The following is a 68649-nucleotide window of genomic DNA, read 5'->3' as shown; positions in this document are numbered from 1 at the left end:
CTCCTCAACGGCTGTGCTAAATGATTTTCGTTTCTTTGACATGTCTTCAGATAATTTGCTTTTGTTCAATGATGAATCTATGGATGATTTACTTAATGATTTCCTTCTCTCCATGGCTTCAGATTCATCAGATTCTTCACTTTCACTATCTACCTCCTCAACGGGTGTACTAAATGATTTCCGTTTCTTCGACATGTCTTCAGATAATTTGCCTTGGTTCAATGATGAATCTACGGATGATTTATTTAACGATTTACTTCCCCTGACAGCTTCAGAGTTATTACATTCTTCAATTTCACTGTCTAGATTTTTAAAAGATTTATTAGATTTCCGTTTTTTTGATATGTATTTATATAATTCAGTTTCTTTAAGTGGTGAATCAATAGCTGATTTGTCCAAATTTTCTTGAGTCATTGCTGTCCAACTTTCGTTTCCTTTTAATTTGTTAAATGAAGTGTCTTCTGTTACAGATTTTTTCCTATATATACTTTCACCAGTTTCTGTTTCTTCTGTACATTTAATATGTTTTGGATCTTGAACCGCATCTATTGAATCATTCACTGCATTTGCTTTCTTCTGAATTTCTTCTTGCTGTTTAGATTTTCGGTTACTCTTTACTTTTGCAGGTGTATGTTTATTATCATCCTGTGGTATATCCAGTTTTTCTTCTTCTTTTCTCTTCAAAGAATCTCGTTGTGCTTTTGATAGAACGGTGTCATCAGAATCGTAATCGAATATTGCATTTTTTTTCTTTTTTTCCATATTTTCAGCAACTTGTCTCGCGTCTCCATCAATTAAAACAAGATCACACTCATTCTCACTTTCATTTTGAAGTTTCTCTGTCGACATTGAATAGACAGAATTCTTATCGAAATTCCTTTCCTTCCATTCGTCAGCTGAAATGTCGTGAAACAAATCTGTATCTACAATTGCATCAGAATCACCATCGTCGACTTTCATTTTTTCTTCATGCTCCTTAGATGTTTCATGATTCACATTTTGCTTTATTTGTTTATTAGATGATTCGGATTTGCTTATAGACTCCCTTTTTGAAGTTACAGAGTTATTCAACATAGAAGTGTGTGTCGCATCTTCTTTCTCAGAAATTTCGTCAGAAGGCTTAGCTGAAGACTCTGTAACAGTGTGAGATTGACTACTTTTAACCACATCAGTTATAATATCCTCAGTATTGTTAGTAGATAAATAATTCTCTGAGCTCATGTGAGCACCTAAAGGATCTTGTACTATATTCTCCTGAGTAGACACATTATTAGTTTGGTCTATATCTTGTGAATCATGTGTAGCAGTCTCATCCCTTGCTGTAATGGAAGACATAGTATTTTTTTCAAGAGACAGGGCTGCATTGTTTAAATCAGAACGTGAAAGTATTTCTACGGGGTTCATGTCATCAGTGTCTTTTGTATTTTTTGATATATTAGACTCCTGTACTTTCTCTGTCATTTCACTTTCATTATCTAGAATCACAATCTGATTCATAGAAACTTCTGCATATTCTACACTTGTATTCGTAGCTTCCTTTGCTTTAGAAATAGAAATCATCTGAACAGTTTTATCTTTATTGAACATTTCACTGTCCAAGACAGTTTGCTGTATAGGTTGTTTTAATTTGTTGTTCAAATCACAAGTCTTATTTGTATCTATATCATATTCAATTTCTGGACAGTTCAAAATTTCAATGCTATCGTCTAGGCTTGAATCTTCACATACTTCTACATGTGTCACATTCTGACCTATACTATCAGTAAGTGGTATCTCATTTAATGGCTCCGTGTCTGTTACTACTAACTTTTGCATATTATCAGAACTATCTGCATCATCGTCACTTTCTCTCCCTGATTTACCTGTATGTAAATTACTTGCAGTTGCTGATGTTGGACTTTGTAATAATACATTAGAGACTGTGTCTCTGTTACTTTGTGAATCACCAGTAATATTTTCTGTTTGGTTTTCTTTATTACCAAGGTCCCCATCTACTCCTGATATTGAATTATTTAATATATTTTGCATTTTTAATCCAAGTTCCTTGGGAGTGTTCTCATTTGCAGTTTGTGACATTTCTTTGGATGTATTCTGCATTGATCCTTCTGACCGAGTCATATCTGTAGAAACATATTCAGGTGTTTTATCATTATCTGGCGTTATTTGTTTATCAATAGGGATATCCTTTTCAATATTCTTAACTGTATTCAAAGGAGAATTTTCTAGAGAATTGATGAATGCTTCCTTAACTGTTATAAATGTAAATGTAAGCTAATTAGGATTCATTTTCCTTAAAGAGATAAAGATAAACTTTACATAGTACTACAATACAAACAACAGAAGTTGTTAATAGGAAGGTATTTAAAATAATCGAACTTACCATTCATATGAACATCTGTTCCTTGTTTGCATACATTCTCATGACTTATGTGAAGTACTTCCTTTGAAATACATCGTGACTCATCAGTCATTTCGGAAGTGGAATTCTCTGAGTCTACAATGAAGGATAATACATATATTATACATTAAAATTGCCTTAATCGAAATAAATTAGAACATAAAAATTAGATACAATATGTACATGTTTCATTAATTTCTTTGAGATTAGGTAGTACACAATCCAGTGTTACTACTGGAATTTTAGCCACTTCTGTTTCTTCTATAACAGTCGCTTCGGTGGGTAACATAGACGCTCGATTTCTTGATCTAACAGAACTACCTATTAATTCACTCTGACCCATCTTTGTAAGTTTATTTCCTCCAACAGCTTCAGGTTCCATAGAACTAGCTCTCGTTCTACGTGTACTTCTTGTAACTGTTGATGGCGACTCAATTTCTGAACCAGCTTTTGAAAGTCGCTTACTAAAAGGAAAAATATAAATAGTACTGGACCATAAGATTTCAAAAACATTGATTATGAACCTAAGGTATAGGTGATTTAAGTACAAAGAAAAATTACTTTGCAAAACTTAAAAATTTAAGATATATGTTCTTCGTGAATTATACTGTTTTCTCAATACACAGTACGATTACATTCCATTTATTGACTACAAACATACCTTGTTCCCTATGGGCCTACTGATGGCACTTATAAATACGATCAACTTATAACAAATGTTTTAGTCAAAATAGAAGTCAACGAAACACTAATGGGAATATTAATAAGCTCATATGTATAAAATACAATAAATTAACATTCTCTAATAATGTTACTCTATTTTTACACATACTGTCTTGTGAATGTCTTATGACTACTTTGGTTGTAACAGTATTTCTAATTCTTACAGAATTATGTCACCTTGAAAAAATAATTTATAATAACAAGTGACATGCCTAGTTTTGCCATTAGTCTCGTTCAATCCATCATTAACAGAAATATTGTTAGTCTTCTTTGTCGGTGTTGCAACGGTGGAATCTTTATCTGTAGTTTCAGTGATATCTGATGCAGCAGAATTTCTTCTGGAACGTAAAGTCCTACTTTTTTCAGTCATTATAAAACTGTCCAGGGTAGTTGTTCGACGTCTGGTATTTCTTGTCGACTGTGTATTATTAATGTTACCAGTGTCGCTTAAAGATGATTCAGGTGAGGATTCATTTTGTTTAACGACAGACTTAACTCGAGAACTACGACGTAGTGGAGAGTCAACTGTTCCTGAACCGGCGAGACCACGAGTCTTGCGACCTGCAAATACAAAGATAATATAAAAAAGATTAAATGAAACAAAATTCGTTCGTGTTGTTAGATACACGATTTTACTTTCAGAGCACTTAAGAAACAAGTTCATGCAATATCACACGCTCTGAAATTAATTAAAGTACGACATTCGATGTCGAATCGACCGTTAGTCGGCCAGTCGAATCGCGTGCGCACATATCAATCAAAAAATGAAAAAGTACAAACCAGCTTTTGCATCTACTTCCTCATCTGAATCTTTTACAGAGCGCGACATTTTACTTATCGCTTGAATAACTCATTAGACAACAATGGCTATGCACAAAAAAAATTGGAAATCGTCCTGAATACAAACACGTGTCAACATCCAAATTTAAACTATACACGAAACATTGACAACCCATTTTGCGCTTGTGGCGCCCCAGTTACACTGAGTTACACATCGGATGTAGAGATGGCGTGCTAAATCACTAACGGTGATTTATCACCATTCACATATCACAGCGATCGCCTAGTCACGATCACGGTCGTGATTTAACTTCATTCACGATCGTGATTGCGATTTTTTTATCTTGAGTGAATTGCTCACTGCGATCGTAAGTGCTTGATCTTTCAACAGAAAAGCGTATTCAATATGATTTGACGATGAATTACATTACTATTTGTGTTTCAAAAAATCAGTTGAAAAAACAAGAACTTCTAAAAGAATGACTTGTTAGATAATATGTAGATTATAATTTATAATCATTAATTTATTTATAATTCTTCATTGTTTCTAATTACTCCTTCACTTTATACGATATAACTCGAATTTTTGTTTCGATGTCGCTAATATAAAATCATAAAATATATGATATTATGTGTCGCGTCACAGCTGACTCTAGTAATAGCTGTGCTGAAGGTAAAAATGGCAACAACGCAATGTACCTTTTTTTCTTTTTTTAAGGGTAGAACTTTGAAAAGATAAAATATGCACCGCCTCCGCTGGTGGTGGAGACGGCTAATGCGGGATTTCACGCTAAAAACCCCCCGGTGACCCTCTCGGGCGTAAGGGCTGGTCGCGGGAACGTTCGACACACACCGCGAGCAAACCCGCCCTTGCCCTCACACTGGCCTTTTTGCGTGGGCTCTTTTCTGGCGGGTCGGGGTGGCGTGGTGCTCAGCCCCCGCCCCCGGATCGGCTGAATGCCGTCTCACCTTCTCCTACCTACAGCGTAGAGGGGTCACGTCTCGACGCTGTTTTCTTGTGGGTCGACCGCGAAAGGAGGTGGTACTGGAGGTACCACCAGTACCACCTCATAGGCCCTGGTTGCCCGCAGGCGGCACGAAGGGTCATCGCGGTTGCGACCCCTTGAAATCATGCCCCCCGCGGGCCAACGGTTTGAATATACCTTTTTTTTACGGGGGAAAACCTTGGAAAGGTGCACCGCCTCTGTTTGGGGCGGAAACGGCCAATGTGGGGTTTCATCCACTACAAACCCTCCGGTGACCCTCGGGCGTACGGCTGGCGACGGGAACGCTCGGCATGACCGCGGCCAGCCCCGCCCATTGCCCTCCCCTATAGGTGTTTAAGGGAAGGGCTCTTCTCTGGAGGGGGATGATTGCTCCTCCCGGGACGGCTGCGATGCCGTCCCTCCACCTAGGCTTCAATATACCTAACCCAATCTACCCATTTAAGTGTCCACCCCCTGTCCCAAATCCTCCTTGAGCGGTGTTGCCACTTTGTTCAACACGGCTAGTGCTAGAGTCGGCTGTGGTCGCGTGTAAAGAACTGTTGTTTCTCCACCAATCAGAAACGATAACGAAAAATCACCGTGATTGGAAACGAACGTGATCGAATTTGATTTTACTCGTGATTCACAAGTAGCAGTTCACGCCATCTCTAGTGTGACCTATATATAATGTATGTAATATATGATATACATAATAAATAAATATGTATGTAAGTGTTAATTATCAGATATTATGTGTACAAGCATACTTAGTTTCAGAGATATGCAACTAACCGAAATATATTTTTAGTTTATAATATAATGAAGAATGCTCATTGGAAATGTCGTCGAATTTCGTAGATATAATTTTTATACGCTATTAAAATGTATTAGTGGGTGTTTAATGCCAATTAATAATATGATGCTTTATTGATTAGAGACTCCGGTTTGAACCACCTTAAAATATTATATACTCCAAATAGTTCAGTGATGATCACATCGAAGTACATTGTTCTAAATTAAACTATCAGGAAAGCTGCATAACTCTGCAATTTTCGTGAGATAGTTGTCTAATTTGGCCATCACCTCTCATAACCAAAATTAATAAAGCCACTTGCATCAACTATAAAGTTATATTTGTAATTTTTGAATGATGTTGTTATGATATAACAAATTTTGAAAAATTATTCAGAACGACATTTCGAGAGAAAAATATTACATTCAATATTATGTCAATTGATAGTTTATGTTCGACTTTGTGTAATAACTTTCTATTATAGTACGCATCACTATGGTAACACGCAAGGCAGGGATTACGTTTGTTTCGATCTTTACAAATATTAAAATACTTTAACGGTTTCCGTTAAAAATAGGTCTGGTTTAAACGCTGGTTTAAATAACGTCTGACTTAAAAAAAGTGACTCTTTTAGAATTTTTGTAAAAGAAAACTTTAACGCGTAGAATAAACAATAAGTCTGGGGTTTATTAATATACACTTTAAAATAAGAAAATAATTCTTTACGTTACTTTATTTACTATACAATACTGAAACAACCAACTATGATTGTGATGTTAAAAAAAAACAAATGCCTAAACGGTGTAAGTTTATACATATAATAAAATCGTGAGATCCACTCATCTAAAATCAAAGTACCAAAGTTTTTCTTAAAACTTATGAAGATGACTATCGTATCAAGCAGATTCAAAAGTTTTGATTATCTAAAACATCTTTTATTTAACACTTTTTAATAAAAAGATTACTTATTTTGTGAACACTTTTACAAAAACAGGTATCAGTCAGCGCATTTTCATTAGTTTTCAATAAATGTGCTTGATACGATAACCATCCTGGTAGCCCAGGCTGCCTCGCTCGCGCGCGGAAAGTCGCACGCTATGGGAGAAAGGCTTCCCACTACACCGCCAGCGATAGCCTCTTGTTCTTGTCTGTTGCGAAGACCTTGCTCCGTAGCATGCAACTTCCGTACGCAGCAAGCGAGACAGTCTGAGACGCGTAGTGGGGGCAGAGTTGGGCAGAATTTTATTCGAATAATACACAGTGTCGTGACTGTGTGTAAATCACAGTCGTCCTGAGCTTTAAACAGTTAATGAGATTAAATAATTGTTCGACAAATGTCGATTCATTCATAAAGAAGTACTGTTTTATTATAAAAATTGAAATATCCACGTTTAAACAATTAAAACTGACGAAATACTTTTTTATCTTTTATTTGTTATTCGAAACTTTTTATGTAGATAAAGAATTTACCCATCTCTGAGTGGGGGTACCCCGGGAATGGCAGACCGACTCCGGGAGTAGAATTTATGCAGCTCTGATGTAGACTAATCACGTGTAATCTATTATTTAGAACGTAAAATACCTTTTCTAAAGTTTAAAATTATATTTTAGTTCATTTAAAACAGATAACTAAAATGAAATATTGCTTTAGAAAGATTTATTTGATTCTGATATAAAAAAGAGCCATTTTTTCTAAGATTGGTTGTTAAATGTTTACTTCGAACCCGATTGTATTATACTAGCGTGAATATTGAACACATCCTTCTATCACTAGCGTTCCATATTTCATTGACAAAGGTGCGTTGATTCTAATCGCAACTGCATTAAGGCAATGTTGAAGGCCATTACCTCACGAGTCGATTCAACGCAAATTCGTAGTCCGTTTTCGGCGAAACAATTAATCTCTATCGACAAGAGTCGATTTAATCGCCGACTCATCGTCAATGGAATTCGAGACACTTCCGTACGTGTCGAACTCTGCCTGCGCTGCCGTTTGAAAAATATTAGGCAGGTCAGTCAGAAGCCAACGCTTGGTATTCTATTTCTATGAACTCGGTCGTCTTTACGAGACGACTGACTGCCGCTTATTTGGGTCATTGGCACGTGGAAATAGACAGGGCGCATTTCCTTTATACTTGACTAGATAAATTAACAAGACGGTTCGCCAGAGTAATTAAATTAGTTTGATGGTTTTATAGGACTGAAGCCATCCATATTTAAATATTTTTAAACATACTCCAATTTTTTGATAATCAAGACAAAGTAAATTGATTTTATCTCGTGCCAAGAGGTTAATACTCAAAACGTACCGTCATTCATATAAATCTGCTAGATTACATTTGCGAAATACTTTGCACGTGTAGGTGCAAAGTAAGTAGTAGTATGTACATTGTTTGTTACCTTGATTTTTTTTCATGGAACACCATATATCTTTTTGCGAAAATTAAATCAAATTAAAAACTGCGTACATAAGTATTAAAACAATTTATTCAGATATTTACAATGATATTTGTATTATTAACCCTCATCTGTCCCTTATTTTCCCAACTTAGGATCCTCGGTGTCAAATTGATACGTTGGTAAAAAATTAATATAATGAAGAGATAAACTGTTAAATTTGAAAATATTTTAAAATAAAAGTCACGGACTTTCAGCTAAATTTACCTACACATGACCAAATGACATCATTTCTTAGGAGAAATTATCTATCAAATTGACACAAGGGACGAATGAGGATAAAAGGATGTTCGAACTATTGACTGCTACCTATTACTGATGCAGACATCTAACAGTTTGACAATTGAGACACACATTTTCTAGTGCATTTCTGGATATTTTTGCACGAACATTCATAGTTCTTGCATGCTTTCTGGAGTCGCCGATGGTTCCATTAAAATCAATAATGCACCTTTTACTTATCTTTTAATATCTCAAATAAATATACACTTTAGACCTATTACGTCTTAATACTTATTTACTCGGTTTTTAATACGTATTTAATTTCCGTAAAGAAATATAGGGTGCTCTGCTCAAAAAGAATCAAGACGCCCTTCAAAACTTGAGTAATTATTCTAACATACGTCGTCCTTGAAACCATGTAACTTTCGTATGAAACATTTTTTCGTACAGCAAGTAATTTAGGGGTAATTTGAAATCGTCAACTTAAGTGCCTCACCCTGTATAACTGCCAGGTAAAGTAGTAATTCTGAGTTCGTCTTTTTTTGAAAATTTCAGAAGACCATATGGTGCCTCGTAAGCTTTTCGTTCCAAGAGTCACGTAAAAGGGAGAGCTGGAATTATTTATCGAACTGTAGCAAAAGGGTAGAGATGTCCGGCGACTGCGCGTCGCGTCGCGGCGACTGCTATGTATAGCCAATGATACGGCTGGTGTTCAGGGCATCGGTTCCTCCGTGCGAATCATATGTTCATTGTAGGCCTGGTCATCGGCCAAGGCGCACGTTATTATGTTTCCACCTCGAAGGGTGAAGTTGCCTAATAAATTGACACCTTTTTTCAAGTCGAAATATCGTAAAATCTCTAAGTTTTCATTTAAACGTTCGTCGTAATGTATAATAATCGGCGGGGTGATCGACCTGTTCAATACACGCGTCGAAAGTGTTATAGTTGGATAAATTAATATTCTAGAGAATGTAAACGAATAGTAAATAAATCTAATTGACATAGATAATGTATTCGAATTCATCGTAGAAAATTAACGAAAAGCAGGAGATCGCTAAAGGAAACGCGAGAATGACGCGAAGTTCGAAGTTGTGAATCCTGAGGAACGATTGGATAGTGGGTGCTCTTCGCCTGTGCTTGCAAGAGGCATTCTTTCGGCTGAACCACTAACCGATAAGGGCGAGTGTGTATCGCTGTTGCTGTTTACAGAAGAAGGTAATTAGTGGTCGGTTGTGTGCAGTGTTATCCCTTTTGCATGTTAAAGCATTAACCGGTTATTCTCTGCTCCCGAGAAAACGTTTTGTTTACCGAAGATTATGGTGGTAGTCAAATCAATTTATCGTGGATATCAGGATTAAGTATTATTTTTACGGAGTGCACTACATCATCACAAGGATTTTTATTTTTTATAATTAAAACTGAAGATACAACAGTAGAAGAACAAATTTATAGCTGTTCGGAAACATTTATGACCTCGTATGGTTTTAAGTAGGAACCCGATGCGTTTTTAGCCTGTAATTGTGCTTCTTGTACACCATTAGACCCATACGTTCGTCTTAAATCTAAATTAATTACTTTTTCACTTCTTTCTGTGAGTATTAGGAAATACTTATAGGAGATTCGGTACTTTACGTGTTTAATATAGCATATTTTAGCATATACAATACCATGTTTACAAAAGAAATATTGTAACATTGTTCTGTAGTTAACATAACATTATTAAACTAGTATGAGAGTTACCAATAGGTAATTCACTACTTTTACTTAGTAAACTGGTGGCACGACGAAATTTCAAAATATTTTTGCAACATTATTTTAAAAGTGAAGTAAGGTAAAGTGAAGTGGCGTAAGGTGTTAAAGAACCTGAATGTCTGTATGTACGTATATTGCTGCGGTAGAATACATTTTAAAGGTTTGATTTTATAACAACAAAAATCATAATCAGTGAATCCCACTCGCTGCACTTTAATCATAATAATATGCTTTATTTTCATGTATGTATACATATATTGTGAATTCTCAGTTTCTATAGCTTTGTGTGTAATAGGTTTCTAGTTTTCTTAAAAAAACATTGTTACATTTAGAAAAAAAACCAGTTAATTACTCATGAGTACACCCAATATCTATTTACATTCGACAAAACGTTCTCAAATTTTCGAATGTTCAAATAATTAAAGAATTTTCTCATGAGAAATACGAAATATTCGAAATACATATTTATTTTCCAATGCGCAAGTTTGATTCTTTCTGTTTACAAATGCAGAAAACGTTATACTATTTATTTTAATACAAACGTGACAGCCACGTTCTCAACCATTTTCCCTTCAACGATTCATTTGAATTGCGTAACGCGACCTACGTACTTCAAGATAGAATGTACTACAACGTGTCCTTTCGTACGACACGTGATCAATAGATCAAAATTTCAATAATATCTTTGAACGGACTAAATAAAATCTTTTCAGGGGAGACTGCGTAAACTTCACGGAATCCCATTACAATACGCCCGCAGAAATTGCAATCTAAAAATCCCAGCTAAAGAACGCTCGTATAATAACGAATCCTTACCGCGAAATGCTGTAGAAATAAGTGCGATATGTTTTAAGCGGGAAAGCCGAATGCTCCAAAATTACATGAGGTGCTGTGATTTCTGATCTTGGTAGTTCTTTACATCCAGGGACATGCAAGTTACCGTTGTGAAGATAAAATTACACGTACTGACGTACTAAATTTGACTTGACCGAACCGTGTACTGTGAACGCTCTCATTGGATTACCTGCGAGCAATATTGACCGGTGCCTGACTTCACGCGATTTAATCATACCGTGACCGTTAGTATGATGTCATTTTATAAAACTAGGATGAACTTCACGTGATTGAGGGTGTAAATTAGTAGTGTCAGTATTTTCTTACTAAAAGGGTAATTCAATTGGAATTTAACCTTTGCAATACTATGTCAGGGGGGCGTACTTTATGCTCACCGTATTACTATTTTGAGTGTATACTACTTTCGATAACATAATTACCTCAAAATTCTGAAAAACTTAGTTTTTGTGTAAAAATATCTCTTCATACCAGGACAAATTTTTGTAAGAATCAGAGATTTGAGAATCATACAGTTCTCACTGTTGAGGCTTTTGGATGTAAGCCGTGTCCTTGTGGAATTGTTTTCCCAATGTTTCGCAAGCATTGCAGCTAGCTTCATCAGGGGGTCGAAGATACACTGATACTGGTGTGTGCCTTGTGGTGCTCTTCTAATATACTCTATGTTCCGGTTCATTGCGTACCAATCAAAAGAAAATTTTTGTAATTGGTCAGCTGAACAAGCTTTTTGTAAGAAATTATAAGTTTGTATTATGTATATAATTTTAGAGCAACGATATTTGTACGTATCTTCAGGTGTCGTAGGTGTCGTAGGTGGCTTGTTATTAACTTCGCTTTGTAGATATCCCTAAAGAAAGTAGTCAAGTGGTGTCAAGCCCGGAGCATGCTTGTAAGTGTTATATTTTACATCCAGAAAAGATTATTAGTATTCAACACCAGTTCCGATTACAAGGTGCAATTTTGTACGTTGCAATTAAAAAACTGAAGGTGCCCTTCATATCTCGATAAAAGTGCAACATGTCAAAAACCTGATAATTACATTATGTGCCTCCCTTGATACATGCGCACAGGTTGGATCATGCTGGTGGGAAACGGTGTAAGCAACGTGGTGGGATGCCTTTGTGGGCGTGAAAGTACCTGTGGAGGAGAAATGCCTCGCACTGCAATACATCAATAGTTCACTCTACCAAAAGTTATTTTACGATCGGTTTCTTCGATGTTATCAATATCAATACCATTTTTTAAAATAAAATGATATAATTTTTCCTTCAATGCAACGATAGTAAGAAACAAAACAAATACAGTTACCTTGTAACCATTAATTTTTCGATAATATACATTTTTATAACATTCCGTTTAACAAAAGGTATGAACGTCGTTTGTTTCTAGTGCACCACTGTGTATAGCTTACAATTACTTAAAGCAATGCCAAAATGTTGGAATTATCTCCAGAATGGAAACTGCGTAAATTTATTTTCTTATAAAAAAGATTTTGATTATTATTTACACATATAAAATGTTACCTGAATATTTTCTTAATTTGGCTCGATCATAAATTTTGGTCCATACAACATATCAACTGAACGAGACTAAAAGAAACCGGCTGCTAGGATAAACATTTGATTTCCGCAAGATTATCTTTGTCTTACGCTTGCCAACTACGGAAACACCGATTGTTTAATCATTGATAATTACATCCCCGATTATTTTAATCGCGTTTACGATGTTTTCTTTTCGGCTCCACGTCTCTCCGAAGATTACGATAGCAAATTGCTGCTTCCTTAGGTTTTTGACTGGCAATGGCGTATGAAAGTCCAATAAGACAATAAGAGATTGATCCTGATATGTGTACAATGTAGTACTCTTGTGTAAATTTTACACTGAATTTTTTAAAGAAAACATCTTTTCTACAACGTTTTACGATAAATCTGTAAAAACAATGAGGAAGTATCACTACCGTAATAATAAATGCTACTGTTAAATGTAAATTTTAGTACAACATTTGATGTAGTTCATCTCCCACTTTTCTTGCTTGTAAATAGAATTATACATGTAATAGTAAATAAAACAGACAAACTTATACATCTTGTAATGTAAGTGTAATGCCATGTATCTGTTGATGTAAGAAAAAGGCTTTTCTAAATTCTACGATACAAGAGAACACAAACGGTTGTAGAGTTACCATCTCTTATTTTGAGTTAAATTCTTATTTATTGGTACTGTAGTTATCGTTGTCGGATTTCACAAACGAAATCATCAATTCACAATATTTGTGATGCCAAAGAAATTCTCTGGAGGCCGAATGCGAGTTGCTGGAATCGCAAGAGTAATCGATACGTGTTTTCAAATACTGAGGAAATGTAGTAAGGTGCAGTGTCTTGTGACTAAAATTCCGTTCATGGAATTGTCATGTATGTATCCAGTACGAAGTCTGCTGGTATTGTAATCGTTCTAAAAATGTATATAATAATTATGTACAAGAAAATATAATTTCTTTTCCTTCAAACGAAATAGATTTTATCTTTTAAATATTATACTTTCTGTTGTACAAGACGACCTTAATAAAAATTGTTTTATTTGTATATTTGTAATTCAATAATTTGTAATGTGAAATTGATTAAATCGTTTATTTTTTATATCTCTCATTTTCATTGCTTTGTAAAGAAATCAATTTATCACTTGTAATGTTTAAATTTTACAAAAATGTGTATTCCGTTGCACAAGTAAACTTGTTATTTACCTCTAGGTGTTCCCTTAAGATGATAACGAAATTACCCCGCGTAATTTTTGTGGTTTCCCGTCTGATCATCTATAGGTGCCCACAGTACATAATAATCAATTGATATCCTTTCCATAGACATTTATAAAAAACTAATTGAATCGATGTATATTATAAATAAAGAAAACAATATTTGTTTTTTAAATTCTGGTAAGATTGAAATCTATTAAAGTAAATTTCTTTTATAAATAATAGTACATAGAAAACACATTCCTGACAAAAAATATTTATAACAACGTTATATATGTTTCTACATTATTTATTATATACTCTTACAATTAGTTAATATACTCTTCAATTTCAACACCCTGGTTTAATCTACTAAATATAATAAAATGAACATGTCTTACTACTGGAATAATAATATAGTTACAAGATAATATACAAATATCGACAGTTAAAATCATTAGTTTTATACATATAAGTATCTAAGATTTTCATTCAACTTAACAAGTTTTTAGACTTTCCTCAATATTATTTCTCAAGAACGATAAACTTCTATGTTCGTTTTAAAATTAAAAATTTCTTTGTTCATTATTAAAACAATAAGTTATAGGAACATTATTTAACATTGAAATTACATACTCATCTATGTACCAATTAAATAATATTTGTCGACATTAAGAGTGATTTCGGAAGTATCGATTATGTAGCTGTTTAAAAAAGTTATTAAAATTCTTAATTTCTCTAGAAATTGAGTCGTCTCAAATTATTCCAATAACCGAACGACTGCTATGAATTTCGACGATTCCATTTTATCAGTACCAAAGTAGTTTCTCTTTCGGATGAAACAAATGGAAAATACACGGAGTGTGATAAAATCGTTACCGTTCAATGGCTGTGATGGAACATGGATTTTGCGCACCGGAGGCGCCGCGCACCCTCTTTTCCTCCTCTGCGCGAGGGCGACGGACTAACAGAGAGTGTAGATCTTTCTGCGGTGGATTGTAGACCAGCCAGGGAGTATTGATCACAAGATGGCAGGAACGGTGAATTTTAAAGGGGGTGTTACAGTAATTCGAAATTTTAAAAGATGAATTTTGGATCAATTTCATTTGCCACCTTCCTCTTCAGTATCAATGTATTACTGTATTAGTTATCACATACAATATACAACATACAAGTCATATTATGTACGAGTCATTCCACGCCAAGCGGATCACTTTTGTGCACGATGTCTGGAATTTTGCTCAAATTAAAATATGTTATACTTGATGTGAAAATAGAGAGGGGTTAAGTCATCATTTTGCTGTTTTCGAAATTGTTTAAAAAATACAGACCCTCAAAGTTGATAATTTTCACCGATTGTTAAGAAAACTACTATCACAAAAGAATTGTTATCTTCGTAACTATTTATGATACGAACTTATGTAACGCCGCATGTTTTGCCAAACTATTTCGTTTCAGTATTGAAACGTGATTTACTAGTTTTGTTGATGTTTTTCGAAGGAAAAATGTCTGCTGTATCGCGTGGTATATTTAAATTTTCTCCTCGAATCCTTACTTTTTGAAATAAATTGAAAAATATTTGCAAAAATTGGAGCATTTCGAGTGTCCTTTTGCATTTGATCATGGTTTGAACATATTTAAATGTTCATAATGCAATAACAACATATACCATTTTATTCAGAAGAGATTATAGAATAATTTGACGCAACAATCAACCACATAATTATTACTGTTTGAACACAGAAAATGTTCAAAGTTGAAAATTTGCATTTTTTTTCAAAATCAAATTTCTCGAAAACTAAGAGCGCTGACGAAAAACCGTTTACAAATTCTTATTCAGGGCATCCAAATTTATAGAAAACGGCTATTGCATGTTAAAAGTCCGAAAAAAAGTTAATCCAGATAGAATCAAATTTTTGCAGTACAAATACCTAGGTATATAAAATCACTTGTAGACGCGACAAATAGAATGTATTATAATCAGTGACGGTATCGATACCAATACTATTGATGGTATTCAATCGATTGAATACCCAACGTGCTCAGTGGGAAGTATCGATACGTATCAAAACTTTGGGTATTTACTTGGTACCAAGTATCAGTAGTCACTCCTCTTGACTCGATACCAATCTAATACGGCACTGAATCGAAACCCGTTTCATACCTCACGAAAGTATTGATACCTATGTGATATCTACACGCAGGATCGATATTTTCGACAGCGTGTTTATTCGAGCCGTTGAGGGTGGTGCGCCAAGTGTTAAATGACATGAAGTCTAACTGAATCTGGGGTCGAAAAGAATGTATAATATATGCTATCACTGTGTTGGCGATACACATACACATACACCCATCCCCCATTTCCATTATGTTTTATTTCGATTATTTTACCACTACGTATACAAATATATGGTACATATATTTGTATGATTTTTATTTTTATTTTTATTCCTTTGATTTGTTATGGAACATTGCTAATTCATGTTTAAGGGTATTTTTATTGTAATAAATGAAGTGAAATAATAGCGTGAAAAATGTATGCCTTTGAATATGTATGAATACACTCGACGTTCGCCGGCTTGGAATAAACGCGATTATACATCTCTCGCCAATACTATCAAAATGTTCGATGATCAAAATTGAGTATTAAACCGCTCCATAGAAAAAGAGCAGGCTTGTGCAATATTTACAGACGGTAGTAAAAGTGTAAATTCACCTTCAGTAGGTACCTACAGCCTGTATATGCTCCATATTGTATACACCGCTCTAAACTAGCAAATATTTACCGTTTAGTTAAGATAAGTAGCCTCAAATTTCTTTCTATCTACCGTACATAATTACTCTTATGATCCTTGAATCCGTTACTCATCAACCCCAGTCATACGCTTGAACCTTGTACTCACCAATCCCGAAATCATATCCCTTAGCCTCTTACTCACCAATCCTTTTAGCTTCTTACTCATCAACGCCCAGTAATATCCACGAATTCCTATTGGGACTTCTCTTACCCACACGACCGTTTAAATCAGATCTCCGAATTCTACTTAACCCTTTGCGGTCCGCGAAGGTTTTGTACTTTCGTTTCAAATTCGATCGCTGCAACCTAACAGTTCTAAGTGCTTTAGAAATTTGTAGGATATAATAATATTATTAGTTTTAATACTAAACATCTGAATGCAATCCCCACACTACATCTTACTATCAAAAGGTCTTTGAATAAAAATGCTTCAGTCTTTAAATCTGAATGTATAGCAATCAATGATGTTCTAGATCTTTTAGTAATGTCAACTGCAGCTATCGTATTTTTTCCGATTGTCTTACAAATATGGACACTTTAAAATAGACTGTATGAAAATTAATTGAAGGTAATGCTATCAGTGCCACACGGCTCGGTCCATCGAATCGGTGTGCCTTGACAGATCGGTAACTTCAACTAATTTTCACGTTTTTTAATATTTGTCCATAAAGAGGGCAAATAGGACTATATCCTAATTATTCTGATCAGTTTATTAGATCAACAGTTACAACATATTGAAAAAAAGTTGATACTATATTTCAAACAGCTATAAAGTCAACAATTAAAAAAATTTTGAAAAATTCTTCGAGATACATTTAAATACCACTAAAGTCTATAACATATCCAAGTTATAACAACATACGAAATGATACTCCAAAAAGTGTCCGATTTCGCGTGGAATGACCCATCACTGATGTGAAAGAACAAAGAAACAGTTTTATTATATACGAATTCCATCGATGCGCGATGACAGCGTTTGTTCATGAGCTTTCCTAGAAGCAAAACAATTTACATCGGCGTTATACGCGATTCGACAGGTGTACTGCAATAATGAAACGATCATATTGCTTCCCACTTACACGGTTTTGAGGTAGCATCGTTAAAATTACACGAAGGCGGGAAATGTCGATGCGTTGAATGGCCATCTGGGAGAGGTTTGTGTAAGTCGACACGCGAGTTTACAAACGGCAAATCTTTTCCCATTACATCGCGCACGATCACATTTTGTGACTCGGATTGCGAAAATGATAGCCATCGGGTCGGTTAACTTTTTAATAAACTATGATGTATTGCTAGGAATAAGAAAAAAATATATGGATTAGAATAATTAGATAAAATACAGGATTAGGCATCTTTCGTATAATACAATAGTGAAACATCAGGGCAGTAAACAAGTATTCATATGAACATAACACACAGAGGGTATAGTATAAGAGGGGCAAAAGTACCCTTAGATTAATTTGAACAGGCGTTGAGTTATTCGATAGCTTGTCAAGAAAATACAGTGTCTACCAAGTTTCAACCCACTATCTCGACCAAGCGGTCTGCCGAGTGAACGTCGTTACACACGCTCAGTTTGGCGGCTTGGCTTGAACAATCCAATCCCATTCAATCTCATTGAATGATTTTTATAATAATGATGGAGCTAAGTATGCGATACAGTAAAGGCCTTCCAATTTAGAGACAAACATCCGTTGCAGAAGTTATCCTTTCGCCGTAAGATATTTTGCCTTGGTATTGGCGAAATAGGATATTTTAAACGAATTGCATATTACTATCAAGGTCGTTTTAAATGTCCCGCAGTCGTCGAAACAGTTGTGTAATCCAACTCTATGCCACCTTGTTCGAAACACGACTTTATTCAATATCACGCGAGGATAACTCGAATGAGAGCTGCCGTAGACCGTGCTCTGTGCGACGATTTTACACGTGAGTTCGTTGCCATCTATGTACTTAATTGTATTTTCAGCAATGTCGCGTAACTCATTCATTGTATACGTTTTTTCAGCCACTTGTAACAGTAGCATGTAACCGAGTGTTACTTAGTGACGCTATTTACAATTTTTATAAGAATTTGAGCCGAAGGTATCATGTTGACCGATATGAAAACAACAATGGCTATTCGTAACTGTATTAATTAAACAGATAACGTTACAAAATTTGCTTCCATCAAATGTATTTAACGTTGGAACGACGACGATCGTAGTGACAAAATTATCGGAACAGAGTCACATTATTTGGCAAGTATAGTAGATCGATGAGCAGAAACCGAGGATAATACCGCGACAGTGGATGTGTATGCAAATTCACATGATTTTCGGTGTAATTTATACAATGAAGATTTAAAAAGGAGTTAAATCTATGTTAAGTTTTATTGAAACTTTTATTTTATTATGTTATATTCAGCTACATCTGCCACGAGAATCAGACAACGAGGATTTTTATTCCGTATAAAATTATCTCCAAAAATTTAACTACAGGCAATTGTTCAACCACAGGATCTTTATAAACATTTAATGGGAGAAACGAAACACCAATAAACACTATACGTTGAAAGGATTGGAATTTTAGAAAGTGTGCAATTGAGATAGACATCGATGTAAACACACAAGATGGCCACTCAAACCACATTTTGTCAAATATCACACGATTTAAGGGTTTTCTCGTCAAAAGCAGACCAGACCACCCTGCATACCACTATCATACTATCTTGGAAATGAGATTTTTATCAATTTATCACTTTTGGAAGACACATTTTGGTTTCTACGATTTGATGTGTTCAGACTGAAGAATATGCAAGAGTATTCTTCGAGGATTCACCGCTAGGGGCGCTTATGGTATATGTCAACCACTTTGACCAAGTTACCATCAGCATTGATGAAACCACGGACGAGATATAAGAATAGATCTAACATGCAATGTAATTTTCAGTATTCCATTCCTTGCTAGCGAAACCGGGGCAATAATGTACGTATGTGTCGCTATATGCAGTCACAGGCGTATGTGTGCTGTGCACACTCGCGAGCTTCTCAGTGAGGCGCATGTGCTCCTGCATAGGCAAAAGATTTATCATGTGATTTCTGGTAAACTGGATGCTGCTGTTCACTTTTGTAACCGCAAAGTCGCATCGGCTTACTGCCGCACGATTCATTCGTCGAGTGTCTTTTGCGCGACACGTGTTTCGGCACTGACAGCTTTATGGAGTATCGGTTTCGCTGACGTGAAGACCATCTTCTTTTCATTAACGACGGTTCTGCCGATCGATATTTATTTGAAAGTGAACAACTCAGTGTACATACTCCGGTCTTCCTTTACTTATCACGATTTTCGATTTCATTCTTTGACTGCAAGATAAATTAGGAAAATTTACAAAGTAAAAACAGTTTCCTCTTATCAAATGTAAAAATTGTCCTTTTAATACAATAACAACAATGACGTACTCGATCGATGTTTCTGTCTGAATGGAAGTGATCGATGAATTTTTTTTTATTGTTCTCCTTGATTTTTAAACTGATTCTTCGGGTGCGAGGTGAAAGTGTCTTCTTTCGTTAAAAATAATAATTTTGTGAAAATCTGCTGTAATTATTGATATCTTTCCAAGTAAAGTGTTTCCAAATAAGGTGTAGGAATTAAGAAGTAATAGCGGTGCTTCATGGATTTACTCACTGGTAGAGATTGTACAGTTAGAAGTACGTGTATTTTTTTCAAACAAAGTTGTTTCGCCACTGAAAGAATAAAGAAAATGATGGAAAAAAAATCCTTTTGAGAATAATTGATATATTTACGTGATTCTTGGGTTCTTTTCGTACCTTGTGTACTGTTTCTTAGATCTTAAAGAAGTCTACCAATCACAGTAAAGTCAACAACGTTAAATTTTCAATGCAATAGTGGATAATTAAACTCAGAAATCTATGTTACCGAGAAACAATATGTAAAATGCTACGTTTGTGTCTTTAGTCTCTATCTTTGAGCTTTTAAGAATTAAAAAAAACATAATTAAATAATACCACGACTCGTTCTTCTAATTCATGAATAAGCAGAAAAATCCACAAATCATACTATAAGATATTTGTGTTGGGTTTCATTATTCTATTGAAGAACAATGCATCTCTATGGAATGTATGTACACGAAAATATGTATGTGCATATATCGTTTTAATAGCAAAACAGCATCATTTTCCATTTATTTTACAGTTGAAGGATTAATCGAAAATGCTTCAAGGAGCTTGAAATTTATCGATCTAAAAACTGTGTTTCTTGTTCGGGATGAACTATGAATCCGTGTCATAAAATAATGATACCTGAAATGTTTTTGTGTCTAGCCCTAATGACATCAGAAATTTTCAATTGTTTCGCGTGTAGCTTGTTACGGGTTGTAAGCGCATGGATTATTGCCATCGCGTTTAGGCTTCGTACGATTCGCATGATTAAAATCGACACCATCCTTGTTATTATGCGTTTTCTTCCGTTTGGAAATAAACCCTCGGAGGGAGAATCTGGAGCCATAGGTAAGATTAAAGATTTATTAAAAAAATACGAAGTTTACATTTTAATTTTAATACTTACATTTCTAATTCAAAGCTTGTGAAAACTTCTAGATGTAAGTACTCTTGGTACCGTTGTATGATCTAAGACGGTAATACGTCCTTAGTTAGTTTGATTGAACGAGCACTGGAGACCTTCAGAAATACTATGGCTGCATTTCAAGGTTTCACCGATACGTTGCAATTCAATTAACAACTAATTTTCGCACATTTTCCCATTGTAACACAGTAAGACAGCGGGTGCGCCACACGTGGCAATTAAATTCGCACATTCTTCTTCGTTCCTGAACGTTTATCGTTCGTCACTTATCGTTTTCTGAATATAATAGTCCATATTACTATCAAAATGTGGTACTTCGTTACTTAACAACCATTCGAATTTTGCAAGTTCTTACTAAATTCACAGACAAGAAATATCAGACACTACTTGGTGAGAATTTATTAATCGCTGTTATAGCATGCATAGATAAATTGCACTGTCCAACACGTAAAAAATTTTATAAACTTCAGTATGCGTTTCTGATAGATCTTTGTGAGCTGAATACGAAACTTCAAATCGTTGTTCCCAACATTAAAGTTTGGAGATATGTTGTGTTTTTACAGTAATAATTATTCAGTTGCTTTCGACACGAAATAATTCCCTGGACTCTCCTGACCAAATAGTGTAAATAGTTATTATATGATAGACATCTAAATATGTTTAAATAATGATCAAAGTGAAAAGGATACTGAAAACGCACCAATTTTGGTGATATTTTTCAATTTATTTCAACAACTAAGGGTCTAGACCAGACAAAAACCTAACCATAGCACGCAATAGAGCAGACGTTTCTGCTAAGGAAAGCGTCAAAGAAGCTAACAAAATCAATACAGAAGCGAATTAAGAGTTCAGCCAAACACACAGCGGCCTTGCCTGTGCGCGTTTGGGTTTAGTATCTACATATACAGGGTGTCTCAGCTAACATGATCATCAAGGCGCGGAATTCAAATAGCATCAGGGCCGCATCTTATAAGGTACATGCTTTTTCTATGGGTGGAGGCAATGCAGAGATTTCAAGGTCACCTTGATTTTTCTTAACGAAATGGCCTATTTTTTGTACTATATATCGATAGAACATCAAAGTCTGAGTAAAAATGTGTTGACCTTCATACGTCCTAAACCTAATAGTTAACAAGATATTAACGAAATAATTTTTAATGCGTAGGGGTAAGGTGTCTGAAATGAAACCCTTTAACACGTAATTTATATAAAAAATAAAAATGCTTAGTATTTAAATAAAAGTAAAGTAGGTTTTGTAAGTTAGTCTATCTATTTTATCATTGACTTAAATAAAATTTAGCTACCTGATCAATTACATTTTTTGTTCACAATTCTTTGAAGGCATACTTAAGGATCATTTTAAACCTACTGATAGTAAATACGACGAACATTAAAAAGCATTTCATTTATTACGTTTTATTTAAATAAAAACGGAGCATTGTTGTAACTAAAACAAAAAAACAATAATATAGCATATGGGTAAAATGATTCCTGAGATCATTTTATCCTACTAGAGAGGGATCATATGACCCTAAACACCTAACTCACATTCAGTGGTTGAATATAACCTCGACTTATTACATGCAGTAACGAAATGTTAATTAACTTATTATTGAATTGTGGTTAAACCGCGCAAGAAGCAGCTGTCATATTAAACCGTTTTGACAAAAGTTACACAACATTGAAAAAGACCTCATCTTAGATAAATTACAGTAATTTTAAATTTTTCTCGTGGACAACACACAGAGCACTGATATTCACATGGCACTTCGAGCAACGACTAGTGACGTGCGGGGAGAATTATTGTAGAATGACATTACGATATAGCACCACTAATAGCCACGGGGCAGCCAGGAATCATTTTACCCCGAGGGATTGTTTTAAACACCTTTCCCTTACTTACGTGTATACGTATGGACTACACATTTATAACTGGGGACATAATCATTTGCTTAAGAATGAGCAGCGACTAGGAATCCCACCCAATATGTAGTGTAATGTAAGAAAATGCGAGCCTTCGATCGTTTCGAATGGATGTTTGGTTTTCGTCACTGCTGGGCCCAGGAAGGGAAAGCGATAAACACTTGAGGGTGTCATAAATTAAACCTTCCCCGGTACTGCGTCTTGTGAGTTGTGAGCCAGAGGACTGTTTTGCCAATGCGACAAGGGGCTGTTCATTCTTTGCATGTATATTTATATACATAAAATCGTTAATGTGAACGAACGTCTAAAATAAAATACAATACAAATTTGCTTTCTGAAATTACGATTACCATTAAAGAATTACCATTATTGTTTATGCTGAATTTATATATGTATTAAAAAGCTTAATTTTATGTTACATTGTAAAACTATGGAACATTACTTGTATTGTGATACTTAATTAACTATTATGATATTGGGATTAATCGTGTTCTTTTTGCGTCCTTTTTATGAAATATATGTGCAAGCATATAACACCTGTAGGAATTATGTCAATAAATGATAAATAAATATAATTTCAAATAGCAGATTTGTATAGTATTCCATGTTTTTTGTATATGGAATACCTAGAATATGTCGTGTCATTTTTACAATTTGTTTCTCCGAAATACCATCTCAACTTACACCTTCCAGAAGTGATAAATTGACAAAAATCGCATTTCCACTATAGTGTGATAATGGTAAGCAGGGTAGTTGGGTCTGCTTTTGACAAGAAAATCATTAAATCGTGTGATACTTGACAAAATGTGACTTAAGCAGCCATCTTGTGTGTTACATCTATGTCTATCTCAATCAATTTTTAAAATTCCAATTCTTTCAACATATGGTGTTTATTGGTGTTTCTGGTCCTTGCCAGACCACCCTGTAGTGAAATTCACCCGTGAGTGCTATACCCGCGAAACCTTCAGTTGTACAATTATTACACGTTTTCGACTTGTGACACTTTTCTTGCAGGGGTGCGATATGTGCACGTTTTCACGATTCAGATTTTTTGCTTGCCTTGTTTCTTTCTAATTGTGATCTAAATGGCAATCTTTAGATTTCAACAGTTTTTACCTGCCAAACATGAAACACAAACAATTTCCATTTTACCTGAGACTAATGATACACAAAAATATCAATTACGTTTCAATTGAAAACGATTTGAATTTGGGTAGGCAACATGAGACGCTTTAATCTATGTATATGTATGTACAATAAATAGAATATATTACTGTATTTCCAGATGATTTCTGGCAAATGCTTTGTAGATACCAGACGTTCTTGATGTGATATTTCTTATGTGATATTTAACAATATGTCGAAGGATCATTAAGGAAATATAAATTTTTAATATGCTACCAATTAATGTCCGGACGTTCGAAGCTTTGGGGATACAAAAATCGAGATGGTATTCGAATTGTACAGTTGAATTCGTTTATATTATAATACGAAATTATATTGTTTTGCTTGTAACTTAAACCTAAACGTTAACTTTTATGGAGTCTTTGAGTTACAAATGGACGGCAAAGCATCCATTAAAAATTATGTAACGCATTTATAAATAAAATTTCATTAATCTAAAACGTTAAAACTTAAGAGTCCGTCATTATAAAAGTGAATACGGAAATTGAATAGTCTGTATCTAAATTAGAAAATAATAATGATTAATACGAGGAAAAGGATTGATGCTGTTTCTAATATCTATAAATTGACGATCATTGCACGAATGATAGACTTAACACACGAGAAAGGAATTGTATGCGGGCGAAGATAAATTAAATGGAAGTCTTTCAACTGCAATGAATTCGATTGATTTAATGGAGGGTGAGGAAATCGGGATGCTTTTGTTACGTTGACAAAATACGTATTAAACTTCTCGAGTGCAACTTTATTGTTACCGCCATTTTTATCTTTACCTTCCATTTTTACACAGGAAATTTAACTATTAATATACACATATTTAATTTAATGCTATTATTAGAAAGTGGAATGCTTAGCACACAGAAATACGTGTATTTCTACAGACTTTGTGAAGTATTGGTACACTACCATCTACTGTCATTACTTTCTGACGTCATTCTTAATACCATTTTCTTACAACGATAAGTTTAGCTTATTCGTAGGTAAATTTTACGATATTCTTTTCTTTGCACGTCCAATTATTCTATTAACTTTGTAGCACTTTTCTTCCGTTCTGTTCATTATGTATTGTGTCGCAACGTGTTTTTTTTTCATACAAATTCACGCACTACTTTTTGCCGTATAGATACTTACAGCAATCGCTCGTTTGAGGAGAACATAAGGCACGCAATAATAAGAGACAATATGTTGTCCATACTGCTGCAGACTTCGAGGTCACGTTCGTTGCATACGTACACCCACAAAAGAATGTCGAAATATACTCTAGCAAGAGACGAACGGTTTCGTTTAAAATACTATTTCCGTGTAATTAAAATTAAAAATAAAAGGATACCTGTTCGAGCCCCTCATGTCGTACCATGCGATATTGTTTTGCAGTGCCAATAATATTGGGAAAAATATTCGTTTTTGAAGGTAGAACAATTTATAAATGTTGTAAATCGTTTTATCAAAATCAGAACTAATATTATTCAGAATAATTACTAAAATTCACTAGAAGCGTTGTTATGTGCTGTGACTGATCTTGTATCAGTAATGGACGGATCTTCATTGAAATAAAGGTAAATGAATAATGAAATCAAATATTGTTGTTTACACGATTTCCTAATCATTTAAATAGGCCTCCAATCACTGAAAATCAAATGTATGTTATTCTATGATTTGTATAGACCTTTACTTTCACATGAAAGGAAAACACAGGTATTATTAATAAAGATTTTACATTTGGAAATTTTTTGTTAGATAAAAGCTTTGCCAGAGACGTGAAGGAAGTACGAAGCAGATAAGAGGCGAAATGTAGCAAAGTAGGACACTTTAAAACTCCTAAAGAATAGGATTGAGAGTGTCTAATTCACCAATTGTACGTCACTCTGTATTGACTTCGAATATTAATTACTTATTAGTCGATCAAAATACTTCGTGATTACATGAACAGAACGATATATTGTTATAAATTGTTTAAATCGTCTTTTCATGCTCTATGAAAGAAATAAAATAAATGAGTACAAAAACATACGACTTTGTTTAAAAGAGCATCAGTAATCTAAAAATTTTGAAAATAAACATTACGGGTATTATTCTTTCTATCGTTTAATTTGTAACGCCTCTTGTTATAAATTTCATTTGTAATAAATCTCCTTGAAGATGTTAAGTAACAGTGATATTTAAGTATTCCTGTTCAAATACTCCACCTTGAGACAGATTTCTCACCTATCAAAATAATATTAAAAATTCGAACAAAAACAGATATTACAAAATATTAAAATATTCCGAAAGCGTAAATATTATGTTTAAAACGAGGGCATATAGGTACTAAGGCATTAAACGTATTTTTAGAGCATCCGAATGGTTAGATGTGCCTAACTTTTACCAGGAGGGTGAACATTGTTAATTAAAATCACTGCCTGAAGAATTATACAGGATGAGCTATTTAAATCGATCTTGGAATATCTTCGAAACCGTTGATGATACTGAAAAATGTTGCAGATAAAAGTTGAATGATTTCGAGGGGGAAATAATGTGTTGTGAGTAGTTTTTTTTTGAAAGGTCACATTAAAGGTCAAGTTCGTTTGTTAAAATGAAATCATATATTTCTTAATGCATTCGTCGATTCTGCTCGCTATTCCCTATAAAAAAGTATTAGGCTATCTCCTAAACTAATGATTTGTCGATATAAATAGCTTAATACTCTTTTATAATGAATGACTCATGCAATGAAAAAATATTATTCCATTTAAAAAAGCAAATGTGACCTTCGTACGTCCTCTACGCGTCCACCAGAAAAAAAATATTTACATCGCTTATTTCACCCCCCCCCCATCCCCACTTCTTATGCCAGAAATCATTCAACTTTTGTTTGAAACATTTTTCAACATGTATCATCAACAGTTTCCAAGATATTCGAAAGAATTGATTCAAATGACTCATCCTGTATATTATCCTCTTTTTATATAATATTCACAGTTAATCCGCGGAAGATGCCTCACTCAGTCGTGTGCATAATACGGTGTGGCACTTCAGTAAAATCCAACCATGCAAACCAGATGACGATGACCTCCCACTGATTGGTCACAAAAAATACTGCCGAAAACCGAGTGACATAGAATTTAGAAGCATTCCTTCTTTATCTAACAAGAGACAGCCCCTTTAGAGAAAGTCAACTGCAGCCACTCTTTCAGAACCTAAAAAAAGTGAGCAGTTTCTTACAAACATCCACGCATTTCACATCGGCAAACCTTTTTCAACACTGTACGCGCACCTTACAAATATAGATGCTGGCGTTTTTTCATTTTTAATAAGACAAATATTTCTTTACGCGCCTGGTTTGTCTTTATGTATTTGTGCCATTGTGATTTTGAACATTATTCTTCACTTTTGTTTCTGTTTTTCTATGTTTTGTGTGTGCAAGTACTTGTGCTTTGATTGAAAACATATCTGTGCATACATATGTATGTGATCGGAAGCGGCGTGGAAATTTTGATTGCTCGTTACAGGGAAAAGGTAAGCTTTTAATATTGTTTTTATAGGTGCGAAAGATAATCAATGCTACGTACGAGAAAATGAATCTAACCATGCACGTAAAATATGGTAGGAATTTTTGTTAGTCGACAAAATGTTTTTGAGTGTTGTATGTTGTATGAGGTGCTCTAAACGATTAAATATTCGAAATTATCTTATCGAACGTCTAACAATGTTCAGATATTTTCAGAATAAATGGTGAATGATCTATATAACTGTGGTGATGTCAAATACTTCGATCTGAAATTTATTTCTTAATATTTAAATATTTTAATACATACAATTGTTTCCATTGAAGTTAACCGATCTAGAGTACCTCTTATATTTATTATTTTGTGTACGGCAATGAATTAGTTTGTCAGGTGTGGAGAATAAAATATTAGTTAAGATCATACACGATACATTTACAATTTTACCTGGCGACATTTAGTATACCGTTGACGGAAGCTTTCGACACTTCTCCAATATGTGCTAACGTATTTGGACATCCCACAACATTTTTCATTCAACGGTTACAGTAATAATCGTCTCGTACGGTATTTAAGGTTTTTAAAATAAATCTTTTATATACTACATAAGTAACACTTTTTAGAATTATAAAATAAGAATTCTCAGATAAGAAACTTTTCATCTCAATTAATTCTTAAATATCTATTTAGTAGACTGCGGAACTTCCACCGAGTTTAACAAATGTTTCATTTTATTTTCAGCCCGTTAAAATCGTTAAAAGAAAAACGAATTTTTCATTTTTACTTCTGCCTGTATAAATTACTTTACAAAATTCCATTTTACATACAAATCCACAGTCTAGCAATGAGTTCATTCTTGGTTCCAACAAACGTCTGTAGCACTCTTTCAATCATTCCACTATGAATATAAATGATAATAGTGATTTGTGAAAAATTTGTTTACTATTTCAATATTGTATAGGTGCATGCATTATACATATATGCATCGATGGAGATTAACTCTCTGTTTAATACGAACTCGTTGTCTCTGTTTAATTCGAATTAATACGAAATTTGTTGTGCATATTGGTCTGCTTCTAGTAAACGAAAATATGGTTTTTCTGACAAGGTTTTAAAGTGCTAATAATTTAAATTTGATAAAAATAAAAATTTTAATTAAATTTAAAGATATTAATTTTCATGTTACGAATTAAATCAGTGCGTGTTATAATAAATAAAATTTTCGGTTGCGGTTATATATGTCACCGTTACAGTCATTACAAGAGATCAATTTTTATATTATTGAAGTTAAAGTTATACTCGAAATCAAGTGGAACGATTGGAGCATAGTTACGTATATCACATACAGTCCATTCAGATAGTATTTATGATAATTATACTATCAGCATGTCAACATCGATAAACTGGGAGAATCGATAGTTACTGAAGGTGATACGAGTAGTGGAACAATGAATCATGCTCAAGTGACGTATATTCATACATACACTTTTAATTCGCAATATTCGCTGTTTGTTACATGGACTACACAGCTAGAACTATAGGAAGTTATTATAACGCTCGAAGAACTATTTGTATTTGTGAATAAATGAATAATTACATTTAAATTGGATCACGAAATTTTTTCATTTAACACAAGATTTGAAATTGTAAACAAATTTGATTTAAACAATGAGAAAAATAATTCGTTAATGATGTCGTCAATGAAAATTACATGAAATCACATTAAATCGAATTTACAAATACGTTTATAATTAAGGGTCTAACAAGAATTTAATAGCAGATTATTGTTTTTATACCGAAGTAAACATTTGTAATCAGAATTTGAGTTATGTGATTTCTATGTACAGGACTATTTAATTAATTTTTTTTCCATTTTATATGTCAAGACTATTAAACGTTATGAAAAGCTCTAAAATGTTCACTACATGTTTAAAGAACGGTGTATTCTGCAAATATGTTTTTGCAGCATCCAACATACCTCACAGAAATGCGGGCGCGCCTAATCAAATTCAATTAAATTACAAGCACGAGCGAGAGCTTATTTAATTTAATCATCCATGTACAGTCGGATCTTGTTACCGTTGATACTGTTATTGTATTAAACAAATTGACCTCGTGTACGTTTTGCTAGTTCGTGAATTTACGCATACAATTTTATTTGATACGTTTTTATTTCTTAAGAATTACGGTAAATAATCATTATTAATAATTTAAATGAACTATTATATTCTTTATTATGAATTTGTACTTATAAAAGTCAATCGAAAATAGTATTCTCTACGTTGAACAGATTTGATTACTTGTTGGATTGTTTTTGTTCTATTTTTGTTATGTTTTTGTTACACTTGTTTTACTATGTTTAATAGAATCTTGTTATGCTTTTGTTATGATTAATAGAAAAGATAAATCCTTACGTATGTCTTATTGAAATGTGTGAAGTGCATTTTTATCTGCATTCATAAGTTTTAAAATCAAGACTATACTTTTATAATTAAGCTGACGCACAGCATAAGAGGTATGTATACGGAGAAAATAAATGATAAATTAATGTTTCGTTAAATTAGTTTTATTCACAGGACACTGATATGTTAATCATATTTACTTTAACTTTTGTAGTATGTAGTATAAGTACTCTAGTTTATTATTTATTAAATCTAAAAAAATCTACCGACGGGGCACTCAGGAGCAGATAAAATTGATACTAAATCGCAGGACATAAAATAACTGGATTTAGCCAAAAAATTGAAGAACTGATGTTTTTCGTGTTTTCTAAATTCTCTTTGAAATATGAAAGATGCGGTAAAAGAGTAATATGTTTGAATCATTGGAACTTACCCATACCCTTAAATACAAGCTTTTTAAATTATTCATATTAAAATAGGACAATAAAATTAATAGGAAAATAAAACAGTATAACTCACAAACACAACAAGCATCCACGCAGTGAATATTTGTGATGTTACCTGCACGAGCTTGCGTGTTTTTATTCGGTTTTAAGTTTGATTATTAACTTCAATTCGTTGTGTATATCTTTACACTTTAGATTACAATATTCCTAAATTGAAGGATCGTTCACTTTCAATTCCATGTAATAGAAATACAAAAATTTCGAAATTCAATTTTTTGGTATTTGAACGCGGGTTGTGATACTGTCTGCCGTCTTGCATTCTCCGAAATTAAAAATAACGCAGACAATATAAAAGTTTGTTAATGACTAGATTTTTAAAGCTGGTGTGCTGTTCTGAGGAATGATATTTTCGGGACAAGAGAAATGTTTGCTAAAATTATTTAACCTCGGTGGTAGCCGAGCACTTTAGCTCCATGCTTTCGGTAGCTCTAATTTTAGCGAAAGTGCGATTCACAAGCATGCAGGGATTTCACGGCGCTTGAGTGAGATAAGAATTCGCTGTAAGCTTTCGTGTACCAAAATTCTTATATCGAGAAATCATTTACCATATCTTCCAGATGTTTGCAGACCCCATACTAATTAGTACAAAAATTATTCTTCTGTATGGTCCATTCCATGCCAAGCAAATGACTTTTGTACACGATATCTAGGATTTTGCTCAAATTGATATATGTTATATTTCATGTGAAAATAGGGAGGGGTTAAGTCATCATTTTGCTGGTGTCGTGTAAAAATTATTTAAAAAATACAAACCTTTACAGTTGGTATGTAAATCTCATTTATTTTTACAGGACAGACTTCCTATTACTACATTTATCCTAGTCTGCAATAAATAAATAATCGGTATATGAACGTAATATATAAACCTGTTTATCTCTGTACTAATTTAATTTGATTTCGTAGTATACGAGTACCATATTAAATGTTTCTTTGCTTCGAGATATTTAAGGTTTTTACTATTCTTCGTCTATGTAGTTTCGTTTAATAGCTGAAACTCTGTTAGCAATAACTGGAAGTGTTATTAACATCCCATTCAGCCAAACCTGCAATGTCAAATTTTGTCCAATGCCTGTTATAAAGTGATGGCTACAAGTTTGTAACAAATGCAGCAAATTGGCTCGCGCAGACGCTGTTGTCGCTGTTGTCCGTTTTTGCCCCCAATTTTACACGAGTTATGTTGCAAGAATTTGCTTTACTATTTTGTCAGCTGGCGTTGCCTGCAAAACCCAAGCCAAATGCGGAACCAGATGGGTATGGTTTTTTACACGACTTCAGTCACTATTGGCTGGCAATTTGCTCGTAACTCGTACACCATTGGTTGTCAGGGATGTGTGCATCTTAATGTTTAAGTAGCAAAACTAGTGTTAATTAATCTTTTCTTTACTCGAAATTTTAGCATTTCAAAAATACTTATTACTTTACTATTTTAAAACTACTGTCCATGGTTCGTAGTAACGTATTCTGCGTCTCATAATACTAGCATTTTATTTTTTTCATGATACTATTCTCATGTTAATCGCTTTTTGTGTCCCATAACTTCTTTCTCTTCTTCTGTTTCCTGCGACCGTTCAAGGACGAAGCAATTCATTGTTTCTACAAAGTAGGTATATAAACAAAATTCTGTCTTTACATGAAAGGGTTTTATCTTTTCCAGAACCTAATAATATTTAACAGTTATTTATATAAAATATTTGTTTGATTTCAGTTTCTGTAAATTGGTCTAAAATTTATTACGATGAAATTATTATGATGAATTTATTTTTTCTTTGATTTTATTATATGGTGAAAAACTAGGAAAGGTTATGCGAAAAACATTTATTATTAGATTTCGGATATTATGCGGCAATAGTTAAATAATAATCTTAACGAAGATTTAATAAAATAAATATTCCCCTTTAACTTTTTAATATCCTTAATAGCAGAAGTAAATTTCTATTTAATGCATAAAGATAATTTAATCTATTTTCCAATTTTAGTGACGAATTTAGAAAAATCGAAGTTGGTATAAAAATCTAGTCTCCTTGTTATAAATTTCAGTTCCAACTAAGATCCGAATTCCCAGTAATACAGGGTTTGACTGCATTCCAGATAGAATGTTCTTTCTTTTTGCCCATGGACACGAAACAAAACAAACAGTATCCTACTCCGATCCTGTCATATTGAAGTGCGTCGAGGACGGTTCGAGGTATCGATAAGGTCTTCCCTCATGGTCCTCAGACATTCCACGATGTCTTGTCCCGGGACCTTTGTCTATTGTTTATAAATAATTCTTGTCGCAGTTGATAAAACCGCGGGCGCATACATTTACATTAAAACGAATCCCACGAGGCCTGACTCATTCATCGCACTCGCCACGAGCTCCGAGTACGATCGATCTGTCAGTCGAGCGAGGCTGCTCGTTGTGAAAGGGTTGTTGCGTTTCTCGACATCTCAACTGCGTTGGTATACATATACCTACACTGAACTCGATCAAAAAGTCGCGTACGTTTTGTCGTTCCGCCATTAAAAATCATGAATTAAATAGCGTAATGTTTTTCCTTTGAACACGAAAAGTGGAAATAATTGGTCGTTCACAATTTAACGTTAATTCACCGGTGAAATGTGACAATAAAATAATAACAATCTGTTTTGGGTTCTTTTAAGTGACAAAAGTGAAAATAATAGTTCCCTTCCGTCGAGAATCTTTGTTACGTGATAATTGTGAAGTTTATGTGAAATATGATGTGACAAATAAACATACAATAATAATTTTTTTTACTGCATTGTACATTATGTTTAAATTGGAATAGAGGAGTATTTATGAGATTATCAATGTTAATTGTTTATATTCTCTTTAATGAACTGGAACAAGTGCTTCGAGTAAAAGAATATACATATGTAATGTATAAGTATATCTGGTGCAAGTGCAGCCGAAGTTGTTTATTACGTGTGCCATAGGTTGTACGGAAGTGGACAGGCTTGCGACACGTATTGCCAAAATGACAGTTACTTACAATGACGGTAAGATAATATGAAATGAATGTTTAAGTACCTCGTCCAAGCACATCGGCTCAATTTTAAAGTTTCCATATTTTTGAAAAGTTTTCCATAAAGAGGACAAATAGGGCTATATATCATTTTTTTTTCAAATTTTTAAACCGTGCCGCGCTTTATAACATTGCATTTCTTTAAAAGAATTTCAAAATAAATAGTTAAAAAATATTTTTGTTAACTAAAATAATATTTATTTGGTACTCTTATGACTCCACTGTAAGTACCCACAAAGCTCATTTTCATCAGTTTGTTAGTTCAATAGTTATGATTTATTGAAAAAAAGGTTGACCGTAAATTTCAAACACTTGTAAAATCAACAATTATTTAAATTTTCAAAAATCCTTCGAGATACGCTTATATATCACTAAAGACTACAACATATCCAAATTTGAACAAAATACGAAATGGTGCTCCAAAAAGTGTTCGATTTCGCGTTGAATGACCCTATTACATACTTCAAACTCTTTAAAAGTTTACATGTCTTGTATATTTAGAAAAAATGTTATTACTTTTGAATAGCAAGTATTTACTTGATTCCTTTCTAATCCGTGCCTTATATATTTTAATAGTTTATAAATATTCTATAAATATTTCTAGGTGTTCATTTACACATAAAAGTTTACTCGGAAAAAACATTAACTCTCTGTATACACATAATTATTTTCAGCAGTGATTATTATCATCATCGCTTCAAAAATATACATAATGAAATATTTTCTACAAAACACTAATTTTTTTTACTCCGTTTCTTTCGATGTATGAATATAATAGTTACTCATATTTAATCTGCTGCAAGTATGTAGTATACAAAAATATCACTGCTTTTTTGTACTTACACATTTATTACTGCATTACTATTATGAGGTCAAGGACGATTTCTGGTTCCAAAATAACATATTCCACGACAAAAATAATCTCACGTAATTCTGTGAAGACATGTTGACCTTCACTGTGACATGCTACTCATAATCTATCTGTATACATACGAAAAATTTTCTACTTTGTAGACCTCTGTAAATTTTAATGTTCACGTAAACTGAGGTTCTTGAAAACTGCATTCCATAAAGGGGTTGGTTATACATGCTTTAATAAAAAACTAAATTTAAACTAAAGTGTTATTAAAGCATGTAAACCAGAAAATTCACGATTTTTATTGATCTTTTTTGCAATTGAGTCGCATATTTCTCATACTCTTGAGGGACTAGACAAATTCTGGCTAGATTTGAATTTAGAATGTCAAAATCTATACGAAATGATGTATAACGAGCTAAGCAAAAAAACGGAAAGACTGCAATTATTTTCGAAAACCTCAAATTTGACATTAATCTCGAAGTTCAAAACTTATTTACGATACTTATTCTACAGTTTCCTAATTCTGTAACATCTTAGCTTTAACCTCAAAAAAGATTCACTTCGTTAACTTATTTCCATCAGAAGCTCTACGACTACAATTTTTACATTAAAATGAGCAGTTTCTTCAGCTGCGCGCTTACCTGAATCGCCGTACGCCGCAAGATTTGTCAACCTGCTTAGCAGGCCCTGCTACGACCACAATTTTTGAACTTCCGCGAACCAGATCAATAAATTTTAAAAAAGAAAGGTCGCAAAATAGACACATTTGTTTCAAATTTTTTCAGACTTGAATCAGGAGCCAAATTCGCAAAATAAAAATATTTTTAAAAATCCTGCGTTGAAAGAATAACTTTACGTTTAAAACAAAACATCACATAAAAAGGATGATCCTGTACGATTAAAAGGAAAGAAAAATCTAGTTCGTATCTTTAATATAATAGTTGTGGAAATAAAAATTCCTTCATGATGATAGTTTTCGTAAAAATCCGTGAAAATTGCCAAATTCAAGGGTCTGTATCATTTAGACAATTTCGAAATCAGTGAAATGGTGACTTAAACACCCCCTCCCTCCCTCGCTAACTCCCCTCCAATTTTCACACGGACTATAACATACATACGTCAATTTGAGTAAAATGATTTTTCATCTCATTTGATCATTACAATCGAGTACAAAAGTGATCCGCTTGGCGTGGACTGACCTGCAAGAAAAATGACGAAAAGAGACAAACACGAATAGGATTAGAAATTACAAATAAAAATGTATTGCGAACAGGGTTCTGCAAATATTGATAAAGTTATTCTGAAATGTATACGTAGTCGTATCAAGCAATATGTCTTCTATTTTACTGAGTTTGTATATTCGGAACTGCAGTGAATGTATAGGCATCCGATGTTTCGCGATTAATGATTCTAAATAATTGATTGATCGAAAATATTCATAGAAATAGCAATAGACTTCTCTTAACTGTCAGCGTTATCGAAAAACAGACCGATATCTGTTGAAAGATATTATCCGTAGCAAACATTGCCAAACCTTTGTATGATGTAGATATTGCAGTTCTTTTGGTGTTTGCACGACGGAATGTAATCACACACCTCGATAAAAATGTGTAAAAATAAAAATCGAACTCATTGATCCCCGTCCTTTATTGCGAGACTATCGTTTGGAGAAGTGATTCATCAAAGATACATTAAAAACGCACAAAGTGTTACCGTTTCTCCTGTAAATATGGCTACGACACAAATCAGTCTTTCGACATCTTCATTCGACTCACAAAGGTTCCAAACCAAATCACATTTTCCCGAATGTTTTGAAGCTCTCAAAATCCATACGGGTTAAATCCCTATAATATGGTAGACAATCATGATAGAAACGATGTTGTTAATATTATTTTATTGTATAATAGGAGTATTATTATTAATATTATATTTTTACGTATAGAAAAATATAATCTTTCCAAATCTATTTGAAGTATCTATATGAAGGAAGAAATAGGGTAGTGCATAAGGTATATTATAAGTAAGGTTGCCAACCGTCCTGGATGAGCTGGGACACCCGGTTTCTAAGTGTCTTTTACAGCGTTGTGGATCAATCATTGAAAACTTTTAATTTGATTGATTGATTAATGCTTACGATTAAAAAATTAATCGTCAAATAATTTGCAATTAATTCAGACAATTGAAGAAGTTAATCGTCAATCGCTGATTGAAAAATATTAATCGTCGATTAATATTTGTTTTATTTTTTAATGAAAATTAACTAAGAATTTCGATATAATTAAAAATCCAATTGAATTTATTTCATAGTGGAATAATATGTTCGTCTCCCATTCGTTTTTGTATCAGCTATTCTTCACAGGTGATAGCACTTTGCTCTCCGTGTTTCTTGTTGATCTTGTAAGAGAGGACCATCCTACTGGAGGTCTGAACTTATTTGAACAAGCTGTGTTATTAATTCGCGGCAGCATTAACTCTCCGATTATATTGTAATTTTACAATTACATTATAATTTTTATTATAAATGTCTTATAATTAATTATGATGTAATTGTAATTGTAATTGTCTTGCAACTACTGGATGAGTAAGTAGAAGTTCGGACTTCGGGCAAAATAAGGGTGACTAAGTTGTTTAGAACAGAGCAGCGCGGTCGTTGTTATTCATAGAGTGAATCAAAGTCAATAGGTATCTCTAGACGTCGTAATTCTGAACGTGTATTAAAAGCACACGTGTATTTTACGTACCATACGTCAGTATGTCATTTTATGTACACGGGTACACGTGTACTATCTCAGGTGTATTTAAGTACACCTGTACCATTTCACATATATTTGAATATACGTGTATTAATGAATCTGCATTTCGATTCGTAATTAAGTTTTACCAAAACTATCATCATGAAGGAATTTTTATTTCCACAACTATCATATTAAAGATACAAACTACATTTTTCTTTCCCTTTAATCGTACAGAACCATCCTTTTTATGCAATGTTTTGTTTTAATCATAAAGTTATTTTTTCAATGCAATATTTTTAAAAATATTTTTATTGTACGAATTTGGCTCTTGATTCAAGTCAGGTAATTTGAAACAAGTTTTTCCGTAGCAAAAATGTTATCCGGAGCTTTGTTAACGAGATATTAACGAAAAACCCCGACCAATCAGAGGCCGAGTCTGCCGGCCGTGTTCTCGCGGTAACGTTGGCTACGTGCTGCGATTGGATACATAGATGAAAGTTTCCTGATTATATTAGTGTAAAAATTGATTATATTAGTATACAAACCCCCTGCCCGCCAAAGGTACCTTTTTTTTATACCGGTGACCCTCGGGCGTAGGGCTGGCAACGGGAACGCTCGGTATGACCGCGGCCAGCTTCGCCCATTGCCCTCCCCTATAAGTGTTTAAGGGAAGGGCTCTTCTCTGGAGGGGGGGCGATAGTTCCCCCCCCCCCCGGGATCACAGCCGTCCTTCCACCTCCTACCTACAGCGCCGAGGAGTCACCTCTCGACGCTGTCTTCTCGTGGGCCGCCCGCGAAAGGAGGTGGTGCCCCCAGTACCACCCCCTCGGCCCCGTTGCCCCGCGGGCAACGCGAGGGTCATCGCGGCTGTGACCCTACCGCCAAAGGTAACTGCCCCAACCGACCCCAAATACTCTTCTTCCTTGACAATCTAATTCATGAAAATCGAATATTTTAAATTCATGAAGTATACTTGTAACCTCAGTTGCACAAAAATTTTTTGCGACTAAACAACTAAACTCGAGCGACGGGTACCTGTATATGGAAAAGTTGTTCAGAATGTTGACCTTGACAACATATGTCAAGGTCAAGGTCATCGAAGTTGGGTCCCTTTTTGTAAATATTTACCCATACCTAGTTGTTAGAAAAGTTGTTATTCGTAGCAGATACGAGTGAAGGAAGCCAGGGAAATTGTAATATCTGGATATGGAGAAACGATCGCGAAAATATCGAAATCATTTTATGTTCTGTTACAGACGACAGCTTGCGATGCGTTCGCGCTGATTCTGACCAGTTGCGGCGGAAGATTCAGGAGGGTGTACGAAATTGCATTTACTCTAGAACGATAATCGTTCCCGTAATCACGCAACACTCTTCAAAGATAATTACGATATTTCGGAGTGCACAGGAGGACATGTCTCAAGTACCATTCATAACCACTGATGAAACACGACTGCACGCCACGGAACCTACTACCTGCAATATGGTGATGCTCGAGGTACGAAAAACAAAAGAAACGACCAACGTGCTCGATATATACTATTTTATTGTCTCTAATTTAACTACGGTCTTTATACACCTGCCCTTAATATAATTATCTTAAAGAATTCATAATGTACATATTGTAATTATTGCATCTTATTTTATGTCTTCTTCCGAATCATCCGAAGATTCTGTCGTTGTTTTCATGCATGTTCGTACAAGGCATGTGCACCTATAAAGCCTAAAATGTAACGTATTTTATGGGTGTCAATTGAAAAATTAATAAATACATCTGTATCCGTTATTCTTTTTTCTGTTTTCTTACAGACTGTTCGCCATAACACCTTAATTAATTTGAGCAAAATCCCAATCGTCGTGTACAGAACTGATCCACTTGGCGTGGATTGGTCCGTACATGAAAATGTACGGGTCAATCCACAGAGCTAAAAATTACCTACTATGTGCAGTTTGAAGCATTCAAATATCTTAACTAGCTGTTGAGAAAAAAAATGGTAAAGTTTAGGGTTGTTATCCCCATATCACCCTTACAAGAGGGAATAGAGATTTGAAATAACTCACAGTTGTTTTTTAGACAAAGAGCATTATTTGGTAAAGATAGATACTAAAATTGGTGCTGGGGCCGTTTTCCAATGCTTACCCTGGCTAGACCCAATCGTAGATGTAGACGGGCTTTAACGGAAGCGCTAAACGTGCACAGTAGGGTGGCTCTTAATTTCAACTTTTGACATTTTTTCGCGGCACCCCGCAGAATAGTTCCAATTCCAATAAAAGTATTAAAAAAAAAATCATTTAGAACAAAATCGCGGATGTTGAAAGTTAAGCGACCGATTTTCGTTTCAATAAATCCTTATTTTTCGACCATAAAATAAAAACTAAGCATTAAAAACTGAAATCCTTTGATTAGAGACTAGATTTTTGCACCTAAATAAGCTCCCAAAATTTAGAACGGATCTGTTCAGCAGTTTTCAATTAATCGTGTTCGCCGACTTTGAAAATGTTGTTCTTAAAAAAGCGCACTTAAAGATTTAAAATTCAATTTACATGTAAAACAACACGTTTTAAAACTTAGACGAGGTCATCTATTCCATGTCAATAGAGTAGACCTTCTGCTGCATTGGTCACCTCCAAAAAGTTAATTTGAAGCTCACTAATTTTTTTTAATTTCTAACCACAGAAGACCCCTTAAGAATACACTGCACCGAAGAGAGAGAGAGAGGGTTCTGTCACCGTTTGAGCAATTTTTCTAAGCGATTAACCTTCTTCTTCCAGTTTTAGAATTAGTATTTTCATTTTTGAAAAATAATTTCGTGTAATGACTTTTCTACCCTTTTACAAGCTAGAGACCCCCTTAAACCTTCTTTATAATCATTCTACGAGATTCTTAAATAGTGTATGGAGACTTATTCGATCATAATTTCGCTGTGTTTAATATTGAAATAAATTTATCAACAAACTACATGTCAGATTAAAACCAAATATAGTGTAACCTTATCTTGTAGTATACATAGCACACCTACATATTATATGTTTGAACGCTTTATTAATATTCATTCCAATCGTATTGTAAAGGATTAAAATATTGAAAGTATAGTATACAGAAACTTTTTTTTACCTACTGTTGTTCCGTGTACTTATGAAATCTATATGAAACTGTAAAGATTCTGAAACATAAATGTGAAAAGGTATATATCTGTAACTTGTGGATAAATATAGGCCGGTCTACCTGGTGACACATGGAGGTACTGCGTAGAAAGGGAACAACTTGCCGAAAGGTCGGAGTGGTTTCGTGCGATGCTCGTCGGTCCTCTCGCACCTGCACCGAGCGATCCTCCACCTCTGCTTCAACTCCAACACGTAGAAAAGCGTGCCTTCGATTATCTGTTCAGGTAAATCGTGAACTACCACGTTTGATCTTGTTATCACATCGATGCCACGCAACCACGTGTTTATAAAAACGCAGAATCGAATTGCTTTTAAATGTGTCCTCGAATAATGTTTCGTACGCTACAGTAAAACTGATACGTATATTCTAAATTTGACTATACACAGGCCCGGTTCCTTAATTCATATTGGTGGCACCTATAGCACGAATGTTTATGGAAATTCGCATTTTCATGCAAAATTTTGTTAACATTTTCATCTTTTAGTTTGTGTCCTACATGTGCACACGCGCGCTATAAATGTAGAGAATTTACAGATCAATGATAATCCTAATTTTATTTGAATTCAAAAAGGAATCGTAGCAAAGGTAATTTAACCATAAACAAGTTTTTTCTCTAATAAAACTGTATATTTTGTCATATGGGTTGAATAAATACTTCGTACAACAAAATGCTAATATTTCATTTGTAACAGGATAAAACCTTTCATGGTGTAATCCATTTAATACCATATTCAGTAAATTAACTCACAAACATCTATATTTACATAAACATTCGCAGTCTAATAATACTAAGCATGATCCGTGTTATTCTTTTCAATGTCTTTCATGTACGTTTATCATGTCTTAACACTAGAACCATCAAATCCGTCAAAATGACGGATTACAGATTTACTATTTTACCATTATTGGCATTATAATAATGCTTTTGGTGAAATTTATGTTGACTTTCAATTTACTGCAGATTGGATTTTATGGTATATTATGCTAGATTGTCTTATACGTATATTCTGTATATTATTCTATTATACAATTTAATTTAGTATGCATTCAATGCTGGTAGGTTTAGTATTAATTCATTAATTTTTCAAGAAACTTTCTCTAGTATATTTGTATAGGGTGTGTCTGAAAATCTATGTAGCAAGCCAGAAGTTATGTAAAAAATACATAAGATTTTGTTAAATGTGTTGAATTGTATTGGTGGTACTTGCATTTCTAAAAATAGCAAGTTCCTAGAAAAATAAAATATATTCTGTTGTACAATTATTTTCTATAATAAAAAATAATTCTATTTAAAGGCAGGTCCAGATACGTGTAACAAGGAGCACGAACACGCACAGCCAAAATCCCGTATAACTCCTTGTGCGGTGCGTAGATCCGTTAAAATCGATCCTCTGAACTCTGAAGAGACATCTGCCACGTGCGTTATGGTCAAGCAGGGCATACGTGATCAACGCGCATTGCAGAACACTCTTGAAAGAGTCGATTTTAATAGGTTGAAGCGCAAGGAAGGTCCGATTTATAAGATATTTTGGCTGCTTTCAGATAGAATTATTTTCTATTACAGGAAATAGACTGTATTCTACGTATGATCATATAACAAGTATAAATAGACTTTTGTTGATAAATAATAATTCATAGCATTATTACCGAATTATAGGTTGAAATTTTCATTTTGATTGTTGTACACTGCAATCGTGGGAATACTAAAGGAATTATTGCTTAATTCTTCATTACGTATAAGTAATTGTTATTTGTCTGTATGTAGAATAATTAATAAAGATTAATTCATTCCAACTAATAATATTCTTATATTGCATATTCATGATTATGTCTGTAATTTAATTTTATTTGTTAATTATTAATACATACAATAGTAGCTTTAATTAATAACAGATAAAAAAAAGTCCTACTGCACGTTCAATCCTTTCGAGGCAGCTGTCGAAACGAGAAAAGTGGAGATGAAGGTCGTCCCAAACAATCAAAATTAACGTCGCAGATTAGTACCCCATTGTACAAAAACGGTCCCTAAAATGGCGAGAAATGAATGAAGTAATGCGTGTATGGTGGATGGTAAGATTATAATATATTTTTCAAAATGATACAAAATCTCTGAGAATTAAATCATATAAATACTACTCTGATTAAATAATTTTTATATTCAAAAGAAAAGAAGAACCTTCTGACTTCGTTAAAATTTTGCGTTTCTATTTTTCTCTGTTTCATCTTTTTATCTAAAAATACGCATAATATAAAAAAAAAAGCTTCTACATGTTTCCCTGAACAAAAACTGGTACATTAACATAAAAAATGGAAACAGATTAAATTTCTTATTATTTATATTTATCTAATTCACATTTGTTCAGTTCTCTTCCGTGTAATTAACACCAAGTTCATTTAGTATAGGATCATTATAATGTTAAAAATACACAATACATTACTTGAACATTTTCATAGTCATTGTCAAAGCTGCATTGGAAATAATACCACATACAGATACAGTTTGTTGAAAATTACTTATAATTTAAATCTTACATTTTCAACGCGTTCATATGTATTAAAAATCTGTCAGTTTTTAAGGAAGAAAATATTTTTTTTTACCATTTAACAAAGTTACCAATTATTCAAATTGTTTCTATGTAAATTGTATGCTCTACAGCGCATTAAAAATCAGGAAGAATATCGACACCATGACGGGCATGTGTTTGTGCACGCTTGTAGTAGCTGGTACAATCGCATATTTCTGGATTATTTTTCTGATCACATTCCCGTTCATTATCTCTTGTAAACGAAAATTGACGGGATCTCAATCTGCCAGGAAGAAATGCCGCAGATGCGAATTAGAGAGGATTGTTTCTTAAATAATACAGAATCGTAACGAGACGATATAAATTTCACCTACGAAGTTTCGTAAAAATACGCAAATATCAATTCAATTCGGATACACGCAAAGAAGAATATACAAATTTTGTTGTTATTTAATGACGTAAGAAATTTAATTACAATTTTTAATGCATGAATGGGTGGAGTTTGTGACATTTTTTAGGGGGATGAAATGATTGTACGAGAAAAAGTGTGGTTAAAAATTGAAGTCGTCAGGCAGCTGTCATCTCTTGCGTAAAATCGAAGACTGTCGGTTTTCTGCGCAGATATCTTCTCGACGAGCCAATAAACTTCCAATCCGTGTCATCAGCTCGAGCCACCCTTGACGCAGCACATCAATACCTGTGTCCAGAATTAGCTCGTCTTGCCGTTGACTACCTCGAAAGGAATCTGAACTCGAACACCGTCCTCGAGATCTATCAAGGTCTTAGCCTTTACGCGAGTCACATAACTTCTGGCCTCTCTAGATCAACCAATTCGCCCACAGCACCCCCAGCACCTGGCGACGATGCTGGCGAAATAGGTATTGTAACACTTAATCCATTTTTTTTTAATCTGTTCATTTTGAACCAATAAAGTGGCGTTTACATTAGGCAACTGTTGGTTGGCTGACCGCAACAATAGTTGTTTTTCACTCGCGTGTATAATTAATGTCGGCTAATAATGTAATATTAGCGAGCGTGCGCACGGCATACAAATAATAAAAATCTACGAAACTGTAAGAGGTAGTTTTATAAATGCATATAATAATGAATTTGGAATTAAACGCTCATCACTTTTTGTCATTATGTTTATTTTTAATAAGTTGTAAAATGAAGTTATGAAAATTGTTTTTGTTATAAACAAATTGTATTTTAGAAAATTTGTTAGCGCCATATTATTGTACATAAGAGTCCATGAAACTCGCCCATTAGAAGTTTTCATATATCTCTTCTGGTTTTCGAGATAATACTTCCAGAACGAAACTTTAAGGGATGGTTTCACTCCTTACAGTTGCATCTCAGCAAATACAAAAATACGTGTCCCTTATTTTACCCATCCCCCCAAATTCAGAAACTAAAATCCTTAATTTTCCTGCACATGGTTTTTACCTGTCCAAAAACTCCAGGGTTTGGTCGTCATCAATTGCTAAAGACGAATTCGGAATACATAAACTAAATAGCACAAAAACGTCATATGTACGTCCGGTGAAAGTATGTTCCAAACGTTCGGTACATTTGAAGGATGTTCCGAAAAGGTCCACATGTTCCCGCCGCGTTCTCGTTAAGATCTTTAAATTTTCTAGGAAGGTCCTATTTACAAGTTGGAACATCCTGAGGACGTACTGTGTGAACATTCTCAGAACGTTCTCCGAATGTGTAAAGGTAACATTCTCTGTACATTTTGGGAACGTTAAAGAGTCTTTAAAAACCCTATGATTCTGTTTTAAAAGGCGTATAAGAAACGTTTCCCAAATGTTTAAAATGACGGTTAGATTTCATTCTGTGCAAGGTGATAAGTTAGGTTAGGTTAGTTTGTGTTTAATAAATAAAATATATAAATTTCCTGCGATTTCTACACTTACATCAATAGAAATTAGATCAAGTTAGTTCCTATTAATAAATGAAAGATTAAATATGCTATAAGTAATTATAATGGAAATATAGGGTTATGTTCTGTGTGTAAATTGTGTTTAGTTTTACTTTCAAAGCAAAATGCTGATTGTGTGTTGGTTAGAGATAGTAAAAGAAAACCACTTACTCAAATCAAAGTAATGATTGTATGTTGGTTAAACAGAGTTAAAAAAAAACACTTATTCAAAGCAAAATACAAATACAGTGGACTCTAACTATATTGCCATGGTCAGGGCTGTAGGGGAGCAAAATGGTAATGAGTCAGAGTCCCCTCCATGCTAAGTTCTGTCGCCATGGCTTCGGCCTTAGCGCCTGCGTGCTGGTACACGTTAATTAATTAATGAATTAATTAAAATCCCTTAATTTCAGCCGCGGTCTGTACACGACTCCTCCTATGCTGTCTGCATGTGATCGATTCAAATCCGGAGGCCGTCTTTAATCAGGAACAGTTCGAAGAACTGCATGCCGCTGAGGTGGAAGAATTAGCGTGCCGAGACACATTGACGTTAACCAACGAGTCCATTTTGTTCTACGCGTTAGACAGGTGGGCTGCGTCTGAATGTAGAAGACATGGAGTCGAACCATCGGCCAGCAACAGAAGGAACGCGCTGTCCGAAGAAGTTTGGTACAGCGTTCGGTATTCTCTTATGACAGATAAAGAGTTCATCGAGGGTCCTATGGCAAGCGGTATCCTCTCTAGCGAGGAATCCGCCATTATTGTCGCTAGAATCCTTGGACATACACAAAATTCTGAGGGTGATGAGGTATGTATACAATACACTTGTGTGTACAGTTAACAATTGTACTGCTATAAGATTGCAAATACTCACACGATTTTTTTTCTTTATTTATGTTTATTATTTTGTTAAATACTTAAATATCTGCCATCTACAGTACTTGTATATTAATGTATATACAGGATAATTCATCTAACACTGTCATTTAAATTGTTTGTAAACTGTTTATTGTATGAAAAAATGTTTGAAATAAAAGTTGCGTGGTATCAAACGGGCATGGGGGCATATAATACCATATAAAGAAGAACAGCGAATGAAAAAGAAAGAGAGGTCTGCGTGTCGGTGAGACCAATGCTCGGCTACCTCGACTCTAACCTCTCTTTTTTTTGCATTCGCTGTCCGTATTCCGTATTCTGGCTCACCGCGATCGACTGTTGCAAGTCGATGTGACACGGGGGATGCGAGTGATGCGACAAGGGTACGAGGCTAGGATTAGGACCCAGAGAGATGTCGACAAATCACATTAAAAGAATCACCTCGATTGGCCGAAACGGTACGACAAAGAGCATACAAGACATACCGAACCGAGCAAAATAACGCGAGACGCAAGCGGCCACAATGTAGTCATTGGCCGGTGAGAGCATCACAAGCGGTCCACGCAGTCGAGTCGAGTGGAACCAGAAGCTTTCTCTCTGTTTTTCAATCGCTTGTCCTTTTCTACGTTCGGAAGTCTACAAAGGCAAGCTATCGAGGCTCGAGTTTCGAGCTAAAAATTACATTGTAAGGTGCTGAAAACGTTTCCACGTCGTCGTGAATACAGCAAAGCGGACCCGAGTTTGTTGCGTTCAACGCGGGATTACTATATAGTGGACTCTAAGTATATTGCCATGATCGGGCCTGTAGGGGAATAAAATGGCGATGAGTTCAGAGCCCCCTTCATGCTAAGTTCTATCGTTATAGCCTCAGTCTCAGCGCCTGCGCAAAAGCTGGATCGTGCTGATGCGCCGGCGTACACAACGTGGTGGGAGAGCGAATTTGTGTGCTCGAAAGTACGTGTGAAGGAGAAGTGCCTTACGTGGCAATATGTCCAGTGGCAATATAGTTAAAGTCCACTGTATTTGCAAGTTTGGTTGTCCTGGATCAATTATTTAAACAATCGCTTATCAGAACGAATTTGTCTCCCTATTAGTTTAGATACATATAGTGAATATATAGAATCCCTATAGATATAGTGAAGGGATGAAAATCTTTTAACTAACGCTTGTGTTCACAGCTTCGAAGTTCCGTTGCTGGTCCATTATCCAGGTTGTCCAGTACACCTAGAATCGGTATCAGTACTTACGAGAATCAAAGCTGCATGATGTCGCAGCCTGGAAAAAAGGAACGGCAGGATAATCGGAAGAACAGGAGGAAGGAGTGCGTGACCCAAGGACAAAGAACGTGTGCGAGAATTGGCAATTGTCTCGTGCGAGTTCTTGCCTGTGTCTTTGACTGAATAATCTTAAGAAGAAGCCAAAACGAAAAAAAATAGGAGAAATAGACGAAGTCTCCCACCGAAGAGTCATACAGGGCAGTAGGAAAAAGAATTGAAACATTTTGAAAAATTTATTTACAAACAACCATCAGCAAACACATCCAAACGTTCTCATAGGAAACATCGATATTGACTAATAAATTTTTGAAAGTGTTCAGTTCTTTTTATATGTTACCGATGAAATGTCTCATACTTGCTGGTCCTCGTCTTTTATGTTCCACAAAGAATTGACATTTTACGGTAACAAAAGCTGCAGGAGGCTAAAATATTTAATTATACACTGTATGCCATTTCTCGAAACATTAGGAGATTGCAGATACGATGTTCTTCTTTTGAAAAAGATGTTTATTTGGGAGGAAGAATCTTTTAATTATTATTAACGATTTTGCGTGGAATTTTAAATCATTGTTTTTATATTAGTTTTACCTTCAAAGCGTATTTTAACTTTTACAAATTTTATCGAGATATTTATTTATTGTAAGATGCATGCGTGTTAGCCTTAGAAAAACGTTGTAACCAGTTTTATATTGTGTAGAAGTAATAATTTTAGCAACAGCGTTATATGAATTCATTCTATCGTTACGATTTTGTTAACGCAATTTCAATATTTTATAATGAAACCAAAGAAGAATATTCGCTTAGATTTCCAGTACGTAACACAAAGCAGTATTTTTGCATGACTCATTTTAAAGTGAATCAGTTTTACAAAGAACCAAAAGTAGTGTATGAAATTTTATAGAATTAGAAAAATTATAATCTGAAACATGTTTCATTTGAAATACTAAATGACACAATGATTTTGAAAACTTAATTAATTTCATATGTTTCTGGCCTTCATGTTGTGTGAATTCTGAGCTTGGGGACACCCTAGAATGAAGTCGGTGGGAAACGTTTAAAGTATTTGTAATGCTGTGTAATGATTAAGATTCAAAAATTCCAATCGTGCCGTGACGCCATTTTGAGTTTCCGTCACTAGCGGAAATGGCGTGTAACCGATCTGGAATTTTTAATTTTTCGTTGTCACTATTTAGTATGTAGCCTGTTATACGTTATTGCGGTATATTCGCTATGTTCGTTGTGTTCACGATTGCTGTTCAGAGTATATAGCATTTAAATTATCAGTTATTAGCGTGAAACCATGGCTGGTCCGTGTAAATGCACGACGTTCAACAACGAAGATTTTTATTTTGCAGAACTGCTGTATTTTAAGACGTTATGACAAACGTTACAGGATTTTCCTATTTCATTTCTTCAGAATTCCCCTTACCCGATGAGCTACAGTTCAGAGTGTCCTGAAAAATTGTATTTTATAGTCAGGTAATTGGTATAGGTACATACACTGCGTGTTATTACTATATACAGTAATGTCTCGATGAGTGCGACGAACTCGGGTCCGCATCGAATCATTCATGGTAAGGCGAAAAGGTTTTCAGCCTCACATAAATTTTTTTTGCACGAAGCCGAGCCACTGCCTTGTTTTTGTTTACTCTGTTTTCATTGGTTCCAGAAGGGGAGCCCCCCAATGGTAGGTATAACGCTGTTGTTTGTGTTGCATTCATCGAGGTATCACTGTACCACTCTAAAATTTTCAATTCTTATTTACTGTGGTTAAAATAAAGACGTACCAAGTACGCCATGTCTGAAATCATGCTGAGAAATAATGTTTGTCCAGTAAATAATAGATTATGTATATTCTCTAGAAAAAAGTGGTTCATTTTTATTTTAACCACAATACATAAGGATTGAAAATTTTTTAGTGGTCCTATAGTTATGCCACGTAGTGTATATATAATAGCGTTTGTATACTTTCATATGTATCATGTTGAAAAAATCAGAAGGTTTTATTCGAACGCATCGCTACACGGCTGTTGTGAATTATATTTCTTACTGGTCTCATTTAGTTAAATAAAAACGAATGACTTGATCAATTTTTAATTTCTTAGATCCGAACGTAAAAGGTCTGGAAAATAGTAAAATGGAAAGCAATACGAAACTTACTCATTATTCCTGGAATGAATACATAATTGTTCATGTATGTACGGACTGTCAAGCAATTACATGTTGCAACTACTATAGCCGGTTTCTACACCTTCGGTTTGGTGGAGATTGACAACGTATTTCAAGATCATTTCAATCGGAGGTGGCTCCCTTATTCTGTATAATTACCAAAATTTTTTCACTGCATTATATTCTACTCATCATGAGGATAAAAAGTCTGAACCGAACCATAGATCGGAATTCAACCGATCTCTTAAAAAATGATATTAAAGTTTAATTAATTTTTAAACTGATTTTATTTATAATATATTTACATCTTGCAATCAGATAGAACACAGATACTGCATTATAAGTGAAGCAACAGGGATTCTTCATTTTTAACTTCATCTTTTATTCCAAGGCTTCGAATAAAACTTCAACATCGCCAATCTTAAAAATCTTCTAATACGGTTTTATAGACGTATTAACTGTACGTTCTATATATTCCTTAGACATAATAAATGATCTGTGAATTAAGCACGCTTTTTATGCATATCTATTAGGAGGCGTATGTTTTTGCAAGTTCACATTTTTATAGAAATAGTTTATCAAAGAAAATTAATATATTTTATATTGATTTATTAATTATTAACTAAAAATTAAGTAACCTCGTTAATTTTAATAAAATTTTTATTTCATCAACATCTGCACATTTTAGACAGAGAATTGGCTACATAGATGTCAACGTGACTCAATGCAGTCACAATACTTACCCGAAAAGGTTGGATTAATATTGCCGAACACGAAATCGCAGGTCTGCCGCGTCGATCCAAGGAACTAATGGCGGGCTGCCAAACAGATAAAATTTTTAGCGCAAATACGCCATTTCAGCAATCCAGAAAATACTGGTATTAGATATATATTTAGTATACGATGGTACAAAGAGCGTGTATATAACCATTGGCAGACAACTAGATGGGGGATAAAGTGCTGGCAGATCGGGGCAAAGCTGCGGAAAATTCGGAAAAATGCGCTAAAAATTTTACCTAGATTTATATTCCTTAAACAAATTTCAAAACTAGCATAATACAAAATATCTTGACCCCCCTCCCCCTAATTTCAGAAGGACTACGCAACATTTCGGTTTCATAAAAAATCCCTATCACCGCGTCCAAAAGGTAATCAATTTGGTGTAAATTGATTTGTAATCGATATATGTATAACAGCTAATGTACTGCGTGTCGGCACAATAAGCGCGAGATTGGAGAATCTCACTGTTGTTAATTATTCGTGGATGAGTTTTCATAGTGTTTACTTGCAGCTTACGCGACCTAATGTCGTATATGACGACGTAAGCGTATTCTATTGTTACCATTATTGCTTAGTTATTACTCTCGTGTTGGTATTTGATCAGTTAGATTTTATTCGTCATGACGTAGCTCTCAAATTACATTTTAAGATTATGTGTGAAGTATCGCTGAGTCTATTGTGTGTTAACGATTGTTTATAACTTGTTCGAGCGTTGTAATGTGATTAACTATTGAAATTAAAAGTCATTTTAAACAGAATAAAACATTTATTTCGAACAACATCTTTAGATTAAACACAGATTAAGTGAAATTGTGTGTTGAGGGAAATGCAAATTGCTAAAAATGAGGATGACTCTTACAAATGTAACAGTGTATCATTAGATAAATAAATTATGCACAACTCACAATTGATACCATAATTGATTAATATTAATATTAATTTTCTACAATTAAAAGGTGGATGACTATTGTCGAACGTCCTCGGATGTTTCAAACCGTTGTATATTACAATATTAATGAAATAAATAGATTCTTCATTACTACAGGGAGTAATAACCAAGATAGCACCGTACATCCAAAAGACGTCCGTTTCATATCCAGTTTATATCCTAATGTCCTGCGTCCATTTTGGACATCTTTAGGATGTTCGTAAGATGTAAATTTCGGATGTTTTAGAAACGTCCGTCCCGAAAGACCTACAGATGTTCTCAAAATTTAAATTTCACATGTTATAGGAATGTTCGTTTCTTAAGTCTTACGAATATTCTTAAGACTTAAATTTCGGATGGTTTCGTTTAGTAAGTGTAGCTCAACGGCCGGGATTTATAGTCACTATGTACTTATTCGTAAGCATTTGCTTAAGAATAAGTAGTGACCATGAATCCCGGCCAATGTCATTCTGTGCAAGGTGATAGAACCCCATGAGCAAAATGTCGTTCTTTAGAGAATCAGTAAAAAAGTGTAACGACACTAGTGGTTTTGTGTGAAAAACTCAAGAAATTTGAAAAACATTTTTTTTCTTAAACTGCCTCTAACCAACACAGAATCAGTATTTTGCTTTGAAAATAGAAATAAACACAATCTACACATAGATCATAACCCCCAGACCTATATTTTCATTATAATTCCTTATAGGTAATTTAACCTTTTATTTATTAACAGGAATTAACTTGTTCTAATTTTGGCTAAACTTTACTTTACCGGACCGAAAGTTATTGACTTTTTTTTATATCTTCTGGTAGTATTCAATGATTGGAATCTAAAAATGCAAGTTTTAAGTTTAGGAATCCACCGAGTCAAAAGTTATGCGTATGTAAAACCAAGCATTTTTAGCGTACTTTACAGGTTAATTTAACGCCATATTAACTTCTATACAGAATTCGTCCAATCAATGGTATCACTAAGCAAGCGTAAAGGGATGCACGCGGTGGCGACCATTCTAGCGGGATAATTCAAATGTGCTTGCAAAAAAGAATCACTTATTCAAAGCGAAATACTGCGTCCGAGTTGGTTAGAGCCTGTTTACGGGGAAAAACCACTTTGAACAAATGGTTTCTTTTTTCGTACACAGGCTCTAACTAACAAAGAATCAGAATTTCGCTTTGAATAAACACATTTGAATTATCCCGCCAAAATGGCCGCCATTACGTGCATCTCCTTACAAGCAGTGACACCACTGATTGGACGAATTTTGTATAGAAATCAATATGGTGTTAAAATAACCTGTAAAGTACGCTAAAAATGCTTGGTTTTACACTAAACGCCAAATAAGATCATAACTACGAAATGACGAATTTCAGTCTTGTTTGCGCATATTCCTCTCGGTTACCTTAGTTACCAACGTCTTAAACAGTTGAGCATCATTATGCCTCGTGTAGCATCATACATCGAGTGACTGGGAAGTATAAACGTGCCCATTCATAAGTATTCATGTCTTGAGAAATACTTCATTATGTCACCCGGTGTATGACAAATTCTATCGCCCGTGAGAGAACCTCTGGTATTCATTCCAGCTGTGCGAAACAGTATGGACTTATTTGCCATTTAGTGTACATATGCATAACTCTTGAACAAGTGGATTCCTAAACTTAAAACTAGCATTTTCAGATTCTACTCCTTGAATACTACCAGGAGATTTAAAAAAATTTCAATAATTTTTATCATATGACGTGAATGGTACCGTCAATTTATTTGGGATCAAAAATAGGATCAGAATTACGTCCGTTTATTATTAATAATAAATACCAATCATGGTTCTTCTTGTTTTAATTTTCTTCATTTCCTACCCTACATTAATTTGAAATCTGTCTTATATAGCAAAGAATAGCTCTAAACATACTTGTGAGAAAGTAGCTAATGATTGTAGCCATCTATCGTCCAATTTCAGAATTAGTATTATCATTGACAGTAATGTATGTTGACAATATATAAACATCATAAACACATATAATAGACTGCGCGGGCTTATAGTAGGGATGAAGTCCGCACTAGAAAGAGACGACAATAACTAAAATAACTTTCCTCTCTTTCTAATGGGGCTGTTGGGGAAACATTCTCCTACGACTAGGGATAAATTGATACAAGTAAATACGAGTACATTACTCGATACTTTTGTTTCGATACCGAGTACTTTTGGTATCGATACCTGCGGTTGCAATACCAAGTAGGTATCGAACAAAGGTACTCGTATCGAATGGAGTGAGTATTGACCACGGTCGTACATGCAGGTCTGGAAACTCCCGTGATGTGGGTGACCCATTATTAATGATCCCGATGAACTGTGTAGTACAGTACCTACGCATTCGTTTCCCGCACTAGTCGGGGGTGTAGAGGACCAGAATTCCAGGAATATTGCAATATCTCATTGAATATGATCGTAGCGATGGGAGCATGATATCATTTTAGATGCCGAGGGCGCAAATTGCGAGCAATTTTGTAAGATATAAATGGTTAAGAAACACTAATAATCGGCGCCAACTATTTTCCGGTATATTTCATCCAATGTATTGGTATTGCAGCCCACTGTATACCTAGTCGGTGGTGTCACTACCCACCGCAGATTCACCGTTCTCAAAATGTAGGGGTCTCTAAAATCATTATTTAGTGTCACTACTCACCGTAGATTCACCGTTCTCAAAACGTAGAGGTCGCTAAAATCATAGGCTTCTTAAAGTGTCGGTACTACAGTTTAGGTGGGTCACCAACTCCCATAAGATGGAAGGTCTATTCTTATACATATGTCTGTATTTCCACGATTACGACTGTGTCGGTAACATAGAGAGTGCACTAAAATGATAAAAAAAAATTTTTCGCATCGCCAAAAATCCTTCCCGCAATCATCATTTTTATCAAAAGATAACCCATTTTAAAAATTTTATCCAATTCGGAGCATGGGGGTTTTCGGAAGTACAGCCCAATTTTTTAAGATAAAAACTGTTACGAATACTATGTAGGCATGTATGTATGACGTCATATCTAACCTATATGCAACAACAGTATTTCAATTGCTCCTTGTTAATGAGTTGTTATTAAGATATCTAACCATTGAATATTATATAACAGATCAGGAGCAATTTTTTGGTACCATTATATTTTTGTATAAAGGCCATTTACTATCTATTTTGCAGACAACAAATTTGTGCTTTTTTATTTGCGAATATCTCATTAAATATAATAGTTGCGATGGGAGCAATGTTAAATTCCGAGAGAATAAATCAGGAGCAATTTTTTAAGATAAAAATGGTTAAGAAACATCAATATTCCACGTTAACTATTCTTCGGTGGTTTGAGACGAAACGCTTACGAAATTTGTATCCATAATTTACATATTTACATAATAGCAGAAATTCAAGACGGACGTTGTATCGCGAATTAGACAGAACTAACGAGTCCACGAGCAAATCCAAGACGAAATACTATAATGACATTTGCATTTCTATTCTGGATTTTGTTTGTATAAACTTTCATGAAAAAATGATAATAGCAATGCACATCTTCTGAACGCTTTATGTGTCACATCAAGGCGTCTTAAGAACGTCTTATGCAGGTCTTGGTTAAGACTGAAGCAAGCCTTTAAAACACGTAATTAAGACGTATTTATTGAGACTCAATTAGGTCAAAAACGCTATTTGGGCAAATTTAAGATGTTTATCGATGCCGATCAATTATAACATAAAAATCAAAGAAAGCGTTATCGAAATGAAAACAAACTTAATAAAAATCCATTTCTATTTACTATATTTATTTATTTTAAATTTTATTACAGTTGTTTCTATTTTTATTATTATTACATACCATGCATGGTAAAATACATCATCCTAACGTGTATACAGGGTGTCTCAGCTAATTTGATCACTTCGAATAATGACATAACGGTACACTTTATAAACATTTTGAGGCGCGGAACTTAAGTGGCGTCAAGGGGAACATCTTATAAGGTATGTACTTTTTTCGTGGGTGGTGACATTTCTGAGATTTCAAGGTCACCTTGATTTTTTTTAACGGAATGACCTATTTTTATACCATATATCGATAGAGTATCAAATTCTGAGTAAAAATGGGTTAACATTTGTACGTCCTAAACCTAATAGTTAACGAGATACGTACAAAGTAATTTTTAATACGTAGTTACTATCTGAAAGCTATAGGTCATAGGTACTCGAACTGATGCCCCTCAACTTTAATACAGCGATTTCAATACAGTGACTATTTTGTAAATATCCCGTTAACTATTAGATTAGGACGTATGAAGGTCAACACATTTTTATTCAGTATTTGATACTCTATCGATCTATGATGCAAAAAAAATAGGTGATTCCGTTAAATAAAATCAAAGTGACCTTGAAATCTCTGAAATGCTTCCACTCATAAAAAAGCACGTACCTTATAAAACGTGCCCTTTGATGTCATTTAAGTTTGACGCCACAAAATCTTTATAAAGTGCACCGTTAAGTCATTATTCGATGTGATCAAGTTAGCTGAGACACCCTGTATTTTACTGAGGTAATCATGGACAAACACCAACGATAAGTTTAATACTGAAACATACACAGAATAGGCGATGGCGATCATGCAACATCTGTAGTGTTAATAAACATTGTCACGTAAACACTGCGGTCTCACGGAAGTCTTTGCTAATATTGAATCTCCAACTTGATTTTACGCACAGTACAGTTTCAAGAAAGGAAATGAAATTATTCGTGAATTATTAGGTTTAGAGCTAATAAATGTTTCGCTTAAATTATTAAACGAAAATAATTAAAATCGATATTTTGGCATAAAAAATATAAGATTCCATTTAAAATAGCGAAGTTGAAAATCACCGAAACGCCTCCACCTGCAGAAAAATTACATGCACTAATGTCTATCCCCCAAACCATGAAACTTTTGTATAAAAAATATGTTTTCGTACAATGCATACTTTAGAAGTTATTTAAGGTGTGCAAGTTGCGTGGACCACCCTATATATATAACACACACACACAGACACACACCACATTTCGGTCTCGCCCACGAATACAAACGGAAGGGGCCAGTCGACGGCGTGCGGTGTTGCAGCTTTGATAGGCGGTGGGGGTAACACTATGGCTTGCGGTGTCAGATGGTGCCGGCCGCTCACTGTTCGTCGATTCGCCAAGCGATCGACATCGAGTGTTCCCGTCGATCGATACAGGATTTTTCATCACGGAGGAGCCATCGTACATACGAACAAACGAGAACAGAAGACCAGCTGATACGATCTTCCACTGCTGAGAATTAGGGAGTTCAGGGAAGATGGAAAAGGAACAGCCGGATTCCTTGGCCACCGTCGCCGTCGTCTCAGAGAAGATGCCGCAGCCTCATAGCAATTACGCGCCCAGCGAGGTTTACTCCTCCGCCGAACCACCGCCGGTAAGCATTCAGATCTCTTCGAACGAGAAACTCCCGTTAGCGCGGACTACGAGAAATCTGTGTTCTCGTGGTCCTAATCAGGCAAAGGAATGTTTTTTTTTTCTTTTCGTTTCTGAGTAAAAGAAAGAAGTTCCCTGGAAACTTTTATCGGGTCTGATGGTAGTCTTATATACCTTCGTCCACGATCGGTTTTTTAAGTTTTTGTGCGTACTATATCAAACGCAGAATCCTTGTTTCGTGAAATAATTCCAAACTTGCAAGTTAGATTCAAATGATACACCGAACTTGCTTGGACATTTATAAAAATTAGGTTTAACAGTTGTGTAATCTATAGGTACATTATATTTGCTGCCCATTTTATGGCATTATGGGACTATTCAAGTCTGGATCTTTCAAAAAATCGATTTTCTTTCGTTGCACTTTCTAAAAGTATGTCTGCAGAAGAATTTTTGTCCGACGTATTATTTGAAATAGCTGACATCATTTCTCAAGTTCTGATTAGCTGACTGGCTTCATTTTTGGTGTACATCTACATTCGGCAGATATGCCATTTTCGTGTGAACCAGAATTATCACAAAAAGATTATCCTTTTTAATTCACGAAACTCGACAAAAAAATCGAGGTAATCGATACTCAAACATCAAACTGCCGCCACTTTTTAAATTCTCGATATTTCTTTCATTCCGTTTCACACCACAGCTACGCTCATACTGATCAAGAATCTTATTTGTCTTTTCGTTTCGTACAAGCAGAATGGCCGGAATCGTGTCAACTAATAGAACAATTTTGTTAAGGGACTGTATTCAACGATTCTTAATTCAGTCGATTTTAATTTGCGTTTGACAAATATAATGAAAGTTTTAAAATATAAATAAATATGCGTGCAGAAAAGCCGATACTAAAAAGTCTTATGGTTTCTTTGCACAAGAATCTCAAAAAATCTTGAAAACTGCCACTCTAGATCACAATACCTCTTTAATACAATTAATCAATTTTTTATTTACAAAATCGTTACTCAAAATGCCTGGGAACATTTTCATGGCATTTCCGAAAGGCAAACTATCCAAAAGAACGAAGTAAAACATGACGAAAATTAATATTATAAATAGACTATCGATTTTATGCATTTATAGCATACACAATTGTATAAAATTCACTATCTATATTAAAAAGTTTAATAATCTTTAATGGGATTTTCGTGTTATCAGAAATTTATTACAATCGTGGGTAGATTAAACAAATTTGTATTTGATTCTAGTTCCTATAAAATAATGTATAAAGTTTATATTTGCATAAAGAACCGTAATCTATGCTGTAAGCATAGTTCTTCAAAATTTATCTTTATGTGCACTATTATAAAATGTAAAATACGTAAGTAAATCTGTCAAAGAAAACTACAATTGAGTAATTAAACAAAAATGGGTAATAGGAATTGATCAGATTGCCTTCCAATAATAATGTCCCATTTACTTTTGCACGTGAAAATGATTAAAATTCTGACGTTCTGTCAGAATATACAGTACTTAATCCTGCAATTTCTAGTTACTGATGTAAAAGCTACTTACGTAGAGGTTGTTTATGTAATTATGATAAGACTAACGTAGTTTCCTCCTTTACATCGAATTATACCTCGCTCCCTATATTGCTATCAGAAATCTGAACGCAGAACGTTTCATTTAGGTTTGCCGAAGAAATCGCTCCTGAATTTCATTCTAAAACGAATATGTAATGAAACTTTCGAACTCCCCCAATCGTCTGACAGTTTCCCTTGAAGCGAGCATGCGGTTGAATTTACAGTTTAAAAACGATTCGACACGGTCGGTGACTCTGGAATATAGAGTTGTTTAAGCATCGATAGCGATCGTTCAAACAATGGTATTGCGACATAGCGAAGATGAATATGTACCTCAATAATTAACCGAACTGTTCATTAAAATGTTCTTTTGGCAAAGTTTTTCCTTTAAACATCTTTATTCATTTTGCTTGTGCGAGAACGTTTTTGCCGTTAAAGTGTCACGAAGATTCGTTGTCGTGCATACAGTTTGAAACTGGTCATCTGTCAGCAAAAACAACTATCGAAGTTGTTGGTGCAAAATATCCTGAATAATTGCCGGTAATAATTATAAAATGCAAGGAACAAAGAGCAATAGGAAAATATAAATACCTAGCACTAGGAAACACTCTTAGGGTAGAGTCGGCATTACGAAATGTAAATCGTATTGTTGTTGCTTTACAGATTATAGTGTGATTTTTAATTTGTGTAAAATTTGTTTTTTTTCCCGTGTATTTCCAAATGTTTATTGCCACTTGGTGTGGTAACATTGCAAAGTTTTACTCGGGATGGAAATAATAATGACTGCGGAGGGTCACAGGTATAGGTATGGCGCTCATATCATAAAAACAGTTTTCAAGAATATAGCTATAAATTCGTAATGTCATTCCTGCAAAGTATAATATAAAATTAGAATCGAGATTGTTTTTCCATAATAAGTTTACAATACGAAAAAGTCATGAGCGCCATACAATTAAAACAGACATATGGTATTGAATCCATTAACTTATAATAATACGGATTTTCGAATTATGTTCGCAAAAACAAGTTGCGTCTTTCTTTTCGCGTTAATGTCAAGTTCCTAAGCTTAAAAATACAGATAAAATTATCCCAATGAGTTGCAGTGGTCAGAAACATTTTCTATATCACCAGAGAGCATGGGATTCGAGATATTTTTTCTTTGTTCAGCGGAAACAATAAATTTTATCCATGGTAAAATATTATTAGATTTGAATCGCTTCGAATTGCGAGCGTTGTTCGAGGCGCTTTTATAAAGAGCGCGGATATCCGTGCGACGCAGTTCCGTGAAAGTTTGTGGACAAGTTTAATTGTACAAGGCATGCTCTCACACGGTGCTTGTTTATCTGCTTGATCGATTAAAACTGGTTACTAAAAATTGAAGAATTCAGGCAGCTTGACGGGAAAAGTAACCTTATTGTATTTTACATCGTGCATTTCAGTAATTCCTCATATGTAGATTAAAGATAATGAATTTCAATCATGTTTCAACAACAGAATACTTCAAACATTTTATAAATTGAATGAACAATTTTAAAACGTCGATTTCGTAAATGTTGTTATGCGTGTTTTAAAGGTTTACCTTCCAAAAGATGTTGTTCTTTGCTAATAATTAAGTTCTATTTGTGAAAGTGTGAAATAAAATGATTTAATAATGTAGTAATAAAAATTTGTTGTGTCTTCTGTATGGGGATTTTGTAACGACAGCGAAGGTAACATGCGCTGCAAGATGAGACTGTAACTTAACGTTTAATTATGTTCAAAAATACTGTTGTGATCGGAAATCTCTAGGAGAAATGGGGTGTATTTAGTGGACGTAAATGACAGTACTGGTAATTTATATTTACCGTACAACTCCGTTGTTCGTATGCTCTTCGTATCAAATAGACACAAATGCATCGTCATCGAGAACTAGCTTCTCAAGAAGAGGCCGAGGAAATTGTTCTGCTACAAAAATAGGAAAACTCTATGGGAATTAGTTTAAGATTAATGTTTTAGAATAAACTGAACAACTGAATACAGACAACTGACATTTTTTTAATATTTAATTATACCTAATGTAATTAAAAATTTCATAAAGTATCATTCGAATTTTGATTAATTTTTATTTCAGAAGATGTGAAGTCAATTTATTTGAAGCGTGTTATTTCATTCTGTTTCCCTGATTAATCGAACTTTCATATGTTTTGAGCGTGACGCCGAGCGTCCTGAAAAATCATGCACGACGCGGTTTCATTTTCAACGTCAGCCACGCTTTTTTCATTCTTTTGTTGCATTAAAACCGGAAACTTTCTATGTACGTTTGCGAATGCGATCATTCGCCGATACTAAACAGTTCCATTGTGACCATTTAGTAGCCCTTTGATTATTCTTTCTTAAAAATTATATAAGTAGACCGTTCAAGACTTCCTCTCCCGACAAAAGAAACATTCGTCATGGCGTCAGTGTTTGCTTCAGAATAGTTACATAAAGAACTAAGAAAGATAAAAGGTCTTTGAAGTACTGAAAAATTTGTTTGGTGACCGATCGTTCAAACCGCATCTGTTAAGCGATTCTGCAGTTCAAAGTGATTCAAACATCTGATGTTATGTAAACTACGGTTTAAAAATAATATTTTATTACTAAATTTCACGATGAATCATTCCAAATTTCTACTTGGACTTGTTGTTTTAACTTATCTCATCTCTTACAATCATATTCAACATTTTTCTTTAGTTTTGAAATTATTGCCCTGGCGACAAATACTGGTTAACGAATACATTACACTGCTGATAAATTTCACCAGGCGGAATTTAAACATCGTTTTGTTTCAGTCGAACTGTCGTAAGTAGGATCGTATTATTAGACTTGAATAGGGTTTACAACTCTTCATATTACGCCTTACTGGTCAAGTCTATCACATCGTTACATCGCGACAGTGAAATTTCCTGGAAATTTCATGTTTAGTTGTTTAAGTTTTGTAGAATCTAAAAATCTCAACTTATCAATGAGTAATACAACGTTAACTATTCCAGGTAATAAAGAAAATTTTTTAATGCGTTATTATCGATAGTATTTTCAAAATTGAAAATATTTTCGATTCATTTAATGAATCAATTGTAATCAAAATTGATAATAAAAAAAAAATTGTATTTACGTAGTACCTACCTACAATCGCAGCTGGTCATATCAAACATATCGGGAAACTTTAATGCCTGGTCTGCGTATAGGCGACTGTGCATTGAAGTTGCGAATACACAAAGCGTAGATAGTAATCATTTCATAATGTGACTATCGTACCATCATTTAAATGGCAAGTAATTGAAACATGAATTTCCTGCAGTATTGTGTAACACTACATTTTTGCAATATACATACACATATCCATTATTTCAATAATAGTTTTATAAGAGTTTAGGAAATTACTCACAATCAGCAAAGTACATTCGATGTCGCAATGTGTCATGGGAAACTGTTTCATGTATTTTGTTATAAATTTCAAACTTCGTAGGACAATTTTCAATTCTTTTAGCCTCCTTTAACCAAGCATTTTGCGAAATATGTGTTTTTGAACTTTGTTTACGAACAGTATTGCGCGTTAGAAAATATTTTGGGTTCATTAGTTTGACGTCAGTCTTCACGACTATTACATCAACTCAACCAGCTCCTAGCAACCTCTCCAATTTCAATTAGTCCTCGTAGATTGTTTGATGAGAGAATGTATTTTCTAAAGGTAAATATTTCGAACAGTATTAGTAGTGACTAAACTGGCAAAGTGTAAGTAAAAGCATATTCTGAAGAAATGAATTTAAAAAATGGGAGTTTGACAGAAATATGTTTAATTATTAAAGGATTTCAAAAATATATTTCACATGTTCTTCATATGTCTTGCATATAGAGAATTTGTTTACAACTTAACTCGAGTAATTGTCAAAACTTGCTCAATGTTTATCAATTTAGACTGCGGCAGTTACAATGTGTACTGACAAGGGAAGGCACGGAAGTGTCCCCCTCCGATTTTGATAAAATTTCGTATGTCTGTTAAGCAGTCAAAAATGAGGGATACGTATTTTTTTTATTGGCTGAGACGCGACTTTAAGGGTCGAGACCCTAGAATTTATTAACTTTTACATACTTTTTTAGTCTTTATTGATAAAAAATGATCAAGACATATTTCAATTTTCAAGTTTCATAACGATTTTTACAATTTCTTCCAGGATGTTTTATTTTTTTTTTAAACAGTTTGTCGCACGAAAAAAAGTAGTAGAACAGAAAAGATGCTTCTTGTCTAGACCTAAAACTTCTATCTGACATGTTCTCTGATAATATCAATAACTTATACGATAATCGAATAAAACGACTCTGTGTGCGTTTATGTAAACATTTAAATGTTTAAGGGGCTCCCTTTTCCCTTTATCCGATCGAACTCAAACTTCATACGGATTATTTTTTTATTACTTAGACCTATTTCAGGGGACGGCGCAAAAAAAATTCGAAAGTTGAAAATAAGAGCCACCTGAGTGTGTACGTAATACTGAAACGACAGATGAGTCAGACCATGTAGAAGAGGACACGTTTAAAAATATTGTCACGCGGTACATATGTACCATATACATATAATACATGCATATATGTATGTGTATAATAATTCTTCCGTTTGCAGTGCCTGGCAACAGTGCCTGTTTACTTTTGTCTGGCAGATCGAGCAGTATAAAGCCAGTCTTGGATGGCCTACTATTTCCTCGAGGCCTCTCACCTTAGAGTCGTCCATCCACATCGAGGTCATTACGAATACGTGCAGTCTCTGTCACAAACGTTTACCCTTTTTCATTAATTTATCAATTGGCAGCAGTATTCGTAATACCGAAACGCTGCTAACCTGACTGCCTCCTTTTTTCCGATGGAGGAAAAATTTAAATTTACAGACCTGGTGTACATACATATATGATTTCTCACACATTTATTGTTGATCATCGTGAAAGAAGGCGCTTTAAATGTGAACAGATTACAGTGTGCTTATAGTGTAATACTAATTCTTGTAAATCCTCGTCAAATTGTTGCAATATTGCTTTAATTTTCGAAAAAAATAGACATTCACGTGCTGAGCCGTACAAGGAAGAGTCGGCAACGCCTTGGAATTTAGTAATTTGCCTTTAATTGGTATGCTAGGCTTTACTCGCGTGTCGATACACAATATGCACAGTGATTTTATCTTTATGGTAATTGGCACGTTGATTTGTCGTTATCCGCGCGAGTTTCTTCTTCCTGATTATTCATAAAATTACAAATGACGATAAAGTAATTGTACGAGTCACGTGGATCGGAACAGTTTTTCGGGAGCATTCTTTTTTTTCAAACATTTCTATTATATTAGTGCAATTTTATGGTGTCTTAAATTGAGAATCTTGACGTATGCCTTTCTTGTAAAGGATATAACAGGATAAGGGGGTCAAAGTGCCCTTACATCGATTTGGATCTATGTATAATATACCATTCAATATCTTATAAAACAAAAAATTACTCAACCCCCTCTCTCGATCAGGAGGTAGTACATAACAGGAAAAATTCGGATCACCGGTTTTTCGTCTATTTTCCCTATGTAATGGTACGCAAAAATTCTATAAAAAATCTGATAGATAGTGCTTACTAGGACACGTAAGTGAGAATTTTTTGTAATTTTTTGGTGGGGAGTCTGTTGTGAAAAATCAAAAACGCACAAAAATACCGAAAAAAATTTATTACCAACGAAATGATGACTTAAACCAACCCCCTCCCCTCTAATTTCACCTGGACTACAACATGTTTCATTTTGAACAAAATCCCCCACATCGAGTGCAAAAAGTGATCGATTTGGTGTGGATTGACCCATATGTGTTTACCTGTTACCGGTAAAACGACACTGAAAAACCGGATGATATTAAATTGATTAGAACATCTTGATGGGATGTAAATTAGTCGTTGACTTTAGTGTCGACCAGTATAATTAGTACCTCGATATTATCAATATCTATTTGATCGTCGTCGTCACATAATATTTATAAAGTACACGAGATCAAATACGCATTGCCAGTGGACTCAAATTTTTGCGATTCTCAAGGTCCTCCAGCAACGGCGCGAGTTCGAGGTGTGAAATAATAGTGTCAAGGTACAGTTATCGAGACTTACTTTATTGTACTTATTTCCGCCTCCCGGCTGGCAATGGAGGTGCGTATTATGTTACGCGTTTACTTTTACGTTGATTTAAATGATTTTGCACAAACAATTAGCGTCGGGTCAAAGATATGTAATGTTATCCTCGTAATTCTCATGTCTGAATCCGAAACTAACGGAAAAATTTCAACAGTTATCGCAAACAAGTTTTTCCTTTTTTTATATTAATTTTATCATGTGTGAAAATATCGCAAAACAGACTCCATGGTTTATATTTCTACCATTTACTTTAATTCCATAAGTGTTTTAACACTCTAGTATTAGATACTCTTAGTAGTAGGACTTTGGGGCTTAATGACATTTCATATTTTCATTTAAATAGTGTGCATACGAAGTTTCACTGAATTATCTGTACTTTTTAAGTCTAATGGAAAGCTTCATCGTTTTTCGAATGTATTGTTTGACTTTTGTGTTACCACATATCAATTTAAGCAAGAAACCAACGAAAAGTAACAATCACGAATATCATGGTTATTAAATTGCGGATGTTTGTGGAAAGATAGAATTTTATGGAGTAATTTCTGTATAGAAACTGAAGTGACGAGTTTTCGCTGAGTCTGTCAGGCATTGTATCAGGTTTTAGATTAAATGAAACCAGCATGAAACCTCTTGCTACAATAAATTTTAATGAATCGTGTAGGTATGTTTCAATTGCATAATATCTGCAATCTAGTTATTGCATTATGTAAGCATACTTCAACTTTCTGCTAGTTTGTCGATGCCTTTCACATGAAAATTCTGCATTCTGTCATTAAAACATAAATAAGAAACAATGGAACGTTCCGACCAATCTAATTAAATAATATTGGCAAATATAAACTGTAAATACTGGACGGACCCCCATGAAAGAACGTGGAATTAATGTTATTGGATCAGTGCAAAAGTTTTGGTGGATTTTGTTCTGAAACAGTAGACTAATGATAAATTTAATTATAATTTATTAATAATTTGATGAAGTATATAATGTTGACAACATATGAATTTTCAATAGAAAATATTTTTCTAATAAACACATTTTTTTGGAATATTACTATTCACTGAATTTATTTAATTCCCTTATGTTGGTAAATTTACAGCTTACTACAGAGTGGGATTGACATAACAGTTTTTCTAAACAGATCACAATGTTATCTGTGGTGTTCCTAACGTTCATACCATTCATTTCTTAATTTTTTTTTAGTAGTTCAACTCCGATTGTACCTTAAACGATGAAACACACAGAATCGCGTCAGTTTCTATGATACATTGACATCGACATATAATATGTTATCAATATTATCATTTATCATATAACTGTTTATTGTTTCCACAAAACCGTGACGATCTTATCATCTACAGAAAATCCATCGATACTTTTGCACGATATTTACTAATTCAGTGGAACAAGTGGAAGAATAGGTATAATACAAGAATACTAGTATTACAATACTAAAATACCAGTATTATTTTATATTTCTATATTACCGCTATTGAAAGATTTTGCACGTTTTGAATATACCATAAATGGTTGTGTATTCATCTGCGCGTAAAGAGACGCGTACACAGGGAATCGGTAAGGTTCTCTAATTGCATTTTTCACTTTTTCCCGCAATTAGCTTCATTCCGCGAAGTGGGAATACTGCGATTCTATGCGAAAGGAGAGCGTGAAACGACAAATGACCTCGACTCGGATGGATAGCCAGCATGAAGTTCTACACATTTATGTGATTGCATTCTGGGTGCACACTCTGCATCGACTACATTATCCCGTAATGATTTTTGCACCTGATTCATTGTTACATTCATCCACTGTATGTGTGGGTGTGCATCATTATATAGCATCTATATAATATGAAATTACGCCTTCGCAATTCAATCTATAGGGTAGTCTGTAAAATGTGAACGTAATTGTAATGGTTTAGTTTTAGTTAATGTATAAAAGCGTATATCAAAACCCATTTTATATATATATGTATATATATATATACTACGCTTCAAATTTCTTCAGACGTTATTAATATGATAACAAATAGCACGCCATCAAAGTAGACCTTAATAGGAATTGCTGAACTATTAAAAACATCTAGAATTTCAAAATGCAGCCATATGAAATGAATGTCTAATTCTTATTTCGCGTCCGTCTTATTTCTAAGCCATCGCATATTATTAAAGATTTCTGCATAGAGAGATCAATTAAAATAATTTGAAATATGTACCTACTTTTAAAATCATCAGTTTGATACCGAATTTGGTGTTTATACTGTAGCTTACGTAGGAAACCAATTTATAATCCACTCTTGGTGTACAACATTATCTAATATCATATACGTACAATACAGAAGTATAAAAAAGCAGTGTTACACAAAAATATTCCATAAAAATTCTTGTATTGTTTCACTAGATCAACATAAACTAAATGCTACTGAATTTATTGTTAGATTAATTTCCTTCAGTTAAATTAGAAATCATCTTGACGGCATTAAATTTCATAATCTAATTTTTTTCAATCTTAATGGAATACTTTATTTTAAACCCTTTATTCTCATATACATATATTCAAAACAAAGCAAAGAAAGGCTTGGTATTGCGAGGGTTAGTGTAGAAATACATTCTGGCAGATGGAAATATATATGGATGGAGAATAACACTGACAATAAGGAACGTATAGGGGAATGAAAGGCAAATCTACCGGTCGTAAGCAGGAATCCATTAAAGAACCTTGATGTAAATGTAGTTTTTATGCTACCTATTTATTTCTACGTAGTGAGATCATCGCGGAAGTCTGATTTAACCGTTCCTTTCTTCGCTGCGACCAACGATCGCGGCTGCCGATAAAATCATAAAACGCACTTTTGATTGAGATAAAATGGGAACGACAAGAATACTGAAGGAACACATCGGTTAATTATGTAGTTATTTAGCTCACTGTTCCTAGATGTACGAAATAAAAGTATTCTGCATTGAAACAATCCATACTTTTACCTACTGTGTCCATACTTCGTTTTAATGCAACTTGTTATTAAAGTTATAAGGGGGAGTGGGGAAATTACAAACGCGGTATAATTGCGAATACCAAAATTACAAATGCGAAAGTTAACACGCACGCCGATCAAAGTAAAAACTTGATGGTTGTCATGGTACACCACACTAACGGTTTTAAAAAATCGAATTTTAAAAATTTTCTTCAAATTTACAGAGGTGAATGGAATATTTTGTCAAAATGATTCTGCAAAATTCAAACTCCTGGCGATGTTACAGGGATAGCTCGGGGACGGGACGTATCATGCAGAAAGGCCTCGCGGACCGAATGAAACGGAGATATTATTGTACTTCAAGGCAATTTTCTGTTTCTCACAAGAAAAGATCTGATAGCTCCATGAATCGATGTTTTAGCAAAAGAGGTGTCGGACTTTGCAAATAACTCTGTCGTTTTGTAACATTTTCATTTTAATTGAAGAATAAAGCTGGAAACAACATTTATATCCTCTAAAAACATGAAACTTTTCATTTAATAATTTACCTATGAAACAAATTCCCAAACTTTATCTAGTTTTAGACGCCTCAGGGTGGTATACTCTCTTTATGTACCTATCTTTGATATTTGTTACATGGAAAAAGTGATTTCAATGGACTGTTTTTTGAAATCAAATTTAATGTGATTTCTAGGCGTATATGAGGCCGAAAAGTACGGCAGTACAAATCGCAAGGATCGCGGCTGTCACTTTGGTGACGATGTCCGTCGTCCTTGGAAGCTTCATCCTAGCCTCCTCCTGGGTCCAAGCTCGCGCGTCTTGTACTCCCGAATCGATTGCCGCGATGCAAGCAGAACTGCAGCTTCAACAACAACAGCAACAACCTTCTGTTACTTATCAACAAGGTGAATTCTTAAAGCATTTGCAACCAGAAGCACTCATTCAGGTAAGTACATAATATTTATGAGAAATTTTTTCATTTTATATATATATATATATATACGAACTAGAACATAATTTTTAAATGTGTTAGAGTAACATTTAATATCCTGATTTTATTTTCGTTTATAAGTAAAAAATATACGTATTATATCAGTCATACATGTATCAGTTTAAAATGGCTTCTCCTATACGCAATATTGTACATAAAAGGACTGTAATGCCGCCATAAACGATGTTTTAAGACGTTTCACTTGCTTGTCGCGATACCAGCTTTCGAGATTTCTAAAGTTTCACCTCAAATTCAACCAATTGTAAAAGACTCGCCGGCGAAACTATTGTCAATCGATCGCCTCTCGAAGATTATTTCCAGTCGAATCGGGCTCCTTGACTTTATAGTTGAAAGTGAGGAACAGAAACGCTGTGGTAAGGGCGCTAATATGATTAACGCTAACATGCTGAAGGAAGAAACCAATTCTCTCTGTGCAGTCGAAAAGGTTGAAAATCGTTAAAGCTCTGAGTGTAAAACGTCCGTAAGTAGTTGGTTACATAATCGACGATTCTCAAAATCATGAACAATCCTGTAAACATTCATAATTGTTCATTCGATTCATTTCCTTTACAAGGCAGAATGCTTTTTCTTAGCAACGGTGTCCAGATAATGTACCAGTATCTAGTAGCTTTGTAATTTATTAAACCATCAT

General features: G+C 34.3%; 3 protein-coding genes across 3 annotated transcripts in view; 2 read left to right on the top strand and 1 right to left on the bottom strand.

Annotated features, from left to right (window-relative positions):
- Positions 1-92: 92 nt before the first annotated feature.
- On the bottom strand, positions 93-3961 carry LOC107191261 (enolase-phosphatase E1-like; the record flags this gene model as incomplete). Its single annotated transcript, XM_015580251.1, has 5 exons — positions 3902-3961; positions 3334-3682; positions 2582-2862; positions 2381-2494; positions 93-2120 (listed from the first exon to the last, which is right to left on the bottom strand). Coding segments are annotated over exons 1-5 (2821 nt in total), but the record flags the coding sequence as incomplete, so codon positions are not given.
- A 5570-nt stretch (positions 3962-9531) lies between these two features.
- Positions 9532-47371, top strand: LOC107191269 (BTB/POZ domain-containing protein 6-B). The gene is made up of 6 exons (XM_015580261.1): positions 9532-9574; positions 38447-38688; positions 40407-40579; positions 43503-43759; positions 45219-45613; positions 46860-47371. The coding sequence occupies exons 2-6, from the start codon at positions 38605-38607 to the stop codon at positions 47079-47081; spliced, it is 1131 nt and encodes a 376-aa protein (XP_015435747.1). The 5' UTR covers positions 9532-9574; positions 38447-38604; the 3' UTR covers positions 47082-47371.
- Positions 47372-56037: 8666 nt separating this feature from the next.
- The window catches only part of LOC107191264 (putative uncharacterized protein DDB_G0271606), a 28666-nt gene continuing 16054 nt past the window's right edge, over positions 56038-68649 (top strand). Inside the window, exons 1-2 of the mRNA XM_015580254.1 lie at positions 56038-56296; positions 67701-67952. Coding sequence (XP_015435740.1) covers positions 56180-56296; positions 67701-67952 — 369 coding nt within the window. The 5' untranslated portion in view covers positions 56038-56179. The remainder of the gene's footprint in view (positions 56297-67700; positions 67953-68649) is intronic.

This window comes from Dufourea novaeangliae, unplaced genomic scaffold (genome assembly GCF_001272555.1).
Source record: "Dufourea novaeangliae isolate 0120121106 unplaced genomic scaffold, ASM127255v1 scaffold262, whole genome shotgun sequence".
Lineage (NCBI taxonomy): Eukaryota > Metazoa > Arthropoda > Insecta > Hymenoptera > Halictidae > Dufourea > Dufourea novaeangliae.
Note: the sequence above shows the minus strand (reverse complement) of the source record. Positions and strands in the feature narration are given on the sequence as shown.

Bases quoted from the DNA above. Each gene is read 5' to 3' on its own strand.
- LOC107191269 (XM_015580261.1), top strand. From the start codon at position 38,605: ATGTCTCAAGTACCATTCATAACCACTGATGAAACACGACTGCACGCC. The intron at 38,689-40,406 runs GTACGAAAAACA...GGATAAATATAG, and splicing joins GCAATATGGTGATGCTCGAG to GCCGGTCTACCTGGTGACAC. The intron at 40,580-43,502 runs GTAAATCGTGAA...TTTTCTGCGCAG, and splicing joins GCCTTCGATTATCTGTTCAG to ATATCTTCTCGACGAGCCAA.